Raw genomic sequence first — 55,952 nt, 5'->3', positions numbered from 1 at the left:
AGTCGAGTTTTCAAACGAATCGAAACGAGTTTTCAAACGAATCGAATCGAATTTTGAAACAATCGAATCGAATTCTAAAACGAATCAAATCGAGTTTTCGTCATAAAATCGAATCGAATTCTCAAGAATTTGATTCAAAACTGGTTTTCATGTATTTCATCCCTCTTATGTCTGTTTTACTGATAAAATGACTTATGGGCCATAACAACTTCTTTTTCTTGCTTAAATACGGTCAAAGCATTACTCGTTCATCTCGATTCATTGCAAACAACTCGTTGTGTTGAAGTTTACGTTTTTCTTACTAGGTAAGGTTTGATTTTCTTTCTTGCCAAATCTCAAGACAAACCAACATCTATAACTTAACCTTTACATCAAAAACGTACCTTTTGGGCTCCGGTTTTGCCTTAGATCTGATTCAACGCGTGAATCTAGACGTGTTCCTTACTTCACTACGGATATCGGCTGCAAACCATACTCTTTCTTGCCCGGATCTGGGTTCGAAAAGGAGGAGTGAGTTTGTAACAACTCGGGTTTTCCAAATTATTATTTTTTATCATTTACCCGACCCGTTTCGAAGTTCGGAAAATTTTATCAATAAAAATATCGCGTTATCGAGTAATTATTATTTTATTATTAATTGTTTATCATATTTATTTAATATTAAAAATATATATATATAACTTTCAAATATATGCATTTTATACCCTTAAAAACACTTTAATTCTCTTTTGAATCCATATCCAAACTGCAAGGACCAATAGCAAATATGTGAATATATTATTATATTGTAATCTTTTCCTAGCAACCCTTACCCGTTTACCCGTATTCGTGCCCCAAACCCGCAACTGAAGACATGTTTTGTTTTCTTGAGCCGCAATGGTCGTTCTATTGATGGAATTGAATCATTGGACTTGTTAATCTTGCCATAATCGGCACACCGACGTCCGTAATTATGTTATATCGATCAATTTGATTCGTATTACTTGATATAGCCAGCCGTCATAACTCGTTCGTCAATCTATATTATAAAAACACCATAACACAATTAAATTGACCACAACCTTCTTATAACCATCACGAAGCTAACCCCTTAACTAATTAGATTATCTTAACCTCGTGATGCATGTTCGTGATCGTATTAAGGCTGGCTATTGTTACGTCAATTAATCTTTGTTTAAGCGTTGTAAAAGGTAATTAAATACATGGTTTTACTCATTGTTATTTGCTTTACTATAGCCCTAACCTCAATTGATCAAAAGTTTAACAGATTGACCGATTAAGATTTCTAGGGTTCATATGTTCTTGGACTGCGTTTGTTTCTGTTTATTTATTTTTCCTTATCGTGTTTAAATAAATTAACAACCTAGCCCAGATAGCTAGAGTGATTTTGTTAAGATGTGTTGAGGCTTCGGGGCGCGGGTTCTAGCCACCCCCAGCTCGTTTCACCCTTTTATTTTTGGAAAAACTTGTTTTAAGTATATTAAGCAATTAAATTTATATTATAAATACTAAAAATATATATATATATACAAATTAACTAGTTTTTTCCGAACCTTGGATTTAAAAACCATATATATATATATATATAGGGGATGGTTCAATAGAGAAATCATCTTAGTGCGAGAAGTGTGATAAATCAATCTTAGCCATTGATTAAGTGTAATCTAGGGTGCATAATAGAAATGGCAGTTTTGTAATAATAAAGAGCTCGTTATAAATAAATTTTATATGAAAGGGGTAGAATCGTCTAACTTGTGTAGCCAAAAAAAAGGAAACGTAATCATTAATTCTCAATTTTGTTGCCTTAATTAGTTTTGAAGACCTCACACGTCAATTTCATCAATCTTTAATTTTTATGAGATGGAATATTTCAAAATCTTTTCAATTATTATGAGATGCTCTAATTTGTGATTATTTTTAAAATCAAACCCTCAAATAATATGTAACATTATATTACAATATTACAAGCCTACATTTGAATTATTGTGATAACTACCGAACATAAAGGTATTAAATTTTCACTGATTGGGTTTTTTATTAGTTTAATTGAATATATACCTTTGTCTGTATATTATTTCACATACTCTTACACTTAACTATAGATGTTGTGTAGGATGAATTTTAAATTAGGTTTAATAGCGTTTTTATTATTATTATTATTATTATTATTATTATTATTATTATTATTATTATATATTGGGTGTAGTTTTGTGTTTATTAAAATTATCTAGTCTCAGTAATGGTTATAATATATATTAGTTTCATTTGTAGTGTTTAAAGATTTTGAATGTTTTAAGCTTACAAATTATAGGAGGGAATTTTATGAAATTCGTTTTTGCCTACTTTTAACTAATGCTTTTAAAGGTTTTTAATATTTATGTAGGAAGTATAATATCAGTGTAGGTTACATTGATATAGTGTATACAACATATGATCTACCAATTATATTATGTAGGATATATGTCTTATATTACTGATTTTGGAGAGCATATACTAGTTGTGTAGGTATAGTTTCATTGACCGTATTTTGATTACTAACAGTGTGTATGAGTTACTCTTTGTGTAGGATAAATACTTTATTGTGTAGGTATAATATATGAAACTTTGAATTAGCTATTTGTATTTGTGTAGGGTGTAGGTAGTAACTATGAAATTGTGTATAGTGAATATTTATGTGTAGCAAAGATCATTTGTTGTGTAGGATGCTATGTTTATAATTATGATATATGTTTAATTTATTGGATGTGTATGTTGTTGTGTAAGATGTGATGTTTAAGTATAAGAAGAATGTCATGTTTTGTGGTGGAGGACATATATGGAGAGATTTACTTGGATTACAAACAGACATTGAAGTTTAGGAGAGGACTCAATGTGATAAACACAACTCAATTTACGGACAAAATACGCAACAAAGATTGCGCAATTGAACATTATGGTTTCCTAAGTTTGGAATAGCATTTTCGTTTATCAACAAAGGAGTCTAAAAAGACAATATACTTTTATGATACTTATAATTTGTTAAGTGTTTATGAATTGTTTATGGATTTCGAAATATTTTGAAGTATTGGTTTATCTTGAATTTTTTTTTTTTTTTTTGTATAATATGATGTATTGTCATATATACTGGTGTTTGAAAAAAAACAAAATTAAGTGAGCTTGAAAATATATATAATCAAAGTGTTTATAATTAATTGAAACATATGTGCTTTCAACCTAAAATCTACTACTTGATTATTTGATCCAATTATACAAAGTAAAATTTTGAGATAATCAATCATTTTCATTTGGGTTTTTTGAATTTTCAAAAAATAAAATCATTACATATTTGATTGATGTGGGTTGTTTAGTATAATCTTTTTTATTTTAATTAAATTAACACACAGATTAATTAAAGGTTAAAAGTGTACTTCAAAAAAAACTAATACTTACTAAACATAATAATTTAAACTTTTACGATTATGTCCTTGGATTTAATTAAAAGAAAAAAACAAGAGAAATAATTTGATTGGTTGGAATGACTTCTCGCATTTCTCGCACTAAAATGATTTCTCTCCTGAACTTAAGCATATATATATATATATATATATATATATATATATGGGTGAGATCTAGAGAGAACTCCTCTTAAAGAGAGAACAAGAGAACTAGCAAAGAATTATTTTTAACTATTTTTAAAAAATTATTTTGTGATTTTTTTTCTTTTCTCCTTCTAATAAGATAATATTGTTCCTAAAAAACGGTCAATGTAATGCGTATGTGCATTAATGTGTATTGTTTATATCAAATAGTGTTTTATTGCATATATTACAACACAAATACATAATCTAATACACACTATTGAATATATGCAAATACGACACTAATAATTGTATGCAAAACACATTATTGCATATATGTAATACAACACTAATGCACATATGCACTATATCGATTTTTTTATATTTTGTATATAATATAACACTATTGCAAATATACAATACAAACAACTATATATATGCTATTCAACACTATTTCAAATATCAAAATGCACACTGTTGCGCATACGCATTATAAAAAAAGTCGATGTATTGCATATATGCATTACAACGTTAATTTTTTTTATTTTTATATTTTTTTGTGGTGAAGAATAACAACATATAAGAAGGATGAAAGAAAAAAAATTTTAAAATTATTTTTTTTAATTAAATTAAAAATAATTCATTATTAGTTATCTAGTTCTCTCTATAAAATGGAGTTATTTCATGATCATCTCCCTATATATATATATACAGGTGTATATATACATATATATAGTTTATATATATATATAAATATGTGTGTATATATATATATTAGATTATTAAAAAAGTGATAAATGTTTTAATATTTAAAAAGGGATTTAATCTAAAATATATATTTAATATTTAATTAACATATTAAAAATATAATATGAATTGTTAAGGATTTTAATATTGAAGTTTAAAAGAGTTTTAATTTAAATATATATAATTACTATATATTTTATTATATAACATGTTAAAATAGTTATTTGTAAAAAATATGTTATAAACAAAATGTATTTTTATACATTATTATTTACTCATAATTTTTAATTAAAAACTAACCATTCTAGACAAATAGTAATGTTGATTTAATTATTAGTGCAAATACCCGTTTATGTCTCAATTCTCTATTAGTCCGTCTTTTAATACATAGTTGTTTCTCCGTTATCACTCTTTACTTAGGTTTTTTTCCCGTTAATACATCTCGAGCGTGACGTTTATTCTCTTACAATTCTTAACGCATTTATTCATTTGCTTATTGCTAAGATGAGTATTTCACTCCATTATTTTACTCATTTTATCTTTTGGGGACATATGCGTGACTTGGATATTTTTATATTATTATTATTATTATTATCCACATTAGAAAATGTTATCCTTGTGTGTATATTAGTTATGCCTAACTTGCTATTTGCTTACTTACTTTATTTTACCGCATTCGGAGAGGTCCATCATAATAGTATGATCATACAACCGTCGTAGTGGCCGGTGTCCAATTGCATAACAATAGTTTCACTGACAACTCATTTTTGGTAACCAATGCCCGATTCGCATGGCAACGGTGTCACACCCGGCCTAGGAGTTTCAAGGACAAATTGGTACCAAGTGTAAGCAGCGGAATATTATTGATAAAAATAATTTACAATGTTTGCACCAAGTATTTATGACAAGGTGTAACTACACAACTATCTCTTCTCTAACACCGCTACAATCTCGTGGTTGGTTATACTAATCTTCTTATTGTTCATGTTCGGAATATGCCTCTATCCTTAAGCATTCTCATTACAAAGCTAATCCAAATTGATATCACCATAGTACTGAATAAATGCTAAAAAGTGTCAACTAAAAAGTTGGTGAGTTCATGAGTTTAGCTCACATACACATAAAAAGTTCATTTATAAAAGTGCGCAAGTTTGCGTGTATGTGAGTATGAAGCATGGTTCACATTAATCAAGCCCACAATCAATCCTACAGTCGATCATAAGCCTCCCCTCGACTTACAACCGAACGGCACCCGTCCGCGATTATTGATCTGCCGAGCAATAATCCAAACATTAGGTCATATGCCGCAACGGCCCGCGGACCTCAATGTGGTTTACTCGACATAGGGTCAACGCACGGTCTCCCAAATAGTACTACCCATATGAGCCACAGGATCACTCCCTGAGTTAATGATTGTGTAATTTAAAGCGGAACAAAACATGGCAGAAAACAAGTCTTGATAAGCATCACACCATAAGTAAAACCAGAATGTATTCAACCCTAAAGTTTAAGTAAAAAGGTAAGCACGAAACTCAACTCAGTTCGTATGCAATATGTATGTGAAAGATAATCAACGAACTTGCACTATGCTAGAAATCACCAAGTAAGCCTAGTACATATATTAATCAACAATAAGTTATCGAAGAACAATGTAAAATTCGTTATTGGTATTGTTTACTAGTTAATTTGTAGTGTTGGCCAATGCGTTTGTTTCCCTTGAATAAAGTTTTCTTTTATGGAAAGTTTGTACTTAAATAACTTAATAAGATTGATTTTTTGTGTTTAGGTATATAATTCAACTTTCGGGAGTTTTAGTTACCTTGGTTTATTTGTCGGGTTTCGATAAAGTTTCCATTTTTGAAAAGTTCAAGTTTTTGGTTTGGTTTCGGGTTACCTTATGACCTTAGGGGTTATGTATTTATTTATATCCGAGGTTTAGTAATTTTTGTTTGAATCAACACGTCATAAGGTTACAAAAAATTAACAACGTTCGGTTGTTATCGAGCTTTATCGATATGTCTTGAAAATATAGTTTACACAAACATATACCCTTGTAATTAAAATATCGAATTTCCCAGAAACATATACGGAGTATATTATAAAAATAAGTTATTTCCAGGCCTGCTATTTCAGTATGCTTAGTGTTTTACTGGTTTAGTTCCCGTTCTTTCGTTTAGTGTTTATGTTAGCAAAAACCGAGTTAAAGACTTAGCTAGTTTTTGTAAATAAGTGAACACTCAAATTATGATTTTATTGACTTATATTTACTGTTAAAAGTCAGAAAGTTCATAATTTTCTATTTTTCAGAATGCTTGTTCGATTTACGTCGGTTTAACCGTAACTTGCGTTTAAACGATTGTTCTTAACAAAAGAGGTGTTATATCTATCAAAATTGTTTTATACCATTAAAGATAAAGTGTATAAATATATTTTTCTGGAAAATATCTATTTTATACTTTCGAAGCATTTTAATCTTTAAAAGTCGGCTCGTTGTCAGTTTTAAACGAAACAATGAGTTTAAGCTTGCAAACGGGCCTTTTTTCTAAATCCACTTATCCTCAAATGTTTTATAGATTACTTTAGAACGTTTTAACTCCTGAGATTCTGTTTTAAAAACATATTTTTATATTTTCTATATTTGAGGAATAACCCGTTTTCGTTTGTTCCTAAAATACCCTTGTGTTGTAATTTTAGCAAAACTGACTTTTGGTCATATAACATGTTAGGACCTATCATAATAAATAAAAATGGGTTATTTTGACATTTCAAGTGTTTCAAAATATGTTCATGGCTTCACTTTCGCTAACGGGCCCGGTTTTGGGTTCTAGTTCGATTTTAACAATTATGATTCATGTAAAAGAGTTCCGGGTCAGGTTATAACTCATAATAATAATATGTTTAGGGCTGCAAAAAGATGTTATAGTATCATTTAGGTTGCAGGGCTTATTTCTTAGTTAAGCGACTTATAAAAGTGTCGGTTTAAACGGTTTTTATAGCCCGATTTCAATACTATCCCTTGTGGCTGATTATACAATTTCAAGGACTTAAAATATGTATGTTATACTTCTGGGAACTTTGTTAAATGTACAGAAGTTAACAAGGTCTCATGTCGGGTTGGTTTTCGAGCTAGTTTCCACTTAAACGAGTCATCGAATGACTATAAATTGGCTACGGTTTTGAGGGTTGAACTATGTGTAACTTTTAGGGGTCCATAGTAAAGTTTTCTTTTATAAATTTATACTTTTCTGTTTCAAATTTATAAGTTTATACCCAACTTACTTTGTTGATGAAAATGCCTCTTCCCTCTGAATTTTTTTTCGAAATGGTGTGTATTTACAAAAAAAAAGGAAAACGGGGAAAGTAAAAAAAAAAGGAAAACGGTGTACCCTTTCCTGCCACCAGAGGATTAGGAACAATATGGATTAGGATCCTCCATTGGCAGGCGAGGTTCAATCATCGGGACCTATTCCTTCCACGCCAATGGAGGATTAAGAGGAGCAACATTCAAACCTCGTTTGTGTTCCGTTATGAAACTTACAAGTTAATACCACTTTTCACATCTTACAAGTTAATACCACTTTTCACATGCCCCCCTACCAAACACCATCAATATATTAAAGACGACTCAGAATTAGGGCTGTTCAAAAAGCTCGCGGCTCGTGGCTTGCTCGAAACTCGCTCGAAAAAAGCTCTGCTCGAAAAAGCTCGATTCTAAATGAGCTCGGCTCGACTCGGCTCGATTTCTGAACAAGCTTGAGCCAAGGTCAGCTCGGCTCGTGGTTTGACTCGTTGGCTCGGTTATATTAAACCCTAAATTTTAATATCTATATATAATAATTGCATATCAAGAAATAAATAAATAAAAATTATACATATATTATGCCATTAATACCTAAAACCTTATAAAGAATAACTAAAAAAATATATAACGTTAAAAATTCTTTAGTTTATAAATTTTATATAATATGTATGTTAAAATTATAATATTTTTCTTTTATATATCAAAATTTGTAAAATATAAAATAAAAAATAAAAAAATTAAATGAGTCGGCTCGACGAGCTCGAGCTCGGCTCGAGCTTTAAACGAGCCGAGCTCGAGCTCGAGCTCGATATTTCAGCTCGATAAAGAAAACGAGCCGAGCTCGAGCCAGCTCGATTAAGTTCGAGCTCGAGCTCGAGCACACTCTTGCTCGACTCGACTCGGCTTGTTTACATCCCTACTCAGAATCCAGCCAACCACCTCAAAGCTGCCAAACACCTTCAATATATTAAAGCTGCAACATTTCACATGCCATCTGCACAGTCAAGACCCGTGAATGGTGAGTTTCATAACGGAACACAAACGGGGTTTGGAAGTTGCTCCTCTTAATCCTCCATTGGCGTGGAAGGAATAGGTCCCAATGATTGAACCTTGCCTACCAATGGAGGATCCTAATTCATATTGTTCCTAATCCTCTGGTGGCAGGAAAGGATACACCGTTTTCCTTTTTTTTTTTACTCTCCCTGTTTTCCTTTTTTTTTGTAAATACACACCATTTCGGGAAAAAAATTCCCTTCCCTCTTTTATTTATTTAGAACTTGTTTGTAGTTGCAAAACATGTCTGGACCTATTATAATACGTGGTAATAATTTTACAAAAAAAATTTATAACGATAGTAGTCTACCTGGAACGCATATATGATTTTGGTTTGGCCCGTTAGCACATTTATGGTACATTTCTAACAAAACTCATTTGTTGGTTATCAAGTATGTTAAGATCTGCTATATTATAAAAAAAATAAAAAAAAATAACTTGTTTTAATATTTCAAGAATTTGAAAAATGTTACTTTGGGCTGCTGTTACTCGTACAGACCCGGTTTTGGCCCGTTAGGGGCATAATCTGGTTTTAAATGTATGTTTTCACATCAAACAAGTTCGGGTCAGGTTATATGTCATTAAAATAATATAAGTGGGACTGTTAAAACCGTATCATAACAACAACTAGACTACAGGGTTCGTTTCTTGATCAAACAGACCACTTATGTGTCATTTGCGGGTGTTTTAAGGCACGGTTTTTATATTACTATTTAAACTTCATCAAAATACTTTTATACAAACAAAATATGATACTTAGTTTCTGGAAAATGTGTGATAAAGTCCCAGGGGTTCAATGGTTTTAAAACGGATTAGTCTTTAAACTAGTTTTCGCTTAAACGAGTTATCGATAGTCTCCAAGTTGGTTATGGTTATAACTTATAAGGGTTGCACTCAATATGATTTATACAGTTTAAAACCGGTTATAATCTCTGCATTTTCTGGAATTATTAACAAAGTTACATGGTTTAGTTCACATTCCGTTAATTTGGTATTGAAAAAAATGCAAACAAAAACCTGAGTTTTTGGTTAAGATTTTATGCAGACAAAAGTTTAGTTCTTGTTCGAATTACATGGTTGGTAATAACTATGAAATATTGATTGTATCATTAAAAGCTTGAATATATTGTATTACATTACAAGGCTTATATAGCCTATTACAACACAGAAGATACAAAAAGGAATGGATCTCGTCTTGCCTACAGTTACGGTGGGCAATAATAATTTCATAACAACCTCAATCATATCTAAATATACATTTGAACATAAATGGAAATACTTAATTGACATTATTATTGGTATCTTTAATAATAACCAGTTTTGATTAAGGTTTTGTGTTGGTTTTGAGCATGGTTCATTCACAAGTTTAAAACACGGGTGGGTTTAAAGCTTAGAATGATACATACACAGAAACGAATACCTGCTGCAGTATCTAGTAAACGTTAGGATTCAGAGAGAATTCTGATGAAAGTTTGTAAATGGGTTTGATGTTGATTAAAGATGGTGTATTAGGAAGAGGATTAGATTGCAGTGGATTTTGAAGATACTTTGCATTGGAGATGGATGTCGATTGGTGGCAGGGGTGGTGGTTCTTGAGAGGAACACGCGATCAAATGATATCTTTTGTTTTCTTAAATATTTGTTACTTTTGATAAATTTATTTAAAATAATATGTTTTATATATACATCATATAGCTAAGACCATGCGTAGTCATAACTCTTCACATCCAGGCATTATGCGTCACGTGGCGCCCTGTCAGAGTTATGGTTTTTTACAAAAACAGGCTGTAGTCATAACTTTCCACCCCAAGCATTATGCGCCACGTGGCGCCCAGTCACTTTTACACTTTTTGTTTTTTTTTAATTTAAAACTACATTAAAATAATAAGTATATTCAATTTAAAAATAAAAACTACATTAAAATAAAAAAAATACATTAAATTTAAAAAAAATGCAATAATAATAATAAGTTGTCAATTCTTATATTTTAAGTTTGGGGACTAATCTTGATTATTAAGGTTAGAAGAGGGCAACATAGCAAAATTCTTAAACAAAACCCCACCAACCCCACTTCTTCTTCATCCTTGTGTTCTCAGTTACCTCTTCTTGAGTATGGCCGCCTGCATTATTAAGGTATGCATTTAAATAATTTCTGTTATTTAAAGAATATATACGTAATATGTTAAGGCAAAAACCGAATACCATTATCAATTTTTGTGCCAAACCTGCGTTATAGACAAAACGTTCGAAAAAAAATTCCCCAAAACGCAGGGGGGGCGGTGACCCCCCCCCCCCCCCGCGCGTTTTCCTCCAAAACGTTGGTGGCAAAGCTGCCACTACGAACGGTCTAACATGTTTTATATATAGTCCATGAGTTTATATATTGTAGGTGATAATATATATCACAATTCTCATTAACTGGTTCTCGTTCGTTTGTTTTGTTGACCAGATGGTGATATATGAAATCGTTTATTTTTAATGTTTGGTTTATATATTTTGGATATTGTGTATGATTAAATATTTATTGAATAGTTTGTATAATTCTTGGAATTATTGGGTTCGAGTTCGTTTGATTTGTTTGGCCCAAGCCCATGTTATTAAAGAGTTACTGCTGGCTCATCCTTAATTCTATTGGATTCTACAAAATTATTGGGCTGATCCCATTAGTTATCTCAACGGTTAGGGCGAAGAACAATAACGTAAAGTCCATTTCGATTGTTCGATCAACATCACACTCGATATCTAACGATAGTTTTCTCTATAAAAAAATTCTAGCCCCATTTGTGGGGTTGTTACAAACGGTTTAGCCATATTTTTATTATTTGGTTGAAATCTTTATGTGCTATGGCTCAATTGTTTATCTCACATGAATAGTTTGCATTTTTCTTTATAGATTAATTTATCTCATTTACTGGTGTTTTACTCACTCAACTTCGTGTTGACAAAAATATTTGTATTTTCAACGCATATGCAAGTCACCGTGTGATTTGATTATCAGGATTTATTGAAGAAACATAGGGTTTGCTATGCTAGAGAAGAGATATCAAGATTTATTTACTTTCTTATTTGTTTTAATTATGGATGATGTATTTGTTTATTTGGATTTTGTTTGAATATTTGAATTTAATTAATAGATATTGTCACTTTAATTATTACATGATAGTACATCGATAGTTGTGAGCAATCAACTTGTATATGTTAACATTAATAGAAGCATCTTCACTAAGTATAAGTACAATAATAAGCACCATATAGATTTGACGTTATGTTCTCCTTTAAGTATGATAACGTGTCTTAGCACAACATGATCAACTGGTTATTTATATTGTAAAGGAATCTCAAGTAAGATAATGTGGTCTGAAGAGACTAAATACAAAATAAGAAATGTTATTTCTTTTCCTTTTTGAAAAAAACAATAACAATCGTAAATGATTTAAAGTGCAAAAGTTGTTCTATAACAATGTATCTACATAAGAATTCTTGTGAAACAAAGCATACGGTGGTAATTCTGTAGTTTCATTGGACAAGTACCTACAAAGGTTAGTCAGTTATGGGAAAATACAGTTCGTTTACGACAACCATGGCGAGAGTATGGTTACGATTTTGGGGTTTTACTATAGAGTTGGAAAAATGTATATATTCTTTGTCATTAAAAATTATGAATTTTAGTTTTAAAATAAAGTTTCATTATTTATTTAACATGTTCGGTTTGGTCAAAATAAGCCAACAGATTCAAGCAAAGTGAGAAAAATGAGTTTAAGCGAGCGTTCGGTTCGAATTCGCTCCAAATGGCGATATTGGATCGGATTCAGATCCAGCATGACCATAATAATAATAATAATAATAATAATAATAATAATAATAATAACATGAGAAGTCGAAAACTTAAGCGAGCTCAGTTCGTTAATTGTGAAAACCCTCAAAAATAAACATAATATAAACCCTATAACCTAAATTTATCAAATTAGATATCGAATCCCTCAATCCATTGAAACTAGATGAGGGATTTCGATCTAAGGATGCATTAAAACAATAACATGACATTACCTACCTGCAAAATTAATTAGAGACGAAAGAACACAAAACAATTGACTTTTTGGAAGTCAACGGGCCATAACTCTTGAACTGAAGAAAAAATCCATGATTTGAATGTAAATTTAAGGTGAGGAACGATTGAGCAAAGGTTTAGAGGCTTGGTTTATATAGGAATTTTGTTAACACTCGTTTAAATTACGGGATTTGGTGAATTACATAATTAAGGAAGAAAATAACTAAACTGAATGTTAAAGATTCACACTTGGAGAGGAAGATAAGTGATATGACAAATAATGTATGTCCACATACATTTCTTGAATAGGATTCTAGAAAACAATTAGAAAAGAAAAGGATTTGATCGTAATATTGGAGTGTCAGTCAAGAATAGCCAACAGAGAGTTGCGTAACGTATCATGACAAGCTCGGGCATAAGTTTTGCGATGTGCGGCACCCAGGATTATTCCAAAACCTACATCCGTCACGTATCGTCACATTGCTAGATACGATTATCACGTAGCGCAACCCGATTGGGAGTTATGAGCCCTAGTTTTCTTCGTGTGTTGTGAAGACGAGGGAGAATCCCGTCGCGAAGTGCAAAGGACAACTTAATTTCCAAAACTTTCACTTTTAACACATTTGACCACTCAACTTTGATTAAATGCAATAATTACATAAAATACGTGAAATTGGGTTTGCGATCGAGTATGAAATATTCCAACAACATAAACGAACACAATTCAATATAATTAGCGTAAACAAACTCGATTAATAATTTCTTATTAACAAATGAAAATCAAACAATTTAATTGTGTCGGGTTTTCGGGTACGGAAATTAACAAATGTCATGGTGATGACCGATAAGTGGGTGCGTAAAGATTATACATATGTATATAAAAATAAAAATTATTACTGTATTTGGCGCATTGGTAGTCTAGTCAAAAAAAAAACTAACGGAATTAGCTTTCCAGATTGTTGGAGGAAAATAAGTTGAAAGTTAGGTCTATCAGAAAATATTTATGATATTGGAATTATTGCCGGCTAATAGGTTAAAATTAAGATTATTAAAATCCAGTAATCCTTCAAGTTTTAATAACATTTTTTATTATACACCAAGTTTAGATATGACATTACATTACATTAAATAATGTAAGTGTGATGATAAAATTCAAACAAGGTATAGCATGAAACATGTAAAAATAACATTTATATGTTCATTACATTACAAAAAATAAAATAAAGTTATATTATTATTATTATTATTCTACTTCAAACTATAGCATAACAATAATTACTTCACTATTTGCATAACAACTCTGATTTTTATATATATTTTAAATTGAAAGTTATTTGTACTATATCTAATTAATAATCCATGTGAGTAATATGTTTACATTTTAAACTTAAATGCTTCAACCAATTATCATACCATCTTTTAATTATGGTAATGAGATGCTTAAATTGAATTCTTTTAGTTCTAATAAATCAAGAGGAATTTAGTGACATGACATGAATTCAAGTCTTGAATTCTTATTATTTTTTAGATTCCTGGACTCAATTTAATTCAGTAGGATCTTTCATTCACATTTTTTTCCATCAAAAACGTTTTAAAAAAGTTTTTGACCCCCCGAGTTTAGAGTATCCTACTTTCACACAGTTTATTCTTGCTCGAGCGACGATGAAAAATTATCATGTACGGTTCCTCCGGGGGATGGATCTATAAGAATTCATATATCCCGATAACAAAAAAACCTGACTTGAATGATCTTGTATTAAGAGCTAAATTGTCTATATATGTAGATTACAGTATAGAAATAGAAAGAACTTTCCACAACCAGTAGTTAAATCATCTCCAGTCAAAACCCAATAAGTAGATATTGCATTAGTAGTAGAAAGGAATCAGGAAGTCTAGCTTCGACCAAGGTTGAGGAGTTAGTCGAAAAGCTGTCAAGATATCGTATTTCTTGGTTTAATATTCAGGAGTATTATAAGTCAATTTATAACCTTTAACACCGACTTTGAATCCAACACTTGCTTTGATACTTCAGATCCTTCTTAGATAAAACTGAAGATATTGTCAACAAATAAAAGAACGCCTTGTTCATTAACATCTCGGAAAATTTCCGCCATAGTTAGTGCGGCCAAACCAACTCTCATACGAGCTCCCAGTGGTTCATTCACTTGACCATAAACTAGAGCTACTTTTGATTCTGTAATATTTTGTTCATTAATTACTCCAAATTCTTTCATTTCTATGTAAAGATCATTTCCTTCACGAGCCTGTTCATCGACTCCACCAAATAAAGATATGCATCCGTGAGCTTTGGCAATGTTGTTAATCAATTCCATAATAATTTAGATCTTACAACTAAAATTTAGATCTTATATAAAACTTTATACTTAGTGTGAGGTTTATGCATAACGAATATCTTACAATCAAAATCAAACTATAAAGTACAATTCAAAACAAAGTCATCAAAATCTTAACGACTATAATAATTCAAACAAGTATGATTTGAACAAAATCCTAACGTTAAAGTACACCCCTAAACTAATTAATCCCACCAATTCCTTTCTCTTTAATCTTTATCTTTATTTTTCCACCGAATTATTATCTAATTTGGGCCCAAACAGCCGCACCAAGACAAACCCATGGCCCCAAAACAAGTGAATAACGAGTTGTCTAATCAGACAAGATAGCAGCATACATCAAGGGTAAATCAGTAACTCCACATTCACATACATTAAACCTAGCTTTTAGTAGTTTAAATTCCCAATATAACCCTCCTCTTCTGCTGCCTCCATTAACACCTGTAAATTTCCGCCATTAATAATAAACCGCCATTGGAGGATCTTCTGTTCTTGATCGTAAGACCATCACTCGAACCTTCGTGTGGCTGATTCGGTAGGTGATTGATGTGGGTTTAATGGGTTCGTGTTGATTTGTTTGGAATCTTTGTGTATGCACGAATCTCTTTTTATTATTATATTATATTAGTAATAGTTTATTATTTGTTTAATGTGTTGGAATTTGCCTAGAAACAGTTCTTTACAGCACGATTATTAGTTTATTTATGTTCCGATTTGGTGTAACTAGAACACGCGTGATTTAGGGCTTTTAATTTGGAATTAAGTTGCTTTTCAGCTTTCGGGTTTCGCTTAACTTTGTTCGGGATTCGGGTAGTGTTAACACTTTCAGATTGAAATAATTTGGTGGTATTAACGCGGGTCTTGACTTGTTTGATGAATACTAATAATATTATATTATGATACGCATCGGTCAAACAAGTTAATTCAATTACGCTAAAATATCTGACGTTGTTTTGTTTCTTTCTTAGGGCGGGTGTGCGTAAACGTGACGTACCGTGTTGTTGAATCGATGGTTTCTTGAGATGTACGGAGGGGATTTAGTTGCGGAAGTTGTGAACCGGGGAAGGTAATGTCTGATTGTGTATCTTTTTTGATATTTCAGTAAAATTGTGGATGATTTTGACTTCTGGTGTGAAATAGATGTTCCTTCGAGGTGAGTCTTGCGGGCCATGCTTGCGGAAACGGAAATAACATCCCCGCATAGCTGCGCAGACGTCTCTCTTCGAGGTGAGTCTTGCGAGTTCAACTGCGCAGACGTCTCTCTTCGAGGTGAGTCTTCCGGGTCCAACCGCGCAGACGTCCCTGTTTAAGGTGAGTCTTGCGGGTACAACCGCGCAGACGTCCCTGTTCAAGGTGAGTCTTGCGGGTTCAACTAGGCTTTGCTGGGACCTACCTCTTCACATACTTAGCACTCCGCAGGGAATTGAAACCAAGAAGGATCTTCTGGGCCATGCTTGAAGAAACACTAATCGACCCCGGGCAGATTACGGATAATCTGGGGGTTAAATAGATGTTTCCCACGAGGGTTAGGTCCGGCTCATCCCAAGCATCACCATCCCAGACTCCGCAAAGCGGTAAACCGGAGTCTGGATCTGAGAGATCTTGGCGAACCATTCCGCCTCTTGGTAATTGGAGGCGTGAAGGCTAGGGAGCGCCCTCCCGTTCTTGAATGTCATCGCAATGGGAACGACGCGAGCGGAGACATAGAAAAACTCCCGCTTCCAAGAACGAAGACTGCGCTCGGTTGCGCAGATCTTCAAACCCTTGATCCGATTGACCAAGGTATACCAGCCCTGGATGCACCTCCAGGAGTAGAAGGTCATCAGGCGGTCGACGCGGGGCTCAACGCCCAGAATATGGCACACCCATTCAAAATGGCGAACCTTTGCGATCGCCATCGGGTGCACCTCCGTTAGGTGTACACCGTGTCTCTCCAAAACACGGTACACAAACTTCGTCAATGGGAACCTCAGATTCCCATAGACGAAGAATGCAGCATACACCCCTATCTTGCCCTTGGGGGCATCATACACCGTCTGGTGAGACTCAGGAAACTCAGGCTCGAAAGGCTCGAGCATGAACTTCTTGACGATGTACTGGTACAGGTCGACGGAAAGAGCACACTGGCACTCGCCAGCAGTACTCTTATCATCCTTATCAGACGCGGACATCGGATTCTCGGTGTATACTTTGGACTCCTCGGCAATAGCCTCAGGATCACGAATGGAAGACATGTTTTGGAAAATGGAAAGAAGAACGATTTCAGGAGAATGCTCGACAAAAGTTAGAGTATTCGCAGGAAACCGCTTAGAAGAAGAAGTGAAACTGTGAATTGAGATGCATCCTCTCCTCCCTTTATATACTCATCACAATGAATGCGATGAATTTAATGCGGGAGAAACAGAAAAGCGCAGGTGCAATGAAACTATGACACGTAGAAAAAGCAAGCTGACAACAGCTGTCGACAGGACGTGCGCCGTAAACTTCGCGGCCACGCGCTCGAAAACTCGCGCCCACGCGCCTGAAAAAGCGTCTGGAATGACCATATACTGTCACGTCGCCATAACTTCATGCACGTCCTGAAACTGTCAGAAGAAACCGTCAGACCACGCTGACGTCCCTTCAACAGTTGGACTGTTCTTATCCTTTCACCGACTCTTCGAATTTCAAAAAGATTCAAAAAGATTCAAAAGTAAGCGGGACTTTACCCCTTACCTTGGCAACCAAGTAACTATAAGACAGGTGCGGGTACAGTGTCAAGGCAAAACCCTTCACATACTTAGCACCTGCAGGGAATTGAAGCCAAGAATACCTCGGCAACCAAGTAACAATAAGACAGGTGCGGGTACAGTGTCAAGGCAAAACCCTTCACATACTTAGCACACGTAGGGAATTGAAGCCAGGAATGCCTTGGAAGTAAAGTAACTATAAGGCGAGTGCGGGTACAGTGTCAAGGCGAAACCCTTCACATACTTAGCACTCCGCAGGGAATTGAAACCAAGAAGGATCTTCTGGCCATGCTTGCGGAAAGGGATATAACACCCCCGCATAGTGGGAACGTTGAGAACTAGATTGTTGGAAGCTCCAAGATGGAATTGGTTGTTTAACATAATTGATCACTATGTTTAAAACTACCAAAACCCCGTGGAGAATCTACACAAGTGAAACTCAACGCTCCCGACTTGCGAGGTTACACACCTACCCGCATCATACCCAAAGATCAAGCAGAACAGTGGGAAATTCTGCACGTGACATTAGGAAACCCGCGGGAAGAATCCCCGCGGAGAACCTTAAAACTAAACCCTTTTCAAAACCCCTTGCTAAAGTCCAAAAGTTCACCTCACTTATTAATAATTCATGAGAAGAACATTGGGCTGGGGGGACTTGAAGAGGTAGGTCCCAGCAGAGCCCAGTTGGACCCGCAAAACTCACCTCAAAGAGAGACGTCTGCGCAGTTGAACCCGCAAGACTCACCTTCAAGAGGGACGTCTGCGCAAAGACTAAACTCGCAAGACTCACCTTGAAGAGACATCTGCGCAAAGACCAACTGGATCCGCAGGACCCACCATGCTCAGAGACGTGACGTCCTTACGCGCAGTACGCAAGCTGTTCCCGCAGGAAAAGCCTCCCAATGGTCGACGTACTCCGCCTGTTCCCGCAGCAACGGATACTAGCCATCAGGGAAGGCTACCCGCGCAACAAGGCTACACGCACAAGGCACTAACTCTTAAATAATTCAGCAATGTCACCTGAAGAAGGAATGAGCAAGCCGGGAATACTCCCGCCCAAAGCCGGGAAAACTCCCGCCCAAATGAGCCAGTCCGTACGCTACTGGAGGATCTTTTGTACTGTACCTGCCAAGGTATGGACAAAAGATCTGACCAAAGCTGCGACAGCTCACTGACAACAGTACGACGAGCAGCACGCTCTACTGCTTAATGTCACTATCAGCCGCTGCCTACTCACCAACCTGTCGTAGCACGTGCATAGCCTGCAGTTGGTGGAAAATGAATAGTACACAGCTGGCCTGGTCACTATCAGCCGCTGCCTACCCACCAACCAGCATGGCACGTGCGTAGCCCACAGTTGGTAGAACATGAATACTATTCAGCCGGCTGTACCTGCTTGGAAACCTACCTTCGGCTATAAATACTCCAACACCTTGGAACGGTATTACATCTTATGATCTTATATCTCCATATATTATCTGATATCTGCTCTAGTCATTTCTCTTAATATACACTTATATTCAAGAGCAATCTAGTCTGATTCTCACGCCGGAGGGTGGTCACAAGGAGGTACCCCCCCTTCTCAGTGATGAGCTCACGGTGTCTGTTTTGCAGGTCATCAGAAGAATAACCATCTTGCCGGACATAACCCTCGTGGGAAACATCTATTTAACCCTCAGATTATCCGTAGTCTGCCGAGGTCACTTAGTGTTTCTTCAATTACGCTAAAATATCTGACGTTGTTTTGTTTCTTTCTTAGGGCGGGTGTGCGTAAACGTGACGTACCGTGTTGTTGAATCGATGGTTTCTTGAGATCTACGGAGGGGATTTAGTTGCGGAAGTTGTGAACCGGGGAAGGTAATGTCTGATTGTGTATCTTTTTTGATATTTCAGTAAAATTGTGGATGATTTTGACTTCTGGTGTGAAATTGTTTGTGATAAAGGCCACTTGATCTGCATGTGATAAAGTTAATGTCTACTTTTCTGTTCTTTTGTGTTTGATGGTGCTCTATGATGTGTGCTTCCAGTTGTAGAAAGCGAAATAGATGCCTAACCGCAAATCGTTTGGTATTTGTCCTTTGAATAGTTTGAGAAGGTATAATGGTCTACTTAATTACATTACAAATACATGCAGATGGTTCTCTATAAATACAATTAGTCTCCCAACCTATATGTTTTCGTAAAATTCATGGGACCCGCCAGTACCCTGATAACCAACTGGATTGGTAAATTGCAGCCTGTGCGGTAGGAAATAATTAAATATCATATTAGTGTTGGGACTCGAGGGTTAATCATTATAGCAAAAGCAAAAGGTTGTTTATGACTCGATTTTATGCAATAAAGAAAGCTAAAGTTTGCAACTTGATGTTATGTATGAAATCTAGCATAATTGTTCAGATCTGGGATCTTGAGAATTTAGATTAAAGGTAGGGTTCAAAAAAGTCTTTATATTGCAACGGCAGAAAAAGATTGATTTGATTTATCTTTAAAAGGCTCGTTGTGGGATTGAATCGCACGATTATTTGTGCAGTTTTTATTGATTGCTTCTTCTTTTAAGTTAATGGTAGGAAACAAAGAATATTTGCTTTCAACTTTACACTAAGAAATTTGTCATTTTGAATAATGGGTGGTGGAGTCGATCTAGATACCTCACTTTTGGATATTTCTTAGATTTATTCTTTAGTTGCGGGTCAAATTGGGTACCTTTTTTGCCATGTAGACCTACAAAACTAGTACTCCTTGATTGCCATTTCACTTTAGTTGAAGACAAAGAGAATCAATGACTCATGTGTAAAGGTTTACTTATTCTGCTTTTATGCGAAACTTATTATGGTCTTCATAGTGACCGTTGGTCTTAAATTTGATCTCATATTTCGCAAAGTTAAAGTGAATTAAACGGTAATGATTACCATGGTCCCTTGTATTCTTATATTGTTTGTTCCATGTTTATTTAACCTTTGATTTGACGAAGTATGTTTTATACGCGTGACGCGCCTACGTGGATTAAGGGTTTAGGTGGTTGGTGAAGTTTTAAATATGGAATTTCTCAAAATTGGTAGGTAGACTTTTCCGTGGCGTGTATTTAATAAAATATCAGAGTCATGATTGAGACATTCTATTCGCAAGCTGTTAATTTACTATTGCATTTTCTTGATTTTTTGCATATTAAATTGAATTATGAACTTGTAAAATAATGTCATGACAGCTTAGGCAATCAAATTCATTTCATTTTTGCTTTCTTTAATGAAATACACTTTCCCTTATACCTTCTTTCTTAATTTTGCAGCCCGAAACAATAGCGCTTAAAACATAAGGTGTTTTAAATTCTTTCTTTAAGATGGATTCAGCTAGGAACTCTTCAAATAAGAATAGATTGGTTCGTACGTTTGCCAAGGTTATGCATATTCGAGCTGCAACAGGAATCGATAAATTTCAGAGATCAAAGACTCGGGAAAAAGTCAAACAAGATACAAAGATCGATGAAACGCATCAACGTGTGTTCTACAACGAAGAAGATGAGAAGCTCAAAAACCGAGCAGTTATGGATGCTTTCATTGCCAAATTATTTGCTACCATCTCGTCTGTTAAAGCTACATACGCCGAGCTGCAATATTTTCAGATCCCTTATGATGCTGATGGAGTCCAGTCAGCAGATCAAACCATAGTCTCAGAATTAAAAACTTTGTCTGAATTAAAACAATCTTTCTTGAAAAAACATCTTGATGATATTAATATCTCACCGGAAACCACCCAACGGTCAGCTGAAGTCGAAGAACAAAAGAATCTCATAAGAACATATGAAGTAACAAGAAAGAAGTTAGAAAGCCCAAGTAAGCTTAAACAATCTGAGATCATCTTTTTTAAGGAGAAATTGGAAGAAATCAGAAGAGAAAACAAGATTATCGAGAAGAGATTAAATTCAAGTGGTTCTTTATCATCATCGTCTCACGAGAAATGGAATTTCTCATCTTTATCACCGACCAATTTCCTCTTTGTTCTTAAGCAAACGACTAAATCCGTTAGAAGTTTGGTGAAATTCTTGACACGTGAAATGGAATCCGCCAATTGGGATTTAGTTTCGGCTGCTGATTCGATTCAACCGGATGTTGTTTACAGTGACACGTCTCATATATGCTATGCGTTCGAGTCGTTTATTTGTAACCAAATGTTTGATGGGTTTAACTTCCCAGAATTCGATATACCCGATTCACAGTCAAAGATAAAACCGAAGGCCCGAGAATACTTCTTTGATAAATTTATGGAATTAAAGTCTTTAAAAGCAAGAGAATACATCACATGGAAGCCAACTTCAATGTTTGCTGAATTCTGCAGGTGCAAGTATTTGAAACTTGTTCATCCCAAATTGGAAGCTTCACTCTTTGGAAATATAAGTCAAAGAAACCTGGTCAACGCTCGGAAACTCCCGGAAACCGCTTTCTTCGACTCGTTTCTGGAAGTTGCAAAATGGGTTTGGCTGTTACACTGTTTGGCTTTCTCATTCGGTCCCGATGAAGCAACCGTGTTCCAGATCGCGAAAGGGAGTCGGTTCTCTGAAGTGTTCATGGATAGTGTAAACGAGGTGTCGCCGGAGGTGGCCTTTGTGGTGTTTCCAGGGTTTAAGGTGGGTAAAACTGTCATTCAGTGCCAGGTTTATCCTGCGGACGCTTGTGGGCCCCACCGACATTAAAGTGAATGGGGATCACCGGGGACTTTTTCACATGCAGCGGTCCCTTTGAAACATGGAAGGAAAAACATGTGCATTAAATCTAAAGGGGTTCTTCAGTTTTGTTCTTTGGGGTAGGTATTATTAGTTAGTAGTAAAGTTTGTTGAACATATAAAAGTAAACAGTAAGTAAGAAAATATATCTTCCTTGAACTATATTGAGTATATGTAATCTTGTATACTAGTTTTGCCATATATACATTTAGAAGATATAAACAGTTTATGTAGCCTTTTTTGTGGTTGTTTTAGAAATTAATGTTTTATAATGTTTCTTTAATCGTTTAATTTTGGAGAGCTGGAGTTTGACTTTGCTTGTTTCATGTTTTGTCTGGCTCGTTAATAAATTTTCTTGTTTTGTTTGTTATTTGTTAGTATTAAATTATTTATTTCCTAACCATACGTAAATAATTAAATATGTATATTCTATAATTATTATATGTGTATAATGAAATGTACGGTTTTTAGTTATCTTTGTTATAGTGTTAATTCTATAGTTATTATATAAAATAATAAAAGACTAGCTCTTTCTTGTTAAGTACGACTTCAGTTTTTTAATTACGGCCCGATCTCAAATATCTTACGAGCTAGCTTGGCTTGTTTGCACTCGTACATTTAATTTTTTGAGATTTATAAATATTTGGAGTAATTCTATTTATATGCACGAAATAGATGGAAGTGTAGCATTATTTAATTTACAATGTACGTTAAAACAATGTGACAAGTGACAAGTAGTATTTTGTATGTACATAGATTTTTTTAAAATGGCCCACTTTTACTCTTCTTCCTCTTTTTTTCTCTTTATTTATTGGCTCTTGCGGTTGTTTTTTTCTTTTGAGAATTGGCTCTCTCTAATCCAAACTATTTTTTAACCTGACAAGAAAATTATATATATGAATACAAAAGAGTGACAATTCGAAAACCAAGGATTAGGGGGAGAGTGGCACCCATGGCGAACTGAACTGGGTACCATACCCCTTAGTTGAGCATCGTCATCGTGGGTTTAACCTGCATTTCGGGTACCACATTTGGTGGACTAGTACCCGATATCTCAATAAGAGAGAGAGAGAGAGAGGCCATGAGTGTGAGTGGAGAGGAGAGAGAGGGGGTAGTTGAGTTGAGTGTTTTCAATTGTTTAGGTAGTTTAGAATGGTGTATGAAGTAAATGATGTGACATTATAGGATTGGTGGGGAAGGGGATACCATGAACGACCACCTCTCTCCCCCTTATCAAGAACCGAACAACCTAGTCTTCTAAAGCGAAAACCCTCTACTGCCGACACCAAGTGCCGCCACGTTCCACTGAACTTTTTTCTATAGTTGACTTTATTAGTTGAATTTTGGTAGATTGATCATTAATGGATTAGATTAGTTGATTTTTCATTAGATTATTGATTATTAGTTGATTAGGTGCTTAAATACTTAGTTATATGATGCTTGATTATTTGTAAATTAAAACTTGTTGGTATATTGATTATTAGACTATTGAAATTTGTTTGTTACTAACTTCAATTTCTAGTTTCCAAACCTTCCAAATATATTAAATGTCCGTAGAGAGCAAATGTAAAGATTGTAATGATGATTGATGTACTTTCATTATGTGTTTAAAATTTAATCGGTATTACTTTTTTATCGTGTGACCCTACCCACACCGATATATCTATACTTAACGATAGATAACCTACCTCGTAAAAGAATTCTTGGGCCCCATGGCCACTACTTCCTAAATATCTCCAACAACACAAACGAACTCATCGAAGCGGTCTAATATGTCGAAAATTGAACCCAATGGTGGAAGATGTAAGACTGTATAGAGTTAGTGAAACAGTCTAAAGTTTGGAATCATATTCAGCTTTCATGTTTTTCTCTAAATAAAAGTGAAAGAAGATGTGAAAAGGTAGGTCCCAGCAGAGCCCAGTTGGACCCGCAAGACTCACCTCAAAGAGGGACGTCTGCGCAGTTGAACCCGCAAAACACCTTCAACAGGGACGTCTGCGCAAAGGCTAAACTCGCAACCCCTTGAAGAGGGACGTCTGCGTAGAAACCAACTGGGCCCGCATGACCCACCATGCTCAGAGACGTGACGTCCTTACGCGCAGTACGCAAGCTGTTCCCGCAGGAAAAGCCTCCCAATGGTGAAGTACTCTGCCTATTCCCGCAGCTGCGGATACAAGCCATCAGGGAAGGCTACCTGCGCAGCAAAGCTACACGCACAAGGCACTTAACTCTTAAATAATTCAGTAATGTCACCTGAAGAATGAGTGAGCAAGCCGGGAACACTCCCGCACAAAGCCGGGAGAACTCCCGCCCAAATGAGCCAGTCCGTACGATACTGGAGGATCTTTTGTACTGTACCTGACGAGGTATGGACAAAAGATCTGACCAAGGATACGACAGCTCACTGACAACAGTATGACGAGCAGCACGCTCTTGTACTGTATGTCACTATTAGCCGCTGCCTACTCACCAACCTGTCGGAGGACGTGCATGGCATGGCCTGCAGTTGGTGGAATAGGAATAGTACACAGCCGGCCTGGTCACTATCAGCCGCTGCCTATCCACCAACCACCAGCATGGCATGTGCGTAGCCCACAGTTGGCAGAACATGAACACTATTCAGCCGGCTGTACCTGCTTGGAAACCTACCTTCGGCTATAAATATTCCAACACCTTGGAATGGTATTATCTTATCTCATATCTCACATCTTGATATATTACCTGATATCTACTCTAGTCATTCTCTTAATATACACTTATATTCAAGAGCAATCTAGTCTGATTCTCACGCCGGAGGGTGGTCACAAGGAGGTACCCCCCCCCCTTCTCAGTGACGAGCTCACGGTGTCTGTTTTGCAGGTTATCAGAAGAACCATCTTCGCCGGATCTAACCCCTCGTGGGAAACATCTATTTAACCCCCAGATTGTCCGTAATCTGCCCGGGGTCGATTAGTGTTTCTTCATTGGCGCCATCCGTGCATAAAAGCTAGAACTTAATTCTTTTTCAGTTTTCTCAAAACTTCTGGAAAGATGGTTAAAGTTACTCCGGTCCCAAAACCAGCGAGTGACCAGGAACCCCGGTAACCACAACCCCAGCTACTGGGGGGAATACCGGCGACTACACAGTTTTTACGAACACTACCCCGGTTACCCAAGTCGGGGCAAGTGCAGTAAATTTTACGAACACTACCCCAGTTACACGAGCTGGGGCGAGTGCAGTAAATAATCTTTCACTGGGATTCACCGATACCCAGTTAGAGAGACAACGAACGAGGCTCCCCCGCCAAACACTCGATGAAGTTAAAGCGTGGGCGGAAGCACGTCAAAAAGAATTCCAAGCTGAGTTGGATGAACGCTTACGTTCACTCCAACAGGCTGATGAATTCGGAGAGTACTTGGACGATGATTCGGAGGAATCCGACACCGACGCAAACCCTCGCCATAGGGCGAAAGGGAAGCGTAAGGAAACGGACTCCCAACCGAGAAGGCATTTTGGAGAAACCTTCAAACCAAAACACGCGGGTGGAAACCCACGTGACTTCTCCAAAACATTTAGACCAACTGCTGCAAATGCGGGATCGTCCAAATTTGCAAGGGACATTGCGGAAGCAATCACCCCGAAAAGTGCCAAACAGATGTCCAACATCGGCACTTACGATGGTATATCTGATCCAGACGATCATTTGAACAGATTCATAGCGGGGGCAACCGTCAGTAGTTGAACAGAACCTACGTGGTGTTACATGTTCCAAATGACGCTTGTTGGGGCAGCTAGAGCGTGGTTCGATCGTCTACCGGTCCACCACATCTACGATTGGGCAGACTTCCAGCAAAAGTTCAGCCAACACTTCAGCCAACAAAGAAAGTATACCGAAGAGCAATGGACAATCCTCAACTGCATCCGAGAGGAAGATGAGTCTTTACTAGACTTCATCACGCGCTTCAATTCAAAGAAGCTAAGTCTGGGCACTATTAGCGAAGATCTTGTTCGCGCTGCTTTCATCCAGGGCGCGAAAGACCCAGAGCTCATCCGCACCTTAACGGGTAAAGATGGCATGCCGTCCACATGGGATTCCATCATGACAACAGCTAAACGCTTTGCGGAAACGGAGAAGCAACTGGGTAGAGATCTCCTCCAGAGCACAAACCTCTACACCCAGAAAACAAGAGAAGACAACGTCCTTACCGCCCGACTAAACAAAAAGCGGAAGCTAGGCATTTGGCAGTCAAGGGTAAACTTTGACACCTCATCCGGCTTGCAACATCGGTTAGGCGGAAGGGATAACGTACAGTCGAACCAGAACTCCAGATGGACGCCACTCACCAAAAGCGTCACCGAGATATTCGCCACTGAGAAGCTCCCATGGCCAAAGGCTCCAATAATCCGACATCGTCACAATGCTGATCGGAGCACATACTGTGACTTTCACAGGACAAAAGGCCACAACACTGAAGAATGCACATACTTGAAGGACATCGTCGAAGCATTTGTCAGAGATGGGACACTCGCGCACCTCGTGACGTAACGAACGCTGAGCAGGCTCACGCGTGTAGAACCCCAGTTGGGGAATACACGAATAAAACTGCAGCTTCAATGTTGGAGACTACATACTGCGTAAACAACGAGATTCCGAACCAAGTGCATATCGGCTCGAAAGGCTCGATGACACTCCCAAGAACATGGAAGGGAGCTCAATTACACAGTCTGCATGTAGATCAATTCCAAACTTGTAAAAGAAAAGGCCCAGAGCCACTTCTAATGGAAATGATTCTCCTTATCACATTGACGCTGATGGTCTTACATTTATACTTATGAACTTTCCACACTGATGCGCCGGTCTTCACCGCATACATAAGTGGGGAAGTAAGTCGTTGCGTGTGGAAGGCGGCAAAACCCGCATAAACACAAAAAACGGCAAACCTTCACGCGGTCAGTCATAGGTAAAGTTTGGTCATCCCACTAAATGAAAGTGCCGGTCTTACCCGCACAAATCATGATAGAGGAAACCGAACTAACCTATTGACAACCACGCGTCGAACGGTTAATTTATTCAAAACACTGATATGCCGGTTTTCACCGCATAAATAAGTGTAAAGAAATCGTTGCGTGTGGAAGGCGGCAAAACCCGCATAAACACAAAAAACGGCAAACCTTCACGCAGGTCAGTCATAGGTAAAGTTTGGTCATCCCACTAAATGAAAGTGCCGGTCCTACCTGCATAAATCATGATAGAGGAAACCGAACTAACCTATTGACAACCGCGCGTCGAACGGTTAACTTATTCAAAATACTTAGAAAATTTCTAACGAAAAGATGAGGAAAACCTTCACGCAGGTCAGCCATAGGTAAAGTTTGGCGATCCCACTAAATGAAAGTGCCGGTCCTAACCGCACAAATCATGATAGAGGAAACCGAACTAACCTATTGACAACCGCACGTTCAAATGTTAACTTATTCTATACACTTAGAAAATTTCTAAGGAAACGATGAGGAAAACCTCCACGCAGGTCAGATATAGGTAAAGTTTAGCCATCCTAAGTGCAAGTGACGGTCTTACCCGCACAATCACAAAGGAGGAAGCAAAACTTCAACCTATTATCTACCACGTTCAACGGTCAACTTATTCAGAACACTTGGAAGGTTGCTAATTTAAGCTAAAGTATGCATGAGCAAGTCATATAACGTTTATAAAGCAAGTCATCCAGTGAAAGTAGCGGTCCTACCCGCACAAAGATTTATATTTCATAATAATTCAAAGTATTACAAGAATGGCCGGGTAACTACCCGCCTACATGAATATAAATCTATACAATGTAAACCTATCCTAACAGTGGGAAGGGATCTTAAGGTTCAAGCTTCAGGACCACTACCTCCAAACCCACTTGTACCCGCACCATCAGTTGGCTGTGGCGGTTCAAGGAAGGTCTTTAGAATGGTTAGCCCATCATCAGCAGCAGCAACTTCGTTCACCTTCTCCACCACTGGATGCGGGAATGCAGCATACTGGTTCACTGCTTAGTCATAAGCAGCTTCAGTATCCACATCATATAAAGGGAAGTTGGAAGGCGGGATGCCCTTCTCAACGACCCTAGACCAAGCAGGAAGCCAGCCTTTTCCCCAACCTCATGAGAAGCGTTGAGGGCTGCGCTCATGGCATCGTCGTATGATGTGTCCATGAAGACCCGATGCACAACCTACAAGAAAAAATATAAGTATCAAAACCTTTTCTATGTACAAAGAAAAGAGTAAAGATATTATGAAATTACGCATACCTGAGACAACGCTTCTCGAAGAAGCCATTCCTTGGCAACCAGAGCCTCCTGGAGGGCAGCTTGAGCTTGGTTACGGGCGCGTTCGGCTTCACTTTTGTTAAGGTTGGCAAGCAACACTTCCTTAGCAGCAGCCTCTTCAACGCCCTTTAGCTTCCGCTCAGTGTGGTCAAGCACGCCCCTCTGGTCCAAGATCTCTTGGAGCTTCTTGGCGTCTTCCATAGCCAAGGCATCATGAGCCTGCTGGAGCCTCTCTAGCTTGGCTTTAAGCTCCTCATTCTCAATGCGTAGAGGCTCAGCAACAGCTTCAGCCTTGGTGGCCCTCTCAGTTGCGTTACGTGCAGTTTCCTTAGCCAGCCGAAGCTGTTCGTTAACAGCTTGGGCAGACTTGGAACGGGCCTCGAGACGGGCCTGAACTTCAACTTCAAGGGTCTGGAAGGCCTTCTCCTTTTCCGCAGCCACTGCGGCAAGCCTCTTGTTCTCCTCCCGGATGGCCCTCGCCTGAGCCACTTCCAGGCTACGCGCCGTCTTTAACTTGTCGTTTTCACGACAAAGTAACTCGACGCGCGGCTGCATCCGGGCAAGGAGAATCCGCAATTCATTCGACAGCCTACCCTCCTGGTAGCTGGACATGGCTTCCCCCAGCGCACCAGCGGGGGCGGCGTGGCGCGCCCATTCGACGCATTCTACAGGCGTCCGAAGGGTTGTTCCTCGGCGGATGTTCCATCGTGGAACATACACTTCATTGGAATCCGACACTGCAAAAGCAAAAAGCAGTTAGGAAAAGATGATATATAAAAAACATATATAAAATAAAATAATAAAAAGGCCAAAATAACCCCACGCACCTGTAGGGTCGACAACAGGCCTGTAGCTGCCAAACCCATCACCCGAACCTAACGGATATCCATCCAAGAGGTCAGGCAGATGGGAAGGAGGCAGAGATTGGCTTGACGCCCCAACACCGGACATACCTGAAGGACCGGCCGTAGTCGCCGGCGCCGGAGGAGGCATAACGGAGGCCCCCGTGGTAGAAACCAGCGGAGGTGAACTCACCGGAGGTGAACTCACAACCGCGGCCGCGGCTGTGGAAGAATCCACAGAAACACTCACCGCCGGCTCAGTGAAAGAATCAGTGAATATGGCACTGACAGCCGGCGGGGACGTCGTCACAGTTGGAACAGTTGGCTCAACCGGGTGAGCAACTGAACCAACAACTGAAGCAGGCGCAGTCACCTGGGTCATCGCCTCAGGTAGGTTGACCAAACCTACCTTCATGGGTCCAGAACTGCTACCTCCCGCTCCACCCTGGAATGCGGTAGCATCCACGCCTGCACAAAGAAGATATAAGTATAATGGTGGAAAGCTATGCAGTAAAAGTAAAGGAAGATTATACTTATGGGTTTTCTTGAGCCTAAATGTGCGAACAGGCGGGGACGAACCCGATGGAGCCGGCCTCTTCATACCGGTCACCGTCGTCGTCCTGGGCTGCTCGGAGGTGACAGTCGTCTCAGCCTCCGGAGCAGTGGTCTCAACACCACCTGGGTTCCCCGCCGCCTCCTCGCTCTCGGTCTCCGAGTTTGACCGGTTCCCCTGATCGGCGGTGGAGGCAACCTTCGCTTTGCCCTTTCCGCCAGCAGCCTTCTTCTTCCACGTGAAGAAAGGACCGTCTACGGATTCCTCATCAGAAGATGACAGAATTAGAGGAATTCCAGCAGAGGTTTCAGCATTGAGAGGTCGAGGGTTGAATAACTCCTTACCTGGCCGCGTGGCGCTCAGAATCGGGTGGCCTGGCGGGTAGACCTCCACAAACCGATCCCTCGTTTGATCCAGAATGGGCAACTCGTCCTCATCAAGAGCACGAGTACCCATCCGAGCGGGACCATCAGCCTCCCGCTGATGCAGGAGCGACTGCAAGTCATTCCCCTCTGAAATAAAAAAAAAAAAAAAGAAACAGTTAGAAGAAAAACCTATATCAACAAAGAAGACAGAGCATACCGTAAGGGACAGAGTTCAAACCGTATTCGAGGACGATAGGAATCTGTGATGCCTCCTTCCACACCCGGCTCATCCCGAGCATCACCATCCCGGACTCCGCAAAGCGGTACACCGGAGTCTGGATCCGGGAGATCTTGGCGAACCACTCCGCCTCCTGGTGGTTGAGGGAGTGAAGGGCGGGGAGTGCTCTCCCATTCTTAAACGTCATCGCAAGGGGGATGACGCGAGCGGAGATATAGAAAAACTCCCGCTTCCACGACCGAAGACTGCGCTCGGTAGCGCAGATCTTCAAACCCTTGATCCGATTGACCAAGGTGTACCACCCCTGGATGCACCTCCAGGAGTAGAAGGTCATCAACCGATCAACGTGGGGCTCCACGCCCAGAATGAGGCACACCCACTCAAAGTGGCGGATCTTGGCGATCGCCATCGGGTGTACCTTCGTCAGATGCACACCGTGCCTCTCCAAGACACGGTATACAAACTTCGTCAATGGGAACCTGAGATTCCCATAAACGAAGAATGCAGCATACACCCCTATTTTGCCCTTGGGGGCATCGTACACCGTCTGGTGTAGTTCCGGAAACACAGGCTCGAACGGCTCGAGCATGAACTTCCGGACGACGTACTGATAAAGCTCTGTGGGAAGAGCACACTGGCATTCGCCAGCAGTGCTCTTATCGTCCTTATCGGAAGTGGACGACGGATTCTCGACGAACACTTCAGACTCCTCGGCAGTAGCCTCAACATCATGGGAAGAAGACATTCTGAAAGGATGAAAGGCAACGATTTCAGAAGGAATATTAGTCGGAAATCGCTTAGAAGGAGAAGATAGAAGTGAAAGTGTGGACTACAAAGGACCCTCTCCCCCTTTATATACTCATCGCAATGAATGCGATGAATTTAATGCGGAGGAGAGAGAAAAGAGCTGGTGCAATGAAACTATGACACATGGAAAAAGCAAGCTGGCAACAGCTATTGACGGGACGCGCGCCGTAAAATCCGCACCAACGCGCCCAAAAAATCGCGCCCACGCGCCTGAAAAAGCGTCTGGAATGACCATGTACTGTCACGTCGCCATAATTTCCTGCACGTCCTGACACTGTCAGAAGAAACCGTCGGACGACGTTTCAACAGTTTGGACTGTTCTTATCCTTTCACCAACTCTTCGAATTTCAAAAAGATTCAAAAAGATTCAAAAGTAAGCGGGAATATACCCCTTACCTTGGCAACCAACTAACTATAAGACAGGTGCAAGTACAGTATTAAGGCAAAACCCTTCACATACTTAGCACCTGCAGGGAATTGAAGCCAAGAATACCTCGGCAACCAAGTAACCATAAGACGGGTGCGAATACAGTGTCAAGGCAAAACCCTACACATACTAAGCACCCGCAGGGAATTGAAGCCAGGAATACCTTGGAAGTAAAGTAACTATAAGACGAGTACGGGTACAGTGTCAAGGCGAAACCCTCACATACCTAGCACTCCGCAGGGAATTGAAACCAAGAAGGATCTTACGGGCCATGCTTGCGGAAACGGGAATAACATCCCCGCATAGCGGGAACGTCGAGAACTAGATTGTTTGAAGCTCCAAGATGGAATTGGTTGTTTAAACATAATTGATCACTATGTTCAAAACTACCAAAACCTCATGGAGAATCTACACAAGTGGAACTCAACGCTCCTGACTTGCGAGGAGGTTACAGACCTACCCGCATCATACCCAAAGATCAAGCAGGAAAGTCGGGAATTTCTGCACGTGACATTAGGACTTCCATGGGAAGAATCCCCATGGAAAACCTTAAAACTAAACCCTTTTCAAAACCCTTTGCCTAAGTCCAAAAGTTCACCTCACTTATTAACAATTCATGAGAAGAACATTGGACTGGGGGACTTGAAGAGGTAGGTCCCAGCAGAGCCCAGTTGGACCCGCAAGACTGACCTCAAAGAGGGACGTCTGCGCAGTTGAACCCGCAAGACACCTTCAACAGGGACGTCTGCGCAAAGGCTAAACTCGCAACCCCTTGAAGAAGGACGTCTGCGTAGAAACCAACTGGGCCCGCAGGACCCACCATGCTCAGAGACGTGACGTCCTTACGCGCAGTACGCAAGCTGTTCCTGCAGGAAAAGCCTCCCAATGGTGAAGTACTCTGCCTGTTCCCGCAGCTGCGGATACAAGCCATCAGGGAAGGCTACCTTCGCAGCAAAGCTACACGCACAAGGCACTTAACTCTTAAATAATTCAGTAATGTCACCTGAAGAAGGAGTGAGCAAGCCGGGAACACTCCCGCATAAAGCCGGGAGAACTCCCGCCCAAATGAGCCAGTCCGTACGATACTGGAGGATCTTTTGTACTGTACCTGACGAGGTATGGACAAAAGATCTGACCAAGGATACGACAGCTCACTGACAACAGTATGACGAGCAGCACGCTCTTGTACTGTATGTCACTATTAGCCGCTGCCTACTCACCAACCTGTCGGAGGACGTGCATGGCATGGCCTGCAGTTGGTGGAACAGGAATAGTACACAGCCGGCCTGGTCACTATCAGCCGCTGCCTATCCACCAACCACCAGCATGGCATGTGCGTAGCCCACAGTTGGCAGAACATGAACACTATTCAGCCGGCTGTACCTGCTTGGAAACCTACCTTCGGCTATAAATACTCCAACACCTTGGAATGGTATTATCTTATCTCATATCTCACATCTTGATATATTACCTGATATCTGCTCTAGTCATTCTCTTAATATACACTTATATTCAAGAGCAATCTAGTCTGATTCTCACGCCGGAGGATGGTCACAAGGATGTATCCCCCCCTTCTCAGTGACGAGCTCACGGTGTCTGTTTTGCAGGTTATCAGAAGAACCATCTTCGCCGGATCTAACCCCTCGTGGGAAACATCTATTTAACCCCCAGATTGTCCATAATCTGCCCGGGGTCGATTAGTGTTTCTTCAAGATGGCTTAATTTAATTATTATAAATGGGATAAGAATTGTAAGTTTGATATTTCCAAAGGTAAATTCAAACACGTACTCGTCTATCATACCACCATAATATTTTTTGGCATATAAGTCTGATCCTTAGGAACGTCGCACTGTGCATGCCAAACGGGCCCGTGACAATATACTATCTTTTAGGGAAAGTGCAAGATGACAGAATTTACGATAAATTTTCAGAATAAATTATTGAATTATAATGTGCAAACTAAAAATGCTGAGCATCCAAGGGGGTGTGGAACCCAAGGTCTGATTCTACATGATGTACGGCAGAGAAGGTAGTTTACAAACTTTCTTGTTATGGAGCAAAGTCCTTGGAGCAAGGTTCATATGTAAACTAGTGGCAAACAAGTGAGGTGCACCACTTTCTCTTTCTATCTTTCACATATGCATATATGATGTAAATATATCATATACGAATATATTATATATTACTTTAATAGGATTTGTGAATATTTGCTGTTATAGATACTTTAAGAGATAAGGGGTTTCTTAAAAGAATACAAGAAATCGGTCATTTTCTCAAATGCTATAAAAATTATGTTTCATGCCATGAGATATGAGATATGTGAATTATTGGTTTATGTTTACTTTCACCGGCACATCATGCTCCGATCTAATTAAATCGGGCCAAAAATCATTTCTTATGCGAAGGACCATCCGTATATTAAAATTTATCTCGCACAACATCAACAAACATACCGTCAACTAACAAAATTGAGCGTACGCGAAATGGACTTACGTAGTAGATTTTTCTTTGCGTGTCTTTAAAGCAAGGATGAGATACAATACATGGGTTAGTTAATTAAAGTTTGAAGATTGGTAAATGAGTATCACTGGTTTGGAGTTCATTCAAACATAGAAAGACATTCATATTATCAAGTTTTAGTAGTTTTCTTATTCAAGATAGTTATCCAAACACGAGATCAAATGTTATACATGGTTTAAACATAGAAAGACATTCGTATCCGAAGGTTTTACAATCACAAGATCAAATGTTTTTCATGGTTTGCAGCACATAATCTATTGATCAACTACTCATTCGAGTGGTGTTCTGCAACGTTCTTAATCCATTAGAAGGTGAGAGCACGACAAGTCAAGTGGTTTTCTGTAATGTTCTTAACTTATCAGAAGGTGAGAACATGATTAGTCATGACACCTACTAGAAAAGGGTGAAGTATAAGCAGAGTTTAGTGCTGCTAATAATTATCAGTTGCTTAAATTAAACCAACCGCCTAATAACTTTAGAACTACATTATGTGATTGGTTGATTCGTAATAATCATATATGTGAATGGTTTTGGGCAACTTTCTCGACTTATGTTAGAACGCGATGTATGTTGTGTCATTTATGTGTAATCATGAGACTAGCTTGATATAAAACGGTTTGATATGTGTATAGTCTGTTCTCCTTTTAGTAAGATTGGGTCGTCTAGTCATCTTAATGATCGAAAACTACATCATCTTAGTGACAACGTTCATGACTTAAAACACTTGTATTGGTAAGTATATATACATGATATCTATGTATATAGTTGTGTTCCTCTTTCCTTTGTTAATGTCTTAACAAGTGCATCATACATAGAGAAAACGTAGGCTGGCGATCGATGGCTAAACATTTCACTCAAGTTGCACTTTATTACAATGAAGACAACGCTCAATATTCCAACCATCATATATACATTTATAACATCCAATTACAATTTAATATTACTTGTTAACCAAGTCGGGTTACCCTTGTATGAAATCATTATAATAAATTAATAATAATCTAACCTAGATATATAATATAATAAATTTATACAATAACCTAGCTTATATAAGTGGTGGACATGTTCTCCCCTGATTACGTTATAGATCCCTCTAGAAATACGTATGCAAACTATATATATTATATATATATTATTTTTCCAGAGATATTTTTATAACACTTTCCGGTTATTGTTCGATGTATTTTCCATATCATTGGAATGCATATCCCGTTTCCCACAATTAAGTTTTCAAAAACGGAAAATGTTACCTGGGGAAATGAACTATTATGACTTGTTTCGTGATTATTCATTTATTAATAGATGTGTCCAAATATCACTGGAATGCATATCCTATTTTCCATATCTTTCCAAAAACAAAAGCCCTACAGTTCTGCTACCTAGGAGGTTGTTACTACAAGTCTGTGTGCTTACAATATTTGTCATTTTTCACCACTTGTGCACTCTCTATATATATCCACTGCTTAAAACATAAGCTATAGCCAAGTGTGCTTTGGGAGTCAAGGTGTTCTTAACCGCCCAAGTGTGTCATGGCCAATCAGCAACAGTTTCGGTCATGCTACCAGAACTGGATGACTCAACAGAAGCTCGATCTCGATGAGCTACATCAAGGGCTCAACAACTTCCCTAACGATGTCGAGTACCTCCGGCTCATAACCAATAAAGCCCTCAATCACTTTGAAAACTACCGCACCGCGCGAGCTCAGCTAGCTAAACATGATGGGCCTTCCTTCTTGGCTCCAACTTGGGGGAGCACCTTTGAGAACTCGTCCCTTTGGATCGGTGGTTGCAGGCCTTCGTTAATTATTCGACTCGTTTATGTGTTATGTGGGTCGCAACTAAACGCACACTTGGCTGAGTTTCTTGATGGTGTCACGCGTGGAAACCTGGGAGAAATAACAAGCTCTCAGCTCAAAAGCATAGATGCTCTCCATGCAAAAACTATCAAAGAGGAAGATAAGCTCACTTCGATTTTCGCAAGCGTACAGGCATGTAACACAACTTAACATTACATATTTTGTTAAGAAACTTTGTATTATAGGGGTCATGTTATAGCTACACCAACTTATTTGATTTCACATCACCAAACCACCGTCCACAAAACACTTAAATGACCGTTTTGATAAAAAAAACTCAATCATCGAAACTTATTGGTCATCCAAACGGATATTATGAACAGAGGAGGTTAAACTTTGAAAATTATTGGTCCAAACGGTTGTTTAGCTAATATCACTATTAGAAAACAGTTCATTTTGTACGAAAATATCTTACAAAATTCCCGCAACATGTAATTTCAACAAATTTAAGACGAATTTCCAACAAAAAAATTATTGATCTGTTTTTCCTACAATATTACAACAAGATAGTAACAATAAGATTTTTCGTTGGAAAATTGTTGCTAATTATTCTCCAACAAAAGATACATTTATTAGTTATGCTTAATATTTTTGTTAGAAAACTTTATAAAATTAATAAGTTGTGTTATCTATATAATTATACTCTTATTTGAAAGTTGTAGAAAAATAGATTAATAAATGTAAAAATAAATAAATAAAATAGGTTTTGTGGAAAATTATAGGAACTTTGCAACAACATACTTTGATAGGCGATTTTGTAAGAAAAAATGTTGTAAAGATTTTTCCAACACGTGTGTTTCCCACACAACTTTTTGCAGAAAAGTCTTTGGATAACGGGTTTTCCAGCAAAAACCAAAGTAAGCAAAAACCAAAGTAAGAAAATAACTCATCATTTTCTAGTAGTAATATATCCTAACAGCATGAAACGTTCTAGGATTAGATGTTAGTCGGTGTGTATAGTTGATACCTATATATTGAAGATGATGAAGTGTTATGTGTGTGTGTAATCAGGAAAAGATAGCAGATGAGCCACTGGCATTGCTAGCTGACAACAGTTCAAAAGTAGGAGAGTCAAGCCAGGATGAGGCTGTGGATAAAGCTATGGACAGTCATGCCCATGATATGTACAAGATCTTAGTGGAAGCAGATAAGCTGAGGTTGGACATCCTTAAACGTATGATAGACATTTTGACTCCATTGCAAGCGGTTGAGCTTCTAGTGGCTTCAAAGAAACTACATGTTTCTCTACACGAGTGGAGCAAAAAAAGAGACATCCAGATGGGGATTTCACAACTTCCGAATGCAGAAATTCCCTCATCCTCTGGTGTCCGACCACCAACCGAGCCATGAAATGTCAACACCACAACAACCTGTGCGCACGTTTCTTTCTGCCTTTCAAGTGCCTTTAATGCTGCCTCACTTTCACCCTGAGGATGTTGGTCATTTGGTGATGGTAGTTTAAATAAGTGTGGTGCATGTTGGCATGTGTAAAACCGTTAGTTTTTGTTTTAGTTCTTCGAGTGTTTTTCTCGTTTGTGCATCGTTGATGGTAGCTTAAGAACTAGTTTGTAATAAATAATACAATCCAGGGTTTGATCATATACACAATTCAGGGATGAGAAAGAAAAGAGAGGCATGACTGCAAGAGGGTGTGGTGAGTTCTTAACCATATTTAAAGACCTTAAAATTTGATTGTTTGTACAAAACTAGATGATGCAAGCTTATGCTTTTAGTTCAAAATGTTTGTTGATATTATTGAAATTTAACTATTAATTTTTTTTTTTGTATTTTTGGTTTAATTAGTGTGTAAATATTTTTGTTAGATTAAAATTAAGGGGTTATTCAACTATCGAAATTAAGTGACAAAAACAAATTAGTGATTCAACTACAATTAACATTTACCTTCTACTTACCGTATCGGATTATTGTCAATTACAAATAGTAAATATTTAATCCAACATAAAAAGTAAATTATTTGTCCGATTTTCTTTTGTTTTGGGTAGCAAGTAACATGTAAATGACCCAAGCTTTTAATTAGAGTTGTTGGAACTTGATCTCAGAACTTAACAAAAAACACGTATCTTCGAGTTGAGCTATTTTCGTGTTCAAGAATCAAGCACACGCATATGAAACAAGCTCCAAACATATAACAAAGTTTATCCCGGGCTTATGATGGTCTACCTCATATTATCTATTATCTAATATATATAAATTGAAAGTTTGGTGCCGCTAGCATCTTATTGGTCCAAGTGGCGATCCGACATACCAAGCGTGATTGAAACAAATTAAATTTGTTTCGACTTACCGCCACAAATCCCAAGACCAACAACGCTAAGGTTTTACCAGCTCACACCACAACGCCCGAGGTTTACCGACCCTTTTGTTTTAATTCCGGTACCTTAAGTTAGTACCGACCGAATTGGTGTCAACTCATCGTCGTAACACTCGGATTTTACCCAGACACATGTTTAAGTTGGGGTCTTGTCAGCTACTCCGGCGCAACGCGCTGAGCAGAAAAACTAGTTTATATATATTCGAGCTATTCGAGTCCAACTCGAGCACGTGTTGATGGAAATCAAGCCCAAGAACACGAAGTTTGATCCCAATCTTAAGATACTCGATTTTTCTGCTCATAATAACTCTAGCATACTAATTACATAACCCTAACCATCTATTTATATTAACTAACTAGGCTATTAACCTGTGTGCTACACGGGTGGAATACAAAACTCGTCAATTAAACATATATATAACTTCAAACGACAACATATTTTAATATGTTTTTTGACACGCCTACATGATTTATAACTGTAAGTCATATCCAAAGGGAAACATAATATTGAAAGACTTAAACTTACAGAGAATGACATTACATAGTACAATGTTTAGAAACAAAATTTTAAACTTTAAAACATAAACTATTAAATATTTCTTTATAAACCATACTTGTTATTTATTTTTGTAACTTTACATTGTTTATCTAAAATTAGCATTTTGAGACTAACATTGACTTCTGTTAATGGTCATAGAAAAACAAATTGTAATGAAAAACTGTATTCTCTTGAACTAAACAAAAGTTTTTAATATAAATGCATTAGACTATTATGAGTAATGTAAGTGTGATAACCAATATTTAGTACCTAAAATTACTTTTACTTCGATAACAGGCCTACCCAAATGCTTTTGCATTTTTATCCTCTTAAAACTCTCGATTTTTTTATAGATTATGAGATAGTTGTTTAGGTTTGATAAATATATTGGGAAACCCAAACTTTGCGGGCGTGAAATATATACATATGTGATGTTCGGGCAAAAGTCGTGTATATTATTATATTATTTGTTTAATTTTAGTTTAAATATTATGTGAACTTTGGTACTTTAAGCGTGTTTACGTGTTTACGTGTTTCAGGATACTTGACGTTAAGGACGCTTATCGGGATGAATTACGGGCTTGGAACGAAGATATAGAAGATTCATGATGATTGACACGCTTTCCTATGCAAAATAAATGAAGAAAATAAAGAAAATTCTGTCAGACACCTTTAGCGCGGTGCTAAAGGGTCCTGATGGTGATGTCAGCGTATCTCTAAGATCATCAGAATTTTGAGTCTTTAGCGCGGCGCGAAAGTCTCACCCCTGGATGTTAGCGTCGCGCTAACATCCTTCAGATGGGAAAATTAAACCTAATTCTAATATAATGAGTTTTCAGCCCCCATTCGAAATATCATTCATTCCTTCAACCAAGTACAAGCCCTAGGACGATTTTCCACCATCCCGAAGCCTCCGGTTCGTTCGATCATTGAATGCTTTCATCCTCTTATTAGATAAGCGAATCCTTCGTGATGCCGATGTCAGGCTAAACCATTGTATTCACTTTAGGCTAGGGTTTTATGTAAACTAAATTTGATCAGATTCTATGTTTTGAATACTTATGAACTTGATTGATTGTTTTTAATCTTGTTTTACATTAGTATTGATTGTTTAAACAGTTTATGATTTTGATTATCAAACTTTGCATCACTATTCTGGTTGTGTTCATCACATGTAGGGTTTGCACTTATGTCATTGAACCAATAATCGTTAGTCATTGCTTATAACTGATTTTCATATTTTAAACTGGTAATTGGGTAAACCGGAGTTTAGTTGTGTCAACAATTCGTTTAGGGTATCGTTTGTCCTCACAACCCAACTGTTAGGTTTAGTAATTACTGTGCAATTAATCTTAAAGAATCTGTGATTAGTCGGTTATCACTTTACCTGAACCTGAAGTGAATCTTTCTCTCATAGTTGTTTACAGTTTTAAAAGTAATCGTGTGTTATAATAATCACCTTTATAAACCGCTTGACATCGTTTGTCCACTTAGTTAATTAATTAATTAATAATTATGAACTTTACTTGCACTTTCCACTGATTCCCTGTGGAGACGACCTTACTTACCCGTACTAGTTGTAGGTATTTAATTTATATAAATACTTGTTTTTGATTAGAGCACGACATCTACATCAAAATGGCGTCGTTGCCAGGGAATCAACGCGTAAAGTGCTAGTTTAGCTTAGTTTTTAGTTTTTATTTTTAATTTTTCTTCGTTGATTTTACGCGAGGTGTTAGTGTTTGTGTCTGTGCAGGTAACTTCACAAGTTGATGCAGACGAGATATTCCCGTGAGAAAGGGCAGCTTCAATTTGACCCCGAAATTGAGAAAACAGTAAGACGAAACTGAGCAGCTCAGAAACCCATATTAAACCAAATACCCAAAATCATAACACCAAAAGAAGAGACTATGAGTAACCGAAACCAAAGAGACCCAAATGTTTACCAACCACATAACCAAGAACAACCAGTTTGTCAAAATCAGAACATTAACCGTGACAGAAACCGCAATCTGTTCAACCAAAGAAATACTAACCGTAATCCCAGGAACATGGATGACAACTTGTCAATCAGATCAGCTCCAGTGAACCGTTAAAGACATAATGATTTGAGAGAGGAAAGACCCGAGATTGATCGTGCTCGTGCACAGGTGGAAAATTGGCACATAGGGGACGATTTTGGTTTCGATTATGAGGATGAGGAGGAATTTAGAGATGAACAGGGGGGTCGATATCAGCAACAAGATCTGCGTGATGACCAAGAAATTAGACAGAATCATCAAAAAAATCAGAGAGATCGAGCACCAAGACGGCAACCAAACCATGAACAGCCATACTATGATTTTGATGATGGAGTTCCAAGGGCATTTGTTCCACCACCAGTTAGGGGAGTTCAAAGCCATTTCATCCCACAAGTAGCTACAAATCCTCTACCAATCATTATTCTAGTCAGACGTGGAAGGACTTTTTCGGTGAGACAAAGCAGTTTGACAGGGTTACCAGCATTTCACGGTAAGGCTACGGAAGAACCATACCTGCACTTGAATGATTTCAACTCGATATGTGAACTTATTTCGAGTTAAGGTTTTACTGCGGAAGAAGTGAAAATAGTAGTCTTCCAGTTCAGTTTAAGGGATGCAGCGAAACAATGGTTCCTATCTTTGCCATCAGCTAGCATCTTCACTTGGGGGGACTTGGCCCAATAGTTTTTAGATGAATATTATACGCCACAGAGAACCACTGAGGCTCGAAACAACATTCGAAATTTTCAGCAAATCACAGGTGAAACTTTTTATGAGACCTTTCAAAGATTTAAACGATTGTTGAGAACTTGTCCGCATCATGGAATCGCCTTATGGGAATTAATCAAGGCATTCCACGATAGTCTCTCAAATGATGATGTTCGTGACCTCCAAGCCACCACGAATGGATCTTTTCTTGCAAATGATGAAAACGAGGATTGGGAACATTTGGAGAGACATGCGAGTAATTCAAAGAGACAAGCACAGTCGAACAGGATGTCAAAAAGGTCAGTGGTAAAAGCGGTTGAAAGTCATGGATCAGAAGATAGAATGGATAGAATGGAAAAGAAGATGGATAGGTTGTTGGTTGTAGGTGTACAAGGAGCTGGAAAGTCGGGAAAAACATATCCGGTATCTGAAGGTTGTTGTGAATTAGGACACGAGGTTGCTAGTTATGGGGTTGTGCAAGATGAAGAAACTGAAGAAGAAGAAGAAGAAGAGGTCAACTATGTGCAAGGTGAAAGAAAATACAATAACATGAATTCGAATACCTACCATCCGGGCCTCAGGGCAGTTCTCAGAAGACATGTTATCAGACGAACCAGAAACAGTACGGTAATAGTTCGGGCAATGGTCTGAGTGGGTACAATCAGAGAGATTCGGGGGGTTACAATAAAGGTTATCAAAAGAGTTATCAGCAGGGGCAAGGGAATTCGTCTGGTAACAAAGAGGAGTCGCTTAAGGATGTGATGGAGTTATTGAAGCAAATGAATCAGAGGATGGAACTCCAAGAGAAGGCAAATGTTGCGAGAGATAAACAGGTGAGTCAGCTGGCAGAAGAAATGGCGAGCCTAAAACGAAATCCATTCAAGTTACCAAGTGACACCTTGAAGAATCCGAGCCATCAAAGTAGTAGTTAATCAAACTCCAAAAATGCACACATCAGTGACATCACAATCGAAGATAATGTGGAGAATGACACGGTTGAAGAATTTGAAACGGGTGCACCACTCATCCCTATTCAGATTGGTGAGTTCAAGACCACCAACGCACTTGTTGATTATGGTGCGAGTGTGAATGTTTTACCGGGGAGTGTGTATGACCGGTTTAACTTCGGGCCTTTACAAGAGGTTGACACCACCTTGGTGTTAGCTGATTTCACTCGAAGAAGGCCACGGGGGAAGTTGGTTGGTGTTGCGGTAAAGGTTGGTGAATTTTACTTTCCTAAAGACTTTCTTGTTCTTGATTATGCACCAGCTAAGAAGGAAGAAGAACCCCGGGTGATGTTGGGGAGACCATTTTTGGAGACATCAAATGCTCAGATTAACTGCCGAGACGGAACAGTTTGCATGACCTTTGGTAACCGTAAGTTAATTTTAAGTATATTTTCAAATTCATATGATTATTTTGAAAATAAATATTCTAGGTCATGTGCTACTAATGGGTGTCTTTCTCATGTAAGTGAGAATGACACCAAGGAGAATAGTGTTGTTTTTGACAGGTTTAAGCGTGAGAAAGAGAAGGAAGAGTTGAATGCGGTAGGAACTCAAAGCGGGGAGCTTGTTAGTTCAACAAACGATACCAAGACAGTGATTGAAGTGGTGGTCAATGAGGAGAAGGTTGGAACAAGCAACAAGAAACCACCAAAGAGGGAGAAAGTAAAGAAATCACCCGGATTCAAAAATGAACGAAGGAGGTTGGCGTGCTTTGGGCTTAGGTGGGAGGCATTAGAGCTACCATTGTGTTGGAGAAGTACACGAAGAGAGATGGAGGAAGGTAAATACTCTATTCGACCACCATAAACGCAAAATCAGGTAACGGTCCGGCTGAAGATCTTAACAAAAACTTAGCGCTGACCGGGAGGCAACCCGGATTTTATTTTTTGGTTTGTAGTTTTTTTCTTTCTAGTTTTGTATATTTTAATCTCTTGTCTTGAGTGTGTAGTGTAGTGAAAAGATCGAGTGTGGGGAAGACGCAACGCAGAGTGTTTCTCGGGTATGTTGGTAAGCAAAATATCAAGTAAACAGAGTGCTAGGTATGTATTATAAGTGTATATGTTGAAAATATGACTAAGGAATTCATGAAAATGAAAAATTTTGAAAGATAGAAAAAATTTTCAACATAAAAAATTCGGCCAAAATTTCTGTGAAAAGTGTGTTTAGCGCGGCGCTAACGTCCAGGGGTGAGACCTTAGCGCCGCGCTAAGGTCTACCTGAAAAAAATATTTTGTTATAATATGGGCTGCACGTGGGGATTACCACCGAGTTTATTTTCTTATTTATCATCTTCTCCATTCATTCCACCCAAACACCATCCATCACAAAACCATACACCACCGTAAACCACCATTGTCGTCCGCCGCACTACACCCCACCGCTGTATTTTGTGTTGTATTTGAACTTTTTGGGAGTTGTTCACTATAAACCCACACGAGACCTCACTCGTCCACCCGGGCTACCGAGGGGTTTAAAGGGCTTGTTGCATATGCTAAATGCAATCGTGATTCCTACGAAAGTGAGTTAGATCTTTTAACACTTTTACTAGTTTAACAAATTTAATTATGAAATTTATATAACTTGGCTTGGTAATTAAAGTTAACGATTTTGCAAACGGTTTAAAATACCTATCCTAACAGTTGTGAGAAGCGTGCTTCTACACGTGTGAGAGTTTGCAGATTCTGTTGAGTGAATTGAGGAGCCGAGTTCATTGAGCGCAAGCACGAGTATATTTGAGTGAATTATTTTTCCTATCAGGTGATTTTGTTTTCATAATTCTTTTTGTTTTATTAGTTTTATTGTTAAAAGTGTAATTGTATATTGTAAAAAGTGTTAGGACCATCACATTAAGCCCGGTTTTAAAATTAATAAAATAAGAGATAAATTTTAACCCCGTACTCGTTAATGTTCTTTTAAATGCTAACTTTTAAACATTGAGGACAATGTCAACCTCAAGTGTGGGGATGGGGTTAATTTAAAATTAATTTGCTTTAGAGTGCCTTGATTGTGCGCAAAAGCCAGAATTGTAAATAACTAATTGCTATTATTAATGCCAAGTAGAGGTCTTTGGTCATGGTAAGTTTTTAAGCTTCTCAAAAGTCTTGCTATGCAAATGTTTTTCAAAAAGAAAAATTAAAATGGGTCGTTTAGGCGGGGATAACGAGTCATGGGGACAGGTACACATGTTTATATCATCAGCCCTATTCCTCCGGTACGTGTGTGAGTTGACCCAAATATATATAATACACATATAATATATAGTACACACATGTCACTTGAGTGCTTTCATTGATGTTCATGGATTACGGGATCGTAGTTGGAAAAATACAAAAGTGATAGAGGCAAATAGGTTAAGCCTTGTCTGGATGAGCGAGAGTGTGGGTACTGCGGGGTTGGGGCCTCATACATTATACATATGAGGATAGTTAATGTGAGGGGCGGGGGGTTGAGTCCCTTAGAAAACCTTTATTGGACTTATTTTTCATTTGATTGACCCCAACATTATGTTACGAGACGATCCGGCTTACTAGGTTTATTTGTAATTGTAATTGTTTTTGTTTTTGTAGTTGTATTTGTTCCAGTAGCATTACGTTATTATGTTAAAAAAATTGAGGAAAAAGCCAAAAATATGTATGTGTATATTCAATTATGTATTTAGTAATTCGTTTATGTAAAAAAAAAGAAAAAAAAAGAAAAAAAAAGTCAAAGAAAAGCTCAAAAAGAGTCAATGTTCCAGTCAGTATTGGTTGTAAATGAAAGTCAGTGAGTTTGTTTAGTTGTTTAGTCGTTGGAATAAATTAAGTCATTGTTTATTTAGTTGTTTTGTAATAAGTCGGATCAGATCATCTGAGCTACTTCAAAAATTCCCTTCTATACCCTTACACTTGGCCCCGTTACAACCCTTTTTAAGACCTCTTGATTTGCATTTGTGTCAAAGCAGCTTTATGGATGAATATTTTCTTATGAGTGATACTGAGAGCAGAGTGATACTAGCACATCTTTTGCAAGTTCAGATATTAAACCGATAGGAGAGATGTTATATTATGAGAGGTATGACCATGTGTGCCTTAACCGGAAACAAAGTACACTCTTTTGGGCGGTTCCATAGTTTTAAATTGTAACATTAAATTATTTGGTGGGCTATCAACCTTGATAGTGTCACTTCTTGGGAATTGGGTATGACCTTATACCTCACTAGTATTAAATGAATCATCGATCGAGGTGTATATGTTGCATGAGAGTTTGCTTGACGGCAAGCAAAAGATAAGTGTGGGGATGTGATGGTCGGGCAAAAGTCGTGTATATTGTTATATTATTTATTTAATTTTAGTTTAAATATTATGTGAACTTTGGTACTTCAAGCGTGTTTATGTGTTTCAGGATACTTGACGTTAAGGACGCTTATCGGGATGAATTACGGGCTTGGAACGAAGATATAGAAGACTCATGATGATTTGCACGCTTTCCTATGCAAAATAAATGAAGAAAATAAAGAAAATTCTGTCAGGCGCCTTTAGCGCGGTGCTAAAGGGTCCTGATGGTGATGTCAGCGTATCTCTAAGATCATCAGAATTTTGAGTCTTTAGCGCGGCGCGGAAGTCTCACCCCTGGATGTTAGCGCGACACGGGAAAATTAAACCTAATTCTAATATAATGAGTTTTCAACCCCATTCGAAATATCCTTCATTCCTTCAACCAAGTACAAGCCCTAGGACGATTTTTCACCATCCCGAAGCCTCCGGTTCGTTCGCTCATCGCATGCTTTCATCCTCTCATCAGATAAGCGAATCCTTCGTGATGCCGATGTCAGGCTAAACCATTGTATTCACTTTAGGCTAGGGTTTTGTGTAAACTAACTTTGATCAGATTATATGTTTTGAATGCTTATGAACTTGATTGATTGTTTTTAATCTTGTTTTACATTAGTATTGATTGTTTAAACAGTTTATGATTTTGATTATCAAACTTTGCATCACTATTCTGGTTGTGTTCATCAAATGTAGGGTTTGCACTTATGTCATTGAACCAATAATCGTTAGTCATTGCTTATAACTGATTTTCATATTTTAAACCGGTAATTGGGTAAACCGCAGTTTAGTTGTGTCAACAATTCGGTTAGGGTATCGTTTGTCCTCACAACCCAACTGTTAGGTTTAGTAATTACTGCGCAATTAATCTTAAAAAATCTGTTATTAGTCGGTTATCACTTTACCTGAACCTGAAGTGAATCTTTCTCTCATAATTGTTTATAGTTTTAAAAGTAATCATGTGTTATAATAATCATCTTTATAAACCGCTTGACATCGTTTGTCCACTTAGTTAATTAATTAATAATTATGAACTTTACTTGCACTTTCCACTGATTCCCTGTGAAGACGACCTTACTTACCTGTACCTCTTATAGGTATTTAAGTTATATAAATACTTGTTTTTTATTAGAGCACGGCATCTACATCAATATGCTTTATAAAGTAAAATATATATAAAGATTATAACTATCATATTTAGTTAACTAAAATATTCATGACCTTTAATTGCAACTTCACAGAAGTTAGACTTGAGTATAACCTTTTGCAAGAATCCAAGACCATCTTACTTGGAGGTAGTAAATCAAGAAGTTTCTTTGGCTAAGAAATACCTAAGGATACTCGGATGTAAAGCTCTTTCGTCACATTTTAAAGCCAAATCAAGTTACATGTCATGATGATTTCAACCAATCACACACCATCACCAACTAAGAAAGTATTTGTTGCAAGATGTGTGTTTAAAGCATCAATACCTCTCATCACAACAACTATGTATTTCTCATACTTAAAAACAAAGATAAAATATTAAAATATGTATGTAGCATACATGTGTGTGTGTTTTAAAATATGTATTTCTCATATACATGTGAGTGTGTTTTAAAATGAAATAAAAGAATAACTAACATGTTTGATGTAGGTAGCATACCCCAATTTTGGCATGCCCCAACCCTGATGTTTTCATCAAGCTCAATTGAAGAGAAATAAATCCATTTATTGATTCGTCCCTGCATAAAGAAAAAATATATAAGCTTAATATATAAATTAAATATATATCATTCATTATGAACAAACAAAATACAAAAAACTTACAAATTCAATTTTAAAGAGCCAAAAAGAGAAGCTCCATGTGCAACTGCAACAACCAAAATGACATTATATAAGTATATACACCAACACATAAAGTCAAAATAATATTACAATAAAATATTAGCTTGTCACTCACCATAGCAAGCCATTACATTACTCTCTAAAATAGATCAGTGGACTCTCGAGAACCGGAATCTGCATCAGTTAAAACCATAAAATATATACTTAGGCTCGAATCATTAATGGCTAACCATAAAATACCTCAAATTCTCAACCACGGAAAACAAAACATATATCCTAAATAAAATGTATTTATGGGAAGAACAAAGAACATAATGTTTATTAAAATTGAAACAATAAATATTTTACAGTAGATATGCATACACATATACATATATGTAGGCATATGCATAGAGCTTAGGGTATAAGTTTGAAACATAAGAATTTTGAGTAAGGAAGTGAGAAGTGTGAGAATTTGTGTATTCGGATTATAGTATATATAGATAAATAGATTGTGTTTGAAAGTTTGAATCGTTCCATAAGAAGGAAATGTCTTAATATAGTAAATTTAGGGAATATAATTAGGGAGTTTTGTATAACCAAACAATATAACTCATCACTCATATCAATTAAATAATAATTGATGTTTACTTATATTGGTAGTAATAAATATAGTAAATTTAGAGAATGTAATTAGGGATTTTAATAATAACCGTACAATAATAACTCATATCAATTAAATTATAATTGATGTTTATAAAATTAGACACATTAAGTCGACTTTCAATTTTTATCATTCTAGAAAGAGGGGTAAGTTCAGTATTGCTTGTTAAAGATAAAGGAGATCTTGTTAAAGAGAAAAGACAGGAAGAAGCAATAATGAAAGAGAGCATGTAATCAAGAAGATATTTAGAAAGAAGTTGAAGCCACCATTACAGTGGGAACTTCGGTAGGTGCAGAGATAAGTTGTTTCACGGATCAGGTGAGAGACACTATTATGGGAGAAGGTGTTGAAGAGGTTAATCAATGAATTTCTTGTCAGTAAACATTAAAGGTATGGGGGTTGAATCTAAGGTTAGGTGGATTAGGGAAATAAAAATCAAGGAAAATGTTTCGTTTATGGCAATCCAGGAAACTTTGGCGGTTGATTTAGAAAGTGGTTAATTTTTGGAACAGCTCGCACTTCGGGATGGATTTTGTGGGGGCTTCAGGTAGGTCTGGGGGCCTTTTTAGTATGTGGGATCGGTCCTTATTTAGTCCTATGGTTTCGATTAAGGAGAGAAATTTTCTCTTTATCAAAGGTGAATTAAAGGGTGTAGCGAGCCAGTATGTATCGTCAACATGTATGCTCCTCATGGTCATGGGACGGTAGACAAAAAGAGGGTGTGGGATAGTATCTCGAACCTTATAGAAAGGTTTCCAGGTATGTGGATTTTACTTGGTGATTTTAATGCTGTTAGATTTCCCGAGGAAAGGAGAAACTCTAGATTCAATCCGGTGTGCGCTAGAAATTTTAATTCGTTTATTTTTTAGAATAACCTGGTTGAGTTTGCTATGAAAGGGGGTAAATTCACTTTTTCGGTGGGTAAAAAGTTGAGTAAGATTGATAGATTTCTGGTTAGCCAAAGTGTTGTAAACCTCTGGCCTAACGCCTGTCTCAGAGAGCTACCTAGGTTGTAGTCTGATCATAGACCGCTGGTGTTGATTGTTAATGATGTTAATTTTAGTCATCGACCATTCCGCTTCTTTAATTCGTGGCTTGAGAGAAAGGATTTTGATGAGGTGGTTAGGGTGGCTTGCAGCAATTTTCAGTCGGTTGGACCTCTCGACTTGGCTCTGGTTAAGAAGTTTAGGCTTCTTAGGAGTGAGATCAAGAAATGGTGGGGAAAGATCAAAATAGAAGAAGGAGAAAAGGAACAAAATATGAAGAATGATATGGAAAAGTTGGATGCTAAATTGGAGATTAAAGACTTGTCAGAAGAAGCAGAATGGATCCGGATAGAATGTCTTAAAGAACTCTCGGAGTTGTCTGAATTAAAGGTAAAAGATATTAGGCAACGATCAAGAGTGAGATGGGCTTCCTTGGGAGATGAAAACTCAGCTTTCTTTCATAGTTTTATTAACAATAAGAAGATAAAAAACTCGATTCCAGGTCTGGTCATTAACGGGGAATGGTGTGATAAGCCTAAAAGTATTAAGAAGGAAGTGTTTAGTTTTTTCAGAAATCGATTCAAAGAAGAAATTTCGGATAGACCGCCCCTTATTTGTAATGATTTGAAGAAGCTTTCTGGTGGGGATGCTGCCTATTTGATCTCTAAGTTCTCTAATGAAGAAATCAAGCAAGCGGTTTTTGGGTGCGATGGAGATAGAGCTCCGGGCCCAGATGGCTTTAATTTTAGATTCATAAAACAGTTCTGGGAATTGTTCGCAGCTGATTTTTCAGAAATTCTGGCCAAATTCCATGAAAGTGGCATGGTTAATAAAGGGTGTAGCTCATCTTTCATCACTTTGATCCCGAAGACTTTGGATCCGGTTGATTTAAACGAGTATAGACCTATCAACTTGGTAAGGGTAATTAGTAAAGTTATCTCAAAAGTGTTGGCGAATCGTTTGAAGAAGGTGTTGGGTTCGGTTATCTCAGAGTCCCAATCGGCTTTTCTTAAAGGAAAAGTCATACTTGACGGACCTCTTATTGTTAATGAGTTGGTAACTTGGGCCGAGAAAGTTAATTATAAAGCTTTTTTCTTGAAAATAGACTTTGAAAAGGCATATGATAATGTGAACTGGAATTTCTTGGTCTCAATTATGGGTCAAATGGGTTTACCAGAGGTTTGGTGTAAGTGGATTCTCGGTATTCTCTCCTCGGCTAGGTCCTCGGTTCTGGTAAACGGGTCCCCCACGTTTGAATTTCAGTGTTCTAAATGTACGAGACAAGGCGATCCTATCTCTCCGTTTTTGTTTCTTATTGTGATGGAGGCATTCTCCAATATGATTACCAAAGCCATAGAGGTTGGGTTGTTTAAAGGTGTTCAAACTCCAAGACGGGGGCCTGTGGTGTCTCATCTTTTATATGCGGATGACGCGATGATAATGGGTGAATGGTCTAAGCTGAATATTGAAAACGTAATGAGAATTTTACGGTGTTTTCACATCTGTTCGGGTCTTAAAATTAATATCCATAAATCCTATTTATTTGGCTGCAAAGTGAGTGGGGCTGAGCTTGGTACTATGGCGGGCCAGATTGGGTGCAATATTGGTGTGGTTCCTTTCAAGCATCTTGGGATTTTAGTTGGAGCCAACATGAATAATAGTAACAATTGGAACGGTATTGTCGATATTTTCGAAAAACGATTGGAGAAGTGGAAAGCCCATACTTTGTCGATTGGTGAGAGGGTGACTTTAATAAAATCGGTGTTAGAAAGCTTGCCGGTTTATTTTTTCTCTCTCTTCAAAGTCCCTTGTAAAGTGGTTGATAAATTGGAAGGGATCATGAAGAGATTTCTTTGGGGAGGTACAACAAATGTTAAAAAGATTCATTGGGTGGCTTGGGATAGAGTTACGCTTCCTAAAGATAGGGGAGGGCTTGGCATCTCTAGCCTTAGAGATGTCAACACTTCTCTTATGGCGAAGTGGGGTTGGCGGTATAAGACAGAGAAAGATGGCCTTTGGAAAAAAGTTACTAATTCTATTCATTGGCAAAGGTTGGGCGAGGGTCTTGTGCCGGGTAATAAAAAGTTTTCGGGGGTTTGGAATAATGTAGCTAAGGAGTTGAATAAAGTCTCCCTAGCTGGTAGCAAACTAGTTCAGTTGATTAAAGGAGTTCTTGGAAATGGCAAAGACTTATGCTTCTGGTTGGATGTTTGGGTTGGGGGGACCATCTTGAAGATGGAATGTCCTAACCTTTATAAACTAGAAAAAAATAAGAAATGCAAAGTTGTTGATAGACTATGGCGCCAAGGAAATCAACTTGGTTGGACTTGGGAGTGGTCTAAAAATCCCTCGACGCCCATAGAAAGAGCTGAGTGGGAGCGTTGTTTTCATATAATGGCAGCTGCGATTTGGTTAGGAGGCCCGGATCAGTGGAAGTGGTTGGGGGATTCGAGCAGGGAGTTCTCGGTTAGCTCGGTAAAGAAGCTTTTAGTGAAGAGTAGGGATTCAAATGTTAATTTTGTGTTAAATTGGTGCAAATGGGTTCCGGCGAAATGTCTTGTTCATGCGTGGAGGGCTGAGATGAATCGGGTCCCAACTAAAGAGGCTCTGAAAAAAGAAGAAATATTCCCATCTCGAACCGATCGTGCTTGTTGTGTGATTCGGGAGAGGAAACTATAGAGCATATTACTTCAAGTTGCTATATTGCTACTGTGGTTTGGGAAAGTATCAAAAGATGGTGCAAGGTCCATTCCAATTTTGGATTATCAGTTCGGGATTTGCTGGAGTGGTACAATAGTGTGGGGCTCGGAAACCGAGAGAAGGAAGCGTTCCACGGGATAGTTGTAATTGCGTGTTGGAGATTGTGGAAAGCAAGGAATGATAAAAAGTTTGAAGGAAAAGAGGTGAAGATCGAAGAGATTATTGGAGATATAAAATCGTTAGGTTTTCTTTGGTATAAACATAGATTTAAATATAAAACGATAGGGTGGTTGAACTGGTGTAAATTCAGTTTCATGTAGTTTTTTGGTTTGGTTTGTTGGTGGGGTTCCTCCAGATTGTGGAGGAGGCATGTTTCAGTGTTCCTGCTATTTGTTTATAAAAGTTCACTGTTCGAAAAAAAAAGTTGTCTTTCAATTTAAATTTAAATCCGTAATAAGTTGTTAGGTTGTAATAATGATATGAATCAATACAAATCAATCACAACACATCTAAAAATAAACCAAAGTATGATCAATTCAAAATTTAAATTGTAATCAGTGTTTAGGATCTTTTATATTCAATCATATAGATGCAATTTCAATTTCAATTAAACATTATACATTAAATTAAAAATTAAACATACATTAAACATTAAACATATAGTATAAAACATTACTCGAAAACATTAAACATATATTTAAACATACTAACCTAAGTTACTAATCTAAAATACAAATTAAAAAAATTTAACATATACTGTAATTGAAATTTGGAATCAATTAAACATAGGAATTAAACAGAGCAATCGATATGAAACATATCAATTAAAAAATAAACATTAATTAACATACTAACCTAAATTAGTAATCTAAAATAATAAATCGTTTAACCATACAAACCTGATGGTTTAGTGACCCGAAAAAACGTCGATTGACGGGGAAAACGGCAAGACATGAGTAACAGTATACTTCCAGATGCTGAGCAGATACATCGTTATGGATCTACTGAAATCAATTGTCGGATCTAATCAAATCAATCCTTGTCTTCAAATAATGGAGCCTTAATTTACCGTCGATCAAACTAATTTAGGCAAACTCCAAGGTCGATTACAATTCCAGGATCAAATGAAATCATTATCGGATCAATGTAAAATAATGGCGGAGTGAAAGACGGATTTGGGTGATTAGGTTAAAATGAATTGAATATTACACGACTCATAAGGAAACTGGGTATTGTAATATTGGAATATTGGAATTGTAATTATATTGTTATTTTTAAACTTAAATGGTTACATTAATTATTGGTAATTGAATTTATTTTTGATTTATTTAATTGTTAAGAAAATTAGAAAAGTATATGATATATTTGGAAATAAAGAGAATAAACCAATAGATAAGGGTCATATAAACCCAATCTTAATTGTCTTAATAGTATAATAGGATATAATAACTCAAACTTCTATTATCTAGTAATTCAAACAACTAAATAAATATACAATTAAATCAAATTATCAAACCGATAAACATACTAATAACTTAAATATAGGTTCACTCTCTCTGATTTCGCACATTGACTAATTAGAATTAACTTCCAATATGTGTATGATTATCGAGTTTAAATTTTACATATCTTTTTGAAATTATTTGGCCAACTTTGAACTTGCATCATGAATATTTTTCCAAACCATCGAGTTGATGTTTAAGCTAAGGTTTTTAAGCGAACATCAATTCAACTCTCTTACAGCCTTAGGAGAGGAGGAAACACATGATTTGCCTTATAATTTATGTTTGGTAAAATCACTAAAATTATTGTTTTAATTTATTAGTTTGATTAAATAGCATTGAACCTTTCTTTCACAAAAGTATCATTTAACTCTTCTTTTCTTGTTATCAGTGTATAAATTTTTCAGCCAGAAGATTTCGAATGATACAACTTTTGCGTTGCTTTGACACAACATATTTCTATCTGGCGCAACAAATTTAAATCTAGCGTAAACATAAAAGTGAAGTTAATTTTGTCATAATCAGTAAGATGGCCATTTTGATGATTTCTCATTTTATAAGATAATATTGATGGGTTGTTGTCTCAAAAGCTATTTTGTATTTTTGATGATTTATTAGTATCTTTTTTCTTTATTTTTTTGTTTTATATGTTTATTTTTATACATTTTGTCTTTTTTTCTTTAAATGTGTTAACATAATTAATGTCGTCAATTTTGAATATATACATATACGTCGTATATGTTATACGGCGTATAAACATATGCGTCATATATGTTAGCCTATATATAGTTTTGTAATTCCTTTTTCATTCTTGTAATTTCCATTATAATGAAGTAAGATTTTCTTTCCCTGCTATTTTTTCTTTCTTTATTTCTATGTCATCATCGTTCTTCAATAATTACATCGATATCGGGCAATATGTCAACTTGTTGTCGCAAAGCCCAAGTTTTACCGATGGCTAATTTTATTTGTCTTTCCTATTTCTTCTGAATTTGTTAATTTGACGAGTTTATTTTTAGATTTAGTTTTGATATTGTAACGAATTTCACAGATACCAATCAAATTCATCGCCGCAACATTGGGGTTTTACCAACCCAATAAACATCATTTTTAATATGTTGAAGTTCTTTTATCATACTCGATATGAGTGTCGCTACTATTCAGAGTGTAATTTATTTTTTTGGGCTTAGTGACGGTTTCGTAACAAACCTAACCGATACCAACATAATTCGTGCCGTTTTGGTTAAAAGTTCTATGTGTGCCGATACTATTCTGGACTTTTACATAATTGTTTATGAATTTAATGTCAATGACGTAACTAAGTTAACCAATATCATCCAAATTCAATAGGTGCTGCTACAACGCAACAGGTTTTTCTACTAAGTTTTTTTTTTGAACGACAAACAAATTTTTTTACTATATTACAATGAAACCTAGCAAGTTGCGCGTATCACCAATTTACATCACCAATCCACCCAGATACATTAGAAGTTAAAACTACCAACGCCCCCAACTACATTTGAAGTTAAAACTACACCAACTTTCCCATGTTAACGTCACATCCTTTGATCTATTCTTTACCCATAGGAAACTTAATTCTTTAATCTCGCTTATGACTTTGCGTAATCGGGCCGGCTTCCCTTCAAACACCAAGGAATTTCTTTCCAACCAAATACACCATATCGTAGTGATACATACTGTGTGGAACACTTTTGCTTTACGGTTAGGCAAATAAGAAAACCTATGTAATTCCAACAAGTCTCTAGTCGAGAAAGCATATATAGACGGGACCTTACACCAACACAAAATTACACTCCACGTCGATTGAGCAAAATGACATGTCACAAATAAATATTCCGTCGTCTCAAGTTCTACCGACAAAACGCGCGGGCACAATAACGAAACCAATCGAAATGTTCCGCTTGGACAACGAAAATAAAGACGGGATCCTCTTTAAATATGCCCTCCAAGCTA

General features: G+C 37.5%; 2 protein-coding genes across 4 annotated transcripts; both read left to right on the top strand.

The window, feature by feature from the left end:
• The first annotated feature begins 15,056 nt into the window (after window positions 1-15,056).
• Window positions 15,057-22,817, top strand: LOC143618408 (protein GRAVITROPIC IN THE LIGHT 1-like). Of its 3 annotated transcripts, none has more exons than XM_077090635.1 (3): window positions 15,057-15,595; window positions 16,029-16,126; window positions 21,076-22,817. In XM_077090635.1, the coding sequence occupies exon 3, from the start codon at window positions 21,127-21,129 to the stop codon at window positions 22,474-22,476; it is 1,350 nt and encodes a 449-aa protein (XP_076946750.1). In that variant the 5' UTR covers window positions 15,057-15,595; window positions 16,029-16,126; window positions 21,076-21,126; the 3' UTR covers window positions 22,477-22,817. The 3 variants fall into 3 exon arrangements, with proteins under 3 accessions (XP_076946750.1, XP_076946749.1, XP_076946751.1); XM_077090634.1 differs by lacking the exon at window positions 16,029-16,126 and adding an exon at window positions 19,549-19,646 and having other exon boundaries at window positions 15,058-15,595; XM_077090636.1 differs by lacking the exons at window positions 15,057-15,595; window positions 16,029-16,126 and adding an exon at window positions 19,515-19,646 and having other exon boundaries at window positions 21,127-22,817.
• Window positions 22,818-36,079: 13,262 nt separating this feature from the next.
• LOC143618409 (protein DOG1-like 1) lies at window positions 36,080-37,756 on the top strand. The gene is made up of 2 exons (XM_077090637.1): window positions 36,080-36,538; window positions 37,418-37,756. The coding sequence occupies exons 1-2, from the start codon at window positions 36,080-36,082 to the stop codon at window positions 37,754-37,756; spliced, it is 798 nt and encodes a 265-aa protein (XP_076946752.1).
• Window positions 37,757-55,952: the final 18,196 nt, after the last annotated feature.

This window comes from Bidens hawaiensis, unplaced genomic scaffold, assembly GCF_021521415.1.
Source record: "Bidens hawaiensis isolate Kalapana, Puna unplaced genomic scaffold, B.hawaiensis_p1.1 tig00073787_1, whole genome shotgun sequence".
In the NCBI taxonomy this organism is placed as follows: Eukaryota; Viridiplantae; Streptophyta; class Magnoliopsida; order Asterales; family Asteraceae; genus Bidens; species Bidens hawaiensis.
Note: the sequence above shows the minus strand (reverse complement) of the source record. Positions and strands in the feature narration are given on the sequence as shown.

Excerpts from the sequence above, each read along its gene's own strand:
- LOC143618408 (XM_077090635.1), top strand. The coding sequence starts at position 21,127 with ATGGATTCAGCTAGGAACTCTTCAAATAAGAATAGATTGGTTCGTACG.
- LOC143618409 (XM_077090637.1), top strand. The coding sequence starts at position 36,080 with ATGGCCAATCAGCAACAGTTTCGGTCATGCTACCAGAACTGGATGACT. Across the intron at positions 36,539-37,417 it reads CGATTTTCGCAAGCGTACAG|GAAAAGATAGCAGATGAGCC; the intron begins GCATGTAACACA and ends GTGTGTAATCAG.